Here is a 72,089-nt window from a genome sequence, read left to right as displayed (position 1 = left end):
GCTACGCGCTCATCCCCTCGCTACGCGAGTTGTTTCGCTATACGTGACCTCTACGATTTTTGAAGAAAAAAACTATTTTGACAGCACCTTCTAAAACCTATTTTGAACCAAATAAACACCTTCAAACAGACATTAATCATACATAGATAGGTTTCTGATCATGGTTCTATCATGGGTCATCAACACAATAACAAAAACATGATTACTCATTCAATTCCAAAGATTTCTACTCAAACCCTAACATACAAAGTTATGAGGAATTAAATTTAAGAACACCTTAGCATGATTCTGCCCATTGCATACCATATACACCCATAATAACATAGATTCTCCCCCGTACCTCTTGAAGATTCTTCTTCTTCTAGGTTTTCCTACTCTTTTCTCCCTTTCTCCTCTTCTCTTGTTCTTTCTCTTCTCTTTCTCCAAAATGAGAGTTATGAGACTAACCTAGTCTCTACTCTTACTATCTTATTTGATTAAATGGGTTTAGTCACTCTCACCCCCTTATTACTACTACTACTTCTAATAATTAGGCCCAATTGAATTATTATATTATTCACCTAATAATTCCATATAGCATAATTAACACATAATTTAAACAATAATTAATTATCACACCACATAAAAATTAAATAAATAAACTACTAAATAAATAGTTATTTAATATAAAAATCGGGATGTTACAACTCTCCCCCACTTAAAAGATTTTTGTCCTCGAAAATTACCTCAAGTGAACAACTCCGGATACGAATCCTTCATCAGACTCTCAAGTTCACAAGTCACATTACCATCGGCCGGTCCTCCCCAAACCACTTTTACCAAGGCGATTTCCTTACCACGAAGTTTCTTCACTTCTCGATCTTCAATCCTCATAGGCGATGTATCAACCGTCAAGTTATCTCTTACTTGGACATCATCTAATTGGACAACATGAAATGGATCTACAATGTATCTCCTCAATTGAGACACATGGAACACATCATGAAGATTAGCAAGTGACGGCGGTAAAGCAGTCTGATATGCCACGTCACCTACTCTCTCAGAAATCTGATACAGACCAATAAAATGCAATGTCAACTTACGCGATTTCAAAGCCTTACCAACACCTGTTACCGGCGTAACTTGAAGAAACACATGATCATCCTTTTTAAACTCAAGTGCTTTCCTTCTCTTATCATGATAACTCTTCTGACGACTCTAAGAAGCCTTCATATTCTCTTCTGAACTAGCTCAGGCCAAACAATATCACTCTTTTGATATTCAAACCAACATAAAGGCGACCTACACTTCCTACCATACAACGCCTCAAAAGGTGTCATTCCAATACTTGAATGGAAACTATTATTATAAGTAAACTCAATCAAAGGCAAAAAGCTATCCCAATCACTTCCTTATTCCAAAATAGAAGACCTCAAAATATCCTCAAGCGACTAAATTGTCCTCTCTGGTTGACCATCAATTTGTGGATAATAAGCAGAACTCAAATGCAACTTAGTACCCAAAGCACTTTGCAAACCTTCCCAAAATCTTGAAGTAAACATCGGACCTCTATCTGAAACAATACTCGACGGAAAACCATGCAAACAAATAATCCTCTCGATGTATATCTTTGCAAGTTTCTCCATCGAATAATTCATCCTTATTTGAATAAAATGAGCATATTTTGTCAATCTATCCATAATAACCCAAATAGCTTCACAATTACTTAACGTTCTCGACAAACCCGAAACAAAATCCATTGATATACTATCCCACTTCCACTCAGAAATGGATAACGGTTACATAAAACCCGATGGTTTCTGATGTTCAATCTTTGAATTTTGATAAGTCAAACAAGCATACACAAATTCCACAATATCCTTCTTCATACATTGCCACCAAAATAACTTCCTCAAATCTTGATTCATCTTAGTAGCTCCAGGATGAATACGCAAACCACTTTGATGCCCTTCATCCAAAATCCTCTTTTTCAAATCCAATACATATGGAATACAAACTCTATCTCGACATCTCATGACACCATTCTCATCAATCCGAAAATCACCACCTTTTCCTTGACTGATCAATGTCAACTTATCAACCAAATTTAAATTTGATTTCTGACTTTCTCGAATCTCATCAAAAATGCCACAAGTAAGCTTTAACATACCAAGCTTAACACAGGAAGAAGTATATTCATAAACCAAACTCAAATCTCAACATTGTTCCAACAATTCCAACTCGTGCATCATCAACATCAACATATGCAAATATTTCCTACTCAATGCATCGACTACAACATTTTCCTTTCCAGGATGGTAATTCAAACCAAAATGATAGTCCTTCAAGAATTCCAACCATCTTCTTTGCCTCATATTCAACTCTTTCTGTTCAAACAAATACTTCAAACTCTTGTGATCACTATACACATCAAATATCGTCCCAAACAAATAATACCTCCAAAGTTTCAAAACAAACACAACTACGGCCAACTCCAAATCATGTGTCGGATAATTCTTCTCATGAACTTTAAGTTGCCTTGAAGCATAAGCTACCACTTGTCGTTTCTACATCAACACGCCTTCCAAACCCATTAAAGAAGCATCACAATACACAACAAACGGTTCCAACGGATCCGGAAAAATAAAAATAGGAGCGGTTGTCAACCTTCTCTTAAGTTCTTGAAAATTAGCTTCACACTGCAAAGTCCAAATAAAAGTCTGACCCTTCCTAGTCAACTGCGTCAATGCTAAGGATAACTTAGAAAGTCCTTCAATGAACTTCCGTTAATAAACAGCCAAACCAAGAAAACTTCTAATCTCAAAAATAGATTTCGGAGCTTCCCATTAAGATACAGCCTCAATCTTCGACAGATAATCAGAAATACCTCCACACGAAATTACATGCCCAAGGAAACTCACTTCCTTCTACCAAAACTCGCAATTAGAAAGATTAGCATACAATTGTTTCTCTTTCAACACAGATAACACAATCCTCAAATGTTCAGCATGATCATCTTCACTCTTAGAATAGATCAAAATATCATCAGTAAACACAACCATAAACTTATCCAGATACTCATGAAAAATCATGTTCATATATTCCATAAACACACCAGGTGCATTAGTCACACTAAAAGGCATTACAAAATACTCATAATGTCCATACCTTGTTCTAAAAGCAGTCTATTGAATATCCTATGCCTTCACACGAATCTGATGATACCTAGACCTCAAATATATCTTGCTGAACACATTCGCACCAACTGATCCATCAAATCATCAATCCTCGAAAGTGGATACTTGTTCTTAATAGTCACTTTGTTCAGTTTTCTATAATCAACACGCAGCCTCATAGAAACTTCCTTATTCTCAACCAACAAAACAGACGCACCCCACGACGACACACTCGGACGAATAAACTTCTTCTCGAGTAAATACTCAAGTTGACTCTTCAACTTTTTCAACTCAGAAGCTGACATCCGATATGGAGCCTACGATAGAGAACTATTTCCAGGAGCTAAATCAATCGCAAACTCCACATCATGTTCTAGCGGTAAATCACATACATCCTCAAGAAATACCTCCGCAAAATCACGAACTACTGGTAATTCATCAATCGTCCTCTTCTCATGGACATCCAAAGTTGCCAACTACATAAACAACACTGCACCATCTTGAACAGACTTATCCACTTGCTTGGCAGACAAAAACAAATCTTCCTTACACTTGGTTTCATGAAAGATAGTTGTCTTATCAAAATAGTTGATATAAACATGATTAAACTCCAACCAGTTAATACCTAGAATCACATCAAGTTGATCTAATGGAAGACAAACTAAATCGATTCTGAAATCTCTACCAAAGATACTCAACGGATAATTCAAACACACAAAAGAAGTAGACACTGAACTCATAGCAGGAGTATCAATAATCATACTTCCACACATATGAGACAACACAAGAATAAATCTCATAGCACAATCCAAAGATATGAAAGAATGTGTGCACTAGTATCAATAATAGCAATCAAAGGTGTACCATTAATAAAGCACGTACCTCGGATTAGTCTATCCTCAGCAGTAGTCTCAGAACTTGACAATACAAACACTTTCCCTTTCGCACGTTCCTTCTTTGGCTTGTCACACTTGGTACTAATGTGCCATTACTCGCCACAATTGTAGCAACTCACACTCGCACCAACTCTACAATTAAAAGCTTTGTGAACCGGCTTGCTACACTTAAAACACTTCCCAAAATCCTTGTTGCACTCATAAGCACGATATCCTTCAACACCACACTCGAAGCACTTAATCGGAGTATTAGCTCCTTCCTCACTTGGCTTCTCGTCTTAACCAGTTTTCTACTTCTTCTTATTATCATACGGTTTACCACGGTATTGTCCTTTCCCTTTCCCATCATCTGAAGACTTGTAGTGAGAAGAACTCTCCCTACTATCCTCATCATAAATCCGACTCTTGTTTACCAACTTCATAAAATGAGTAATCTATTGGTAATCAATAGCCTTCATGATATCATGCCTCAAACCATTCATAAACTTCAAACATTTAGATATATCTGTATTTATAGTATTGTAATGAGGACAATACTTGATCAACTCTTGGAATTTTTAAGCATACTCCGCTACCGTTCCATTTCTTTGCTTCAACTCCTGAAATTTAACTTCTTTCTATCCACGCCCATCTTCTGGAAAATAGTTTTCCAAAAACGCGTCACAGAAAAGAGCCCAAGTGACTTCCATACCTTCCTCATCAAATCTTTATACAGTAGTGTCCCACCAATCCTCAACTTCTTTCTCTGGCATGTGAGTCCAAACTGCACCTTCTGCATTTCGGTATAATTCATGACTCAAAAGATCTTCTCGATCGCTTTCAACCACACTTTTGCCATAACAGGTTCATGCTCTCCTTCAAATATCGACAGATTGTTCCTTCGGTAGTCTCCCAAAGCACGAAAACTATTATCCTCTCTATTACCAGCATTTGCCTACAACAGTTGTCCAATAGCACCAACCAACATCGTCAATGTCTCAGCAATAGCATCGTCATTCCTTCCTGCAACCATTGTCCTAAGATATCTAACAAACAACAAATAAATAATATTGATCGTGTTAGATACACAAATCAAATACAACGGGAATAAAGACACTAATAACCTTGACCAACTGGTCGACCACGCTCTGATACCACTAATGTAACACCCTTTTTCTAACCCCAACTAACTTAATACAAATATAGAGCATTATAACATGCATATAATAAAAGGTTGCCACATGTCGTTTTCACAATAATGAAAAACAACAAAACATGCATCACATACATCTGATCATAATTATAAGACATATTTAAAACTTCATGTTTCTTCAATATGCATATCGCAACAGAATATTGGTTTCTCAAAATAATTTGAATGATCATATCTCATACTATAATCATCTACCAACATAATGATAATATCACCTCATAATTATGTCATATGAATCCAAATATCAGCACAAGTCCATTTAACAAATTATATCCAAAATACAATACCAAATAAGAGAAAATATAACAATATCTCATAGCAATAAACATGAGTTCAAATACCCCCTATCTTACATCCATAGCATTGACTCACTACCTAAGAATACTCAAATAACCGAACAAGCTCCCCGACTAATCCTCATGCAAGCACACTGCTGTTCAAAACCTGCGCGATGTCACATAGAACTCATTACAACAGAAGGGTGAGAATTCACATCATTATAAATATATATAATATAAATAATGAACAAAGCATACAAACATCCAACAATTAATCACACTTAATAATCATAATGAATTCCATAAATATCGTACATAGCACAATCATTGTTAATTTTCCACCAAGTAACAATTACCAATTATCACATAAGCACTCATCAAATTCAAAACACATCACATAACAAACTGAAACAACCGGATCGAAATCATCCAATAAAATCAATGAAGTTGCCATCGATTGTTTATTTATCCCAAGAGATGAGAAAGGAAAACATCGAGTAAAACCTAAAGGGGAAAACAAACAAAGGTCTTACGGTCAAGAGAAAAGGGTAAGGGTGTCGGTTACACAAGGAGAAGGGATTAGCAGTCCTCACGTCCGTCGTACTCGACGGGATCCACTCTTGTTAGTCTCTAATCTACGACTTGGTTTACGGTTTCAGAAACAAAGGATATAAGGCTCAAAATTTATTGGTGCCCACCCCTTATTCGTGGTGAACTTCCATCCCATGTTCAGTTAATTCAACCTATGCATTCAGGTTTTAAGAGATTTTGGAATTTTGTAGCACTTATTTGACAATGATGATTCAGAAGCCAAGGAATTTACTTTGAGATGGCAGTCACTTCTCCTTTACAACATTTTGTTGTTTTTGTTTAGGACTTTTGACAACTCTTTTTTTTTTGCTTTGAGGATTTGATTTTTCTTTTTATTATCCCTAACATTTGCCTGAACTGTTTTATTTTGAAATTACTGTCAGCGAGATGTCTCTTTTTTTTCTTTTTTTTGCCTAAGTCTCCTTCACAGGTTTTGACTTAGCAGGTTTTTCTTTGATCTTTTTCATTTTTTGCTTTGGAAAGATAGTGACTGCCTTACTTAACAATTATGAAGAGCCATTATCATCACTTTTGACTTGAAGGACGCCTTCGACACTTCTTTGATGTGAGCAAAGGAAAGCTTGTGATTGCAACCTTTATTGAAAGGCATCTTGAATAGATCTCTTGTATTTGAATGCACAAGTGAATAAACTGAAAACTACCCATCCCTAGGTTAAAATTGTGGGTTTTTTCCGTTTAAAAAGAAACTCCAACTTTGAAGGCTCAAAGGGTTTAACAAGGGATTAACTTCCTTATTTCTCCAGTGTTTGAGAATTGAAATAATGCATGTACATCATCAGCAAAGCTCTATTCGAAAGCACACTAGCAGCAATTATGGATATTTCGTTTTCATCATCCTCCCTTCAATCTTTGCATAAACAACATGGTAAAGAAAACAATGGGAGAAACATACTTTTGTTTTTTTAAAGAAATAAAGCAGTAAATGAGAAGAATTGAATTAAAACATGCAATGCTCATTTCATTAAAATTAACAGTATGAAACAAACAAGATTGAAAGTAAACAGACATTAAAATTGTAAGAAATGTAAACAGTAAAGAAACATGGCATAGTGACTAATCGGCAACAAGGGTAAGCTGGCTAGTCTGAAACACTTGGCTTTATGAAGATAATCTGAATCTTGAAAAGGTCATTAACAGCAGTTGAGATCTTGGAGATAATAGTCTCCTGAGGTGGATCAATCCTAGCCATCAACACTTGCATCATCTCAGTAAGCTCAATCATGCCTATTTTCAACTTATTTCCATTATGAATTCCATATTATGCTTTTCTTGGTTTTCCATTCTCAATTTGATGGCAGCTCGAGTTCTGTAGCGGTGTTGAGGAAACAACTTGACGATCGACAGCTAACTGGGAGAAAGAAACAACTTAAAATGAGATCTTTTGAAACCTGGACAAATGTGAGAACTATGCAATGATATGCAATGCAAGATGCACACAGGGTCAAAGATTCGGCACCAATGGAGCACAAAGGAACCAAGTACCATGACGGTCAGCAGCATGTACCTGTATCTGTAAAGAATATGATTCCCTCCCCACTCACAGGTTGTAGACTAGGCTTGGGTAAGGTAAAAAGGTCCACAGACTACTAGCGGCACGTGTGAACGTATTATCGTCGTAGCAACATAGTGTGCATGGCAATAATATCCCACAACAAATCTTTGTATGCGCGTGGTTCACAAGACCGCACTAAACAGATCTACACCTGAATAGCCGTCATGATCCACTCTATTCCTAAGTTTCCTAGGTAATAACTCTTGGTCGGGGTATTGGGCCTTTTACCTCATGATATCAACCCACCCACCAAGAAAAATAGAAACAACATAACAAAAATATAATATATACAAAAATAGGACATAATAGTAAATAAAGCAATATAAACATATATACAAATAAAACATAAAGAAATAAACAAAAAAAACACCCGAAAGAAGTGAAACAAACAAAAGCTAGGATCGACTCACTAAATCCCCAGTGAAGTCACCAACTGAAACAACCGGATCGAAATCATCAAATGAAATCAATGAAGTCACCATCGATTGTTTATTTATCCCAAGAGATGGGAAAGGAAAACATCGAGTAAAACCTAAAGGGGAAAACAAACAAAGGTATTACGACCAAGAGAAAAGGGTAAGGGTGTCGGTTACGCAAGAAGAAGGGATTAGCACTCCTCACATCCTTCGTACTCGACGGGATCCACTCTTGTTAGTCTCTAATCTATGGGTGTGTAAAGCTAAAAGTCTAAAACCTAAAGTTAAAGGGAAATGCATGAAAAAGAAAGAGAAAAGAAACACGGGGAAAAGAAAGAAATATTTACAAAATTGTGCTCGTTCAGGTCCCGCGACCTAATGCCTATGTATCTCGATTAAGGAATCAGAGTAGTCGTAGTTCGGCTTACAAGTTTTGATGTGTTTTTGTGTTTTTTAAATGAATGGTGTTAAACGTCGCATTCCACTGCTGCTCGACCTTTGGAGACTTAAACAATCATCGTGGAAAGGAATTAACATGTTCTTAAAGAAAATTGAATTGGTTGGTGTTTTTTGATGTAGATAATTGTGAACTAGATCCCAATGCAAGGATGTTCACCTTTCTCTACTTTTTAAGAGTCTGAAATTTATTAGATGTTTTATGTGTTTTTTTGTTAGGTATTTTTTAGGGGGAAATGTAGATAGTTGTGAACTAGATCCCAATGCAAGGATGCTCACCTTTCTCTACTTTTTAATATTTATTAAGTATTTTAAAAAAGAAAACTAAATGTAAGATGAATGGGGAATTCTAAGTCCTAAGGTTGCTATGTTAACTCTATCTAATATTTTGGGATTAAAATACTAATATAATATTTTTAGAGTTATTAATAATAAAACATAAAATCTAATAAACCTAAATTCTAACACATAATTTTGTATTTTTGATATAAAAAAATATTAAAAGGAAACTATATAAAACTAAACAATCAAATAAAATGGGCTAGAAACAGTAAATAAAAAGGGGTGCAAATAAAAATGGGCGCATGGCCAATACGCAGGCCCTAAGTTAATGTGAACCAACAGCAAATGAAGGAGGAGCACAACGCAAGTGTTGCACCCCAAAATTTGTTCACACTTTTCAAAAATTCAAAACGATTTCGAAAATTGGATTTTATAAAATCCCAGGTTCATTTACATTGACATCACGAATTTTATAAATATTTGATTTAAAATCTATTTTAAAATATAGTAGTTTACTCTTAAATTGTTATATTTTAATAAATAGAAAGATGTTTGCCCATGCTTCATACACTTTCCATTGGCTTTTTATTTCAAATAAATAACATAGCACAATTGTTAAGAATGAAAGGTTTGCAAGCACTAGGTTCTGGGTTCAAATCTCATTGTCTAACTTTTATCATTTTTTTCATCTTATGGTCACTAACTTTAAATTCCATTTTAATTTTTCAAAAAAATCATAAATATTTTTATTTTCATTTAATTTTTCGTTTTTTATTTTAATTAATTATAAAATATTACTTTTTTTCACTTTTGTGCATTTTTTTAGTTAAAAATCAAGAAAAGAAAGTTTTTATTAGATTGATATGTAGTTTTGGCATTTTTTATAACTTTAGGAACAAATAAAAGAAATTGGAAGTTATTTTCTCAACATGGCTAATGAATCAAAATCAAATAAAAATTGATTTGGTTTTTTAATTATGTGAATAAAATCTTTTTATTTTCCTTATTTGTTAACCTAATTTATTTGTATAAATAGGTAACATTTTTACACTTAGAGGGAGCCAATTTTCTAACCCTATTCACTAACCTTTTATCTCACGTACTATCGCAATCCTCATTGTTCTGGACTGGGCTAAGGTTCGGCCCAATCTACTTTCGGTCCAATTGGACTCAGAGCCCCAAATCGTTCCTATGCTCATAAGGAGCAACCAGTGCTCGGCCCTTTGGAGGCCCCGCGACACTAAAGCACTGTATCCAGTGCCCGGCGTCAGGTGCTCCCCGCGAGCATCCCACCTGACAAGGATCTACCGCCTCGCCTAAACCCAAGCACGCCGAGCGCGCTCCCAGCGAGCGTCTTCTCCACTGAGGACCCTTCTCCTTGTGGCCCTATGCCGAGGACCCTCTTCCTCATAGGGTTTCTTCACATCCAACCCCCCCGAATAACACGTAGGCCCTAAAAGATCGTGGCTCCCTTAAACTTCGGAGTGGTTGACCAGGACGGAGAGCACTCACGCACCTCTGATATTTCCGCCTAGGAATCCTGAAAGTCTCTTAATTGGGCCTGGGCATCCAGTCCAATAGTGAGATCTTGGCCCAGCGCTGGGGGCTATAAATACCTTCTTTCACTAGAGGATCAGGTATTCATTCTCTTATAACCTTTAGCTTGTACCTGCACTCTGATTGCTCGTGTTCTTACTTTGGCATCAGAGTACCTTGCAGGTACACCTCCCCCTAGTTCACCGAAGATCCAGTTCCGTGCAGGCCTTGAAGATCCATCTGATCAGGTAAGATCAGTGGCGCCGTCTGTGGGAAACTAGGTTCCCTATCTTTAACAAACAAAGATCAAAGAAAATTCATCCCGCGATCATCATGGCTGGCAACAACAACAACAATGCTCGAGGTTCTGATCCTTTCAACGTCGACCCCCTCATCCATGCTGTCGCGGCTGACGGGCAAAATCGACAGAGGCGTGAAGGACAACAGCCCACTGCTGACGGGCAAGGGAGGCCGAGACAGGAAATATCTCAACCCGCTCGAAACGAACAGGTTCAAACCCGTGGCAACGAGGCTGATCCAAGAAACGGGCAAACGACTTCCTCTTCCTCTCGATCCTCTCAAGAGCGCAGAGCCCAGCATGAGCGCAACCATGAGCAAGTCAACATTCCTATCCCCGAGGATGTTGACCCTACAGCCGCTCTCCTGCTCGCGACCCTCAACAAGACCAACCGTCTCATTCGACAGTAGAGTGAACGGATAGATAAGCTGGAAAAGAAGCAACTATCGCGGTCTCCCCCGCGGAGGCACAACCAATCACGTTCATCCTCATCCTCGCGTTCTCCACCGAGGAGGTACCGCCGTCGGAGATCCCGCACACTCTCTCCTCGGCGCCGAAAGTGCCACTCCATTTCCCCTCAATGGAAGGACTCGCCGAACCAAGGACCTGAAAGGGCAGTATCCAAAAGCGTCTCCCCCAAGCAAAGACATCGGGGCCCCACAAAAACTTCTGTGAAAGGCCGCGAACGATCCCCTCCCGAGGATAACATCCGCTCCACAGGAAAAACACATGGGAAGCGTCAGCGAAGGCCCCCTCGGCGAAAACACGGCAGCCGAGGAAAGCCCTCAACCTCCCCGGGGCCAAGCGATGAAGAGGACTTCTGCAGCCCTCTATCGGAAGAAATCAGAAGAGCCTGTCTCCCCAGGGGAATGGAGAAGCCTCCAACTCTGGATCTCTATGACGGGACCACAGATCCTGACGACCATATCCAGAGTATCAAAGTTGTCATGGACTATCATGTGGTCCAAGGATCTATCAAATGTCAGATTTTCCCGACGACACTCAGAAAGGGAGCAATGACCTGGTACAGAAATCTCCCTCCAAACTCCATTCACTCTTGGCCAGAGCTAAAGAGTCTCTTTTCCAACCACTTCACAGTTTATCGTCGACAACCGAAGTCTGAAGCCACCCTCGAGACCATAGTTTAAAGGGTCAATGAGCCTCTCCGAGAATATCTCGACAGGTTCAACAAAGAGGTCGTCCAGATACAAACAACAGATCAGATGAAGAGGTACCTCCTCGAATGAGGACTTGCCCTCGGCTGCGATTTCAAAAAAGCTATTGGGATCGAAAAGGTACACACCATGGACGCCCTGCTCCTCAAAGCTCAGGCTTACATTGCATACGAAGAAAGTGAAGCAGCCGCCAATAGAGGACCGGGAAGCCATAACGCCCCTCGAAACTCCGACCAAGACTATCCCCGCCGAGGAAGCGGAAAACGAAGGGACGACAGACCTCGAGATGCAAAAGACCAGAGAGGGCCTGCTGGTCGGTTCACTGACTACACCCCGTTGAACGCATCACGCGAGCGCATTTTGGCCGAATGCAAGAGCACAGAGTTCAAAAACTCTAATGTTCGACCCCCAAAGCCAAACCACACCCGGGCGGGGACCGACAAATCCAAATACTGTAATATATATATATATATATATATATATATATATATATATATATATATATATATATATATATATATATATATATATATATATATATATATATATATATATATATATATATATATATATATTATCGTTGGTTTTAATATACTTTTTCCTACTATATTTTTCTTATTTTTGACTTATTCCGGCGTCTAGAATTCAAACACTTCAATTCAGATAATCCAGATTCTAGAATTCAAACACTTCATTTCAGATCATAGATTCAAAATTACAGAATCAAAACTTTTTAAATAAAACAAATAAAAAAGGTTAAGTGACAAATATATATATATATATATATATATATATATATATATATATATATATATATATATATATATATATATATATATATATATATATATATTCATTTCAGATCATTCAGATTCAAAATTACAGAATTAAAACTTTTTAAATAAAACATATATATATATATATATATATATATATATATATATATATATATATATATATATATATATATATATATATATATAAATTCCTAGAGATACAACACAGTATACAGTGAACAGAAAACCAACATACTAACTACATCAAGAAGTTCACACTTTTACAGAACCAATTTCACAGCAGGTGGATGCAATGAATTGACATGATTTCCTGCAAGAATAATAAAAAACAAGGTAAGTGGGTAAACAATGGGAATGATATGTAACGGATCATTGAAAAGTAGATCTAAAATTTGCAATTGATTACTAGCATCAGTTGCATTGCAGAAATTACGATTCCAAACTTAAAATGGACATAACTTGAAAAATTGTTGTAGCACCATCACCTTTATCTTTAGGTTTTGCTTGAAAGGTAATGTAATAAGTAATAAGAGGAACAAATTGCCTGGTTGCCTTGATAACATCTTCAAACTCATATTTGATACCCTCGTTGTCATGGTTATATTTGTCCAATGCAAGCTTGGAGAGATGAACAAAATGCGGGCGACGATCATCGGTAATGGTGACGGGTCTGGGAAAGTTATTGCCACATATATTTCCAAAGGATGGAACATCGGTAACATCATAGGGACTTATGTTACGAGAACTCTCCCGATAATCAGCAAGGGTCTTTTTACTATCCTCTTCTTGTTGTCTCTTTGCTTTATTCAAATAAGTAAATTTTGGACAGATATAAGAAAAAGGATGAGGATCATCTTCAAACCGACTAGACAGATCACTAACCTTCAGATCTTCTAATGGGATCGATTGCCAACCAAACGCCACTTCCCATGCCTTTCTGAATTCACGTTCCGTTTCTGAATCTGTTTCCGATTCCGGTTCTGACCCCGGTTCCGAACCCGATTCCGATTCTGGTTCCGGTTCCGGTTCTTGATCTGATTTCACCCGCTTCCCTCTTTCGTCGCAGCTTCCAGAGGCAGGTCGTATGACGCCAAGCGATAAAGTATCCGTCGACATTACAACGAAAATTCACACAGATCTTCTTGATGGAAGCGTAACAAACCCTAGTTAGAATTTATAATTACATTCCTTTTTTTATTCATCTATATATATTTATGCACAAATCATCGTCTTCATACTAAATTATAATTTATAAATAATTAATTTTAAAAAACTAGATATTATTAATTAAAAAAATGGTAAATAAATAGAACACAACACATCTTCGTGGATTTACATGCAGACCAAACATTAAAATATTCTGCATGTAAGTCGCAGGTAATTTCGCAGGTAACACTAAATCCGCAAATAACCGAAAAACTTTGAAAAAAAATAGGACGTGCTATATGGAGTGACGCCAACGTGTGAAATACCCCCAAACATGGTTGTTGGGATAATTTTCTTGAAATATTGGTTAGTTATGTATATTTTTTTTAAACTTGGTTATTAAAAAAAAAAAATTCACACATCTTATCTATAAAATTTGTTTCTTATATAAAATTGTTAAACACAAAAAAGGAAAATAAATTGACACTTGTCTAGGACATGCATCACAATAAATTTTAATTTTATTTTTAAAATACTGAAATGACATGGTAAATATAAGACTTTTTATTGGTGGTATGTGTAAAATTGTTTTACACCGACCGTGTCCTGTCTTTAAACTCGTTTTTAAATTACTTAGTTTTATAATTTTTTATTTTTTATTATAATTTATTTTATAAAATAATCATTTTTTTCTTTTGATAAATAAAACATTATATTTAGAAAATTATTTTTATTTTCAATTATCATGATCTTATCTTGGAAGTTGGAAAACGCTATAAAGAACATTGTATTATTCATCTCCTCAGGCCAACTTAGGTCAAAACCCTTACTACCTTGGACGGTCCTTCTGCAGTGGAAACTTTCCATATCCAATGGTTCTGTCTTGACGCTTCCTCTTCTAAAACCACTAATCATGAACAACTCATTGTTCATCCAAGGAAATCCTTTCCACAAGTCGCTAACATGAACAGTAATGTGTGCCACATTTTGACTTCACAACTCCCTCTGTCGTGCTTGAATGGTGATACAATTTCTTTAACAATCCTAAAGGAGGAATACATAGCCAAAATTGAATCTGCTAAGCATAATTTTCATAGATGTGTCCTTTGGCCAAATGGTTAACTTTGTTGACCGTAGTTTCCTTAAAGAACAAGTTTTCTCCTATTTAGTCAAACATTGGTTGTTGGGGTATCACGTCTCTTGGAAAGGGATTCTGTGAATTCTCATTTCTTCCCTTGAGGATGTTAAGACAGTTAGGTCATCTGCTTCGTGAAATATCAATCTGGGTTCCCTGAAACTCTTTCCTTAGATAAGAGATTTCAACCTAAATTCCCAAAAAATCTCAACGGCTCATGTGTGTGTTAGGCTTTTTGACCTCACTCAAGAGTATTTGAGGCTCACCATTCTATTTGTTATTGCAAGTGCTATTGGTACATCAATATGCATTGATAACTTTGTTGCTAAGCCTATGTTTAACAAGATTTTGCCCATTTTGTGCGAGTTCTAGTTAATATGGACCTCTCTTTGCCTCTCTCTTACAATGTCCTGATAGAAAGGAAAGGGTATGCATTTTTTCGACATAGAATATGAAATTATCCATCCTTATTGTTCTCGTTGTACTATGATAGTTCATAATTATAAGTTTGTAAAAATTTATGTAACACCATAAACCTTGAAACTTATAAAAAAAATTATTCGACAGTTTAAGGTGTGACCGCGACAACCATCAAAGACTTTTCTTCACGGTTATCATCATGTAGCGGAAAATCACAACATAACATCTTAAATTTAAAAACTTCTTAAATAAAGTGTCAAACTTTAAATAACATAATTCAACATTTATTCAAACACAATAAAAACACCTTATTTCCGGTGTTACAAGATCAGAGCACTAAAACCACTAAAAATGCGATAAGCAATAAGCAGGTGAAGGTAAGCTCCAACAAGCTATCTTCCACTCACAACAACAAAACTCTACTCATGATTACTTGCAAGATGTCCATGGTGGACAACATTAAACAAAAGGGAGAAATAAACTTCGATATAAACTGGTATAAAGAATACAAGGGTAGCTAAACACACATCACATTATACATTCAATACACAATCATCATCATCATCACAATCCCACACCCATTTCATTATAATATATACATAGATGCAATGAGACTCATGGCACAACGTGATACTGTGCATGTGGTACCAACTCAACATTTGGTTCTCTCAAGAATCGCCCCCCCCCCCCTTCTGAACCCATGAGCCCCCCTTTTAAGCTTGGGAAAAGCCACCAGTCCCCCCCCCCCCTTCTGAACTAGAAAACACATCTCTTTCAATGACATGACACAAACGACGCATGTCATACAAATCAATACAATAACAATAACAATGTTTAAGGCCCTCTTCTGACTGTAAACAATTTGCATTGACAACACAATAGTAGTCCTTTCATCTAAACTACTATGCAACAACAACACGCAATTAATCACCATATAACTATGCACATACACACATAGTAATATTCGCAACATATCACTAAAACATCACCAACCAGCATTACATGCATTCACATCATTGATACGCAACTCAACAACAACATTTAGATAACTAAACTATTATCCAATCATTTGTAATAATCCATCACAATATAATTATCAAAATTATGCACACTTCACATAATAATTCACCAAAACACACGAACTCATCACATAGCATAATCGATTTAATCATAATCACATGAATAATATAACGCATCAAATTCACGTCCTTAAGTGCATATTATGCCTCTTAGGGCATCACCATGATATAATACTACATGTTATCATTTCAACGCTTCAAACCACGCCTCAAATGGAGTCATAGAACTCAAATTATGATAAAAATTGTATTTGAATCAAATTAGTCTAGTTGTAACGGGTGGACCGTCACAAAGTTGATGACCATCAGCTCGTTGGACACTATGAAGGGAAGTCCATCATAATGGTTGAAGGTTCAAATAAACACAAGAAAGTGTGTTTGAATTGAGTTTCTATATTTATAGTTTTTTCATTAACCTAAAGACAAATAACACAATGCTAACAATGATAAAGAACACAAGTATTTTATCCTGGTTCACCATTAACTAGGATACCTCCAGTCCATCCACCAATGTGATTTCTCCTTATCAACAAGGAATTAATCCACTAATAAAAAACTTTTAATACAACCATAATGATTATTTTTCATCTTCTCAAATATTTTGACTATATCCTAGTCTGTCAAGGAAGCCAACTAAAAGACAACTTGTCAATGAATTCTTAACTAATCTGACTAAACACTTAGTCACTTAAGGAATTTAACCAATTCGTTAATATTACAAGGATTTATGTTTACAAAGTGCTTCTTAGAACGTTTATACACACAATATTAATACAACAAGATTTATAAAGAATGAAAATTATAAAGCTTTCAAGATAACAAACGACTTTCTTCTTTGTGTAGTTTCCCAACTTTTTGTTCTCAGTGTTTCTCTCTTGATTTTTTTTCTTCGTTTATGTATGGTTTGGTTCTTCTTTCCCATTGCTTCAAGATATCATTTATATAGATGATGAATATAACTGTTAGAGGGTGAAGTTGGAATTTCACAAATCATAGTTGCATGAAGACATTTGATGCATAGTAGTAGAGTGGCGCTAGCAGTAGTAAGAGGAAGAATGGGACATATTGAAAAAAGTTGGCACCGACGCACAATCCTTTTTGCAGAGTAGCATATAGGATCATGATTTTGTATTATTATAGTATTTCCATGCTATCTTCCTTCGGTGATAATATTTTGAGCCACCGGATTTTGAATTTAAGTTGTTGAAGCTTGATCAAAGTTCAGATTTGCTTTCTCTATTTAGTTAAATTCTTGAGTCAGAGGCTTCTAATAAAATTTGTCGAAGCCTGATCAGGGTGTCTTTAGAGCTTTGAGAATGTTGAGACTTCAGGGGCTTGAATCAGAGTCATTATGGATAAGATCCTTTCATAATTCGACTTGATGCTTTTAGATGCAAATTTTCTTATAAACACATATTCTGTTCATCATTGGTTTAGAGTCCAATTATTATCCAGAGTTCAGAGTTACTCGTACAGAGTCCATAACTTTTACTAGTCCAGAGTCCACAACTTGCTAGCCCAAAGTCCATAACTAATTATCATATCGCAAACACTTAATGTAACCCCCTATTTCCTGACTCAATAATTAATAAATAAAATATATTTCTATTCCAGTAGGATTTCACTTCACAATCCAAGAAGTCTGAATGTTACTTCATTTAATAAAAAAAATTATAGTACAAACAACATAATTAAAATAAAGTATGACATCCATAGCCTCAACAAATCACCCACACCAAAAGATGTTCAATAATTACTTTAAATTAAAATATACGTAACAAAATAACATAAAGAAAATAACTTGTTCCCCGATGAGACGTATCAGAGATACTCCACTAGTAGACTCCCTTGGTAGCAACATAAGGTACATCTCTAACTACTAGTGAGAATGTGATTATGGATGAATGTGATTTGTGTGTATAAATACTATTCTCTTAATTATTATGCATCATTTATTGTTAGGTACCTGATTGTCTGTACTCCGAGGGAGCACATACACAAAAAATACAAAAGGGGTGAGAAATTCATTTATATAATAAATGGTGCATAATAATTAAGAGAATAGTATTTATACATACAAATCACATTCATTCATAATCATATTCTCATCATAACAAATGCACAAGCACAACATTATTACAATGCAATGAGACCCGATAACATTACACGATGCATGTGGTACCAATTCTCATCCATGGTTCATCATACAAACCTGATTCGCCCTTTAGAATTTTAAACTCCCCCTTTTGAGTTTCGGATAAGTCTTTCGTCCCCCCTCGGACCTACGACTTATCTCTGTCAACATATCAACAATGAATGTATGGCATGGTAATAATGAAATTAACACAACAATTATAATAATACTTAGTGATCCACAATCGATCACACAATTGTAACCATGCTTAACGTAATTCACCATTTTGGACTACTGCCAATATAAATAAACACATCTTCCCAATCATTCACAACACATCAAATAATTTTTTGTGAGAATTGGATCAAACTCTTGTGGATCGAAGATTAGTTTCCTATTTTAACAGATGATAAATGCCAAATTGTAGTAATTTTGTGTATAGTTTTGCGGCACTTATCGTCTCTTTTTCCTCAACTTGTGCGTGAATGTGTACGTTTTCGTTATAGTTGTGCATAATACATATTCTTTGAGTTTTGATTCATTTATGTACCGTTTGAACTTTTTTTCATTTGTTTTATAGGTATTGTTGTGTATCGAATCCTAGAGCAATAAAGTGTCGACGACACGACTTTGATTACACAGTTTTGGAGCAATAAGGAGAAAATTCTTCAGAATCTCGCTAAGCCAAAGTTTTAGCGCACTATACCTTCAAGACAGTAGCCAGGATTGATTTCGCAAGCTCGCTTAGTGAAATCATTTTTATTGTTCCATATATTTTCCTCTAGAGGCGGTTTGGCTCTAATAAACGTGGGCTCGCTTAGCGAGACTTATCTCGCTTAGCGAGGTCTGCTAAATTTTGTGTTTATATTTTCATTTCAACTCATTTTCATGTTCTTGTTTGGGGAATATTTGTCCAAAATTCATCAACTCAAATTTCTAGGTTAGATTAGTTTAGAAAACAACATTGGGTTGTACATTTGGATGATCGGAGGTGGATTGCTCATCAATCATATTCGACAACCCGTGAGATGTTTGGTTTATCTCTTCTCCTCTTTGTGTATTTATTTTGTGTTGGGTATGTAGGTATATTTACTCTGAACCTATGTATATTTGTTATTCTATTATTGTATAAAGTTTGCTTTACAAATCTTTATTGGTGTTTCCTTGATATTTTTGCTTAAATGCTTTGGATTTGTGTTGTTGTATAGACAGACATCGCAAGTCTCGATTAGGGGATATTTGTTAGCTTTTGATTCTAAAGATAAGGTTGGGGTTAACATCCGCATAATATAGGAGTTTAATTCTTATGTGTTGCTCGATCAGTTGAGACATCGTCGAAAGAGCAATATAGTTGAACTCTCGTCAGAATTGCAAACATGGACATTGATGTGAGAGGTATGTGGTGATTTTTACGAGTATTGTAAGTTGAGTGCAACGGAGTTATAGGTTTAAGTTTGTGATGAGTGAAGTATATTTGCGTACCTGATAAGTATTTCCAAAGAATGTATTAATTTTCTGTTCATTTGTTTTATTTTCTGCTTTTACTTAAAACCCATTTTTAACCGAGCTAGAAAACATAGAAATCATTGAATGACATTCTAACGACCATCTCTGTGGATACAATAAATTCTCTGATAAAAATTTCCAAATCTTTTGTTTCTTGCCCTCTACCGCTTCAACAACAGAGAATGTGTTGAAGACCTACATATTGTAGTCGAAATGTGTTCTAGTATGTGGGTGTCAAAATGCTAGGGTTGTTAGTATTTCAAATTGGGTCTGTTTGTTATGTCCAATTGTTTAAGTTAGCTTGTACCCTAAGTTGGCTTGTAATGGGTATTTTTGAAAAAGCCCATTAGTTTAGTATTTTTGAAAACAGGTACAACCAAATGGATGAAAATAAGAAATGTTGGGCTTTCTGTTCTTCCATAATTCATAGGGAGTCTTATCTAGAATAGGTCTTATAGAGATTCTATTCTGAATGTAGTACGTTGTATTAACTGTTTCTGCCCAGAAGTGTTTAGCCAGGTTGGTCTCGTTGATCATGGTTCTGGCCATTTCTTGTAGAGTTCTATTCTTGCGTTCTACAACTCCATTTTGTTGAGGAGTTCTTTGACAAGAGAAATCATGAGAAATGTCGTGCTCATTGAAAAGTTTTTCAAATCGATGATTTTCAAACTCTCCACCATGATCACTTCTGGCTTTAACAATTCTAAACTCTTTTTCATTCTGAACTTGGTTGTAGAAGTTTGAGAACACAGTGTGCGACTCATCCTTGTGTCTTAAGAACTTTACCCATGGCCATCTTCTATAGTCATCTACGATCACTAATCCATACTTCTTTCCACTGATTGAAGCAGTTTTTACTGGTCCAAACAGATCTATATGAAGAAGTTCTAATGGTCTAGAGATAGAAACATCATTTTTAGATTTAAAAGAAGGTTTTGCAAATTAGCCTTTCTGACATGCTTCACACAGAGCATCTAAGCTGAACTTCGGGTTAGGAAGTCCTCTGACAAGATTGAGTTTATTAATTTGAGATATTCTTCTCATACTAATATGCCCCAATCTTCTGTGCCAGACCCATTGCTCATCGTTAACAGACATTAGGCACTTTACATTCTTATTTTTTAGTTCAGAAAGTTTTATCTTATAAATGTTGTTTTTCCTTTTACCATTAAACACAATAGTTCTATCTTTCTGACTAACAGCCTTACAGGACTTTTGATTGAAGATAATGTCATAACTGTTATCACTTAATTGACTTATGGATAAAAGGTTATGCATTAATCCATCAACTAATAGAACATTAGATATAGAAAGAAGATAATTGTTACCAATAGTTCCGAAGCCAGTGATTTTCCCTTTCTGATTGCCTCTGAAACCTATGTAGCCGCCCGCTTTAAGTTCCAGACTTTGGAACATATGCTTTCTTCCCATCGTGTGTCGAGAGCATCCAGAGTCCAGGTATCATGATTGATGTTTCAACTCTACTGTTAAGGACATCTGCAGCATATATTATTTTGTCCTTAGATACCCATACTTTTCTGGGTCCTTGTTTGTTAGTTTTTGCTAACTTCTGATTGAGTTTTAATTTCTCAACAGAACTTGCAGGATAAGAGTTGCTTGTATATTTGATATCATGTGTGTGTCCCTAAGTGAAATGAGATTTTAAAGGTGTGAGTTTTATAACCATATCATCAACATGTTTAGGTTGATATGGTTCCTCACTTTTTGGTTTAATATAACCTACACCTTTTCTAGAGTTTCTACTAACTCCATAAATCATTGAAGCCATTTTACTTCGATCTATACTTTTAGCTAGAAATTTTTTAAAACTATGATCATATTGTTTTATGACATCATCAGAACATGTAGAAGCTTTTGAGTTAAATTCTTCCTGAGTTTGTTTCAACTCGTTTTTAATAATCGAGTTTTCATTTTCAAGTTTAGAGAGATTTTCTTTTAACTCAGAGTTTTCTACTTTAAGCTTTCTAGAGTCTTCGGAATCAGATACTAGACCATGTCTCAGGTTCTTGTATTTGATTCTAAGGTTCAGATGTTTTTCAAGAATTTCTGACAAACATTTTTCTAATTGATATCTAGAGAATTTAGAAAATACCTCTCCTACTTCTGAATTTGATTCGATTATGATGATATGGTATCACTTGATATGTTTTCCATCAATGCAATGTTGGCACGTTCGTCTTCTGAAGCCATAAGATTTTTCTTCCTTTCTTTGTTAAAGTTCTTTTTTGGTCTTTCCCTTTGCAACTTAGGACAGTAGCTTTCATAGTGACCAGGTTCATTACATTCATAGCATATAACTTCCTTGCTTCTAGATTTTCTGTGTCCAGAAGATGTCTCAGAGTGATCGTCAGATCTTCTGTGGTTTTTGGGCTTTTTTTGTCTATGCTTCCAGAGTTATTGTACTCTTCTGGATATGAGTGATAATTCGTCTTCTTCTGATGAGGAACCTCCAGAGCTTTTTTCTTCTGCTTGAAAAGCGTTAGTTTTAAATTTACTTTTAGATTTAAGAGCAAGAGACTTACCTTTCTTCTGGGGTTCATCTTCTTCGAATTCTATCTCATGGCTTCTTAAAGAACTGATAAGTTCTTCAAGTGATATGGCGTTCAGATTCTTTGCAAGCTTTAAGGCTGTGACCATGGGTCTCCATTTCTATAGTAAGCTTTTGATGATTTTCTTTACATGATCAGCTGTGGAGTATCCTTTGTCCAAAACGTTCAGACCAGCCACCAGAATTTGAAACCTTGAAAACATAGTTTCAACAGTTTCATCTTCTTCCATCTTGAATGCTTCGTACTTCTGAATGAGTGCAAGGGCTTTGGTTTCTTTGACTTGAGTATTGCCTTCATAAGTCATTCTCAATGAATCAAAAATATTATTTGCAGAATCTCTCTTGGTGATCTTCTCATATTCTGTATATGAGATAGCACTTAGAAGTATAGTCCTAGCCTTGTGATGATTTATGAATTCTTTCTTTTGTTGATCATTCATATTTGTTATTTTGATCTTCTGACCGCTTTCATTGACCGGATGTTTGTAACCATCTGTTACCATATCCTATAGATCAGCATCGTGAGCTAGAAAGAAACTTTCAATTCTGTCTTTCTAGTAATCAAAGTTCTCTCCATCTAACATTAGTGGTCTACCACTGATTTTGTCTCTATCATCATGATTGTCATTGTTGTTGTTCTTGACTGGTTCCGCCATAATGTTTTTTGTTTAGGATCTTTTTCTGACACGGTTAAGTGTATGCACCCAGAACCAAGCGCTCTAATACCAATTGAAGGTTCGAAAAACACAATAAGGGGGTTGGATTGGGTTTTTGATAAAATAAAAACTTATGACACGTTTGGTTATCCTGGTTTGTTTGAACTCAAACTACTCTAGTCCACCCACCAATAAGATTTCGCCTCTCTCTTACGAGGACTTAATCCACTAAATCAAACTTGATTACAACAACATTCACAATGACAATCGTCAAAGTCTCCTTGAGATAAACCACAACCTGGTTTCTCAAAGTACAACAATAACTACAAAACTTAATCTTATGTGTTTATAAAAGTGCTTCTAATGAGCTGCATCACAACTGTGATGTATACACAATGTTTAAGAACAATCCACAAAAATAAAAGGATGAATAATTTAAGAGCTCTTTGTAATAGTTTGTGCGTGAGTATTTTGTTTTCAATCTTCAGTAATGTCTTCAATATATAGTGAATATTTTGAACCGTTTGAGAGACACACTTTTCACTTTTGGAATGTTGGGATAATATGATTTAAGATCTTTCCAAAGATAGAGATTATATCCGTAGAATTAATGATCCAACCGTTAATAGAAGATCTTGAATTTAAAACTTCGTAACGAAAATGAGTATCAGAGCATTATGTCAGCATTGGTGCAAGAAGCGTTTTCTTTATCAGAGCTTTATCAGAACTTCTGCTTCTTAGAAATCACATTCAAAACATGAGCAATCTATAGTCTCACTACTTTGATCTTGGAGAGCTTGTTGTAGTGACTTTCAGAACATGATCTTCTTAGAACGGGGATCAAGTGGAAAATACTTCTTGTTCTTGTGCTTCTTTCAGAATTTGTTTCTTATTATTTGATCTGGGTAAGCATTAGAACTTCTGTAACATAAATAAACGATTAAGGAGCATATATGTTCTTATTAAAGTTATGTGTTTGTTATCATCAAAACTATTTCAAAGACATAAAACCAAACTTTGTTCTAACATATACATCTCACTAACTACTCATTTACTCTGAGTATCCAACAAAGAAACACCATGAACCCCAACACTTCATATTTCACAAATCCGTCAACTTGCCCAGCCGATAAAAACATCAATCTTCCACTGTCACCAAACTCAAATCCACACTCCGGAGGCAAGCCGTAGATATCTTCAGGAAAAACATCAGGGAATACACATCACTGGCATATCATTAGCCGTCACATTGCTCTCTTTTCTTCGAGAAGCAGCCATCAACAATACTTGATCGTCCTCCCTTAAAGACATCCCAACTTGCCAGACCAACAAGGATCATAGAGTCGTACTCTCTTCGGATTCAGAAATAATATCGGCTCCACAACACTTGCACTCTTGTAATCAGTGACACACTGAACCAACACTTCATAACCAAAAACATCTAAGAAAAGCAAACGCTTCTCCCCCACTTATTTCAAACCAACTCCTGAAAACAAATGGTTAGAAAAACCAACAAGCATCGACAGTGTTTCACACACATGTCGTGTACTAAGGAACAAAAAAATATTAGTCAACCTGGCCGGACGGACCAACCTGCTCTGATACCACTAATGTAACACCCTTCTAAAACCCCCACGATTTTCACGAATATTTTTAATAAATAAATAAACGTAAAAAAAAAAAAGCAAAGATGTCACATCTTCATACAACTTCATATAACGATTAATCCTGCTCCGTAACACGGGTTGTAACACATTCAAACATAAATAGCATCTTTAGTGCCATTAATCAAGTTACTTCAAAACTTCGCTGCAAAATAAATATATCTTAGAAACTTCTTCATAATTAACCATTACCATGAAAGGTAGCTCAAACATCAACAAAATCACCATACTTCATGTTTATAACTTCATGATTATAAAAGTAATACAAACTCTTCAAAATAACAAAGTGCTCAAGGTTCACAATCAATCGATCTCAATCCCGATGTTACATATTAGATCAAGACCCACTAGACTCGACGACACTAAATAGCACACTCCGAAGATACCTCTTATGCTTCTGCACTAAACTTGATCACTTGCGCGTTGCCAACGTGGAGGTAACATTCAAATAGGCAGGGTGAGTAAATCACAATCATCATAAAAAGCATAAGTAATTGATATAGTATTCATGGCATAGGAATAACAACAAAATGGCATCAATTCATTACATTCCTTCACATAACAACAATCACCAATTCTTCACGTCACAACATGATAAGTCCAAGAATCAATAAAATACATCGCTTAAAATATACCAAGCACCATCTTCTAAGAATGAATCAAAGACATAACTTAAAATATACCAAGCATCATGTTCTAAGAATCAATTATAGACATCACTTAATCCAAGTATTGTGCAATGCCACAAATAATGAAATGCAACTTCATAAGACTCGTGCATGTGGTACCAAAACAAGGGATTAAACCTATCTCATTGATCCAAACACCACCGAGATACGGCCACCGCCAACTCACTAATTACACACAATGGGAATTAGTTACCACTGATCTAAACACCACCGGGATACAGCCACAAATAATGATTATGAATGCATGCACAACATATAGCATACTACTCATCATCACCAAATCAAGATGAACAATATCGTCACAAAATAACTCACCGAAAGCAACACCGAGTATAATGTATTCATGCTTCAACACTATTCAAACAATCACATTATACATAATTCACACCGAACACAACATCAACATTACAATTATGTTGGTACAACATCACCACATGGTCACATTAATCCAATTATACACACAATATACAAACACACCATAAATGGATTAAATCGAGATTTTTGAAATAAAATCGAGTCACTTCCAATTAGGCCAATCCATTAGATAGGATACTTAATTACCTTTCCAACGCACAAAACAACGACCAAAACGGACTTACGGTTCAAAAGTTACGACCTTCGAAAAATCTGTCAAAAATTGATTGTTGTGAGTCGACGCATAGATGATTCTGCCCCCTTCGGGTTCACTCAGGCTGACCCTATGGTCGACCCATACTGGGTAATTTTTCTGCATGAGCCGACGCAAAGATCACTTGAGTCGACGCATGGCTGTTTTATGCAGAATTTTTCTGCGATTTTGTGTTTCTAGGTCTGCGATTCCTTGACCCCAAAACCCACTTTTTCCTTTATTTTAAACAATTTTAAGTCTTCTAATACATGTATAAAACTATGGTTATTAACTACATCATCTTAACACAATTCTTATTAATCTATTGCATATTAACACATCTAAATCACCAAAATTTATCATATCATCATCAAACCCTCATAACCCAAAATTTCCCAAAAACCAATCATACAATTATCAATCACTTAAACCATTTATGATAATCTTGATAAACTCCTCATACCTTGGATTGAAGCTTACTATCAAATCCCCTTCTTGTTCTACGATTCCCCTTTGTCTCTCTATGCCCTAGCTCTTACTTTGCCTCTACCTCTTTTCCAATTCTCCAAACTTTTTACGACGGAATGAATATCTCTCCCTTTACCCTAGTTTAACCCTTGGACCCTTTCTATGATCTTTCCATCTTACCCCCACTCATTCTCCTCAATTTACTATCTTGCCCTTAATATCTCTAACACTAAAATAACTCTTATTTTTCTAATTAAATTAATTCCACTTATTAATCTAATTATTATAATTATTCTCAAATACTCTAAAATCACCCAATACATCTAAGAATCACATAAATCACTACAACACCACATGATTTATCAAAACATCACATAAGTCATCATTATAAATCATCACAAGAACTCAACATAACAACACATATTCAAATACTTCACAAAAATCACTAAAACATCATTTATGCCAAATACCTCACAATGACTTATAGACTTACGCATTAATTAAATAAATTTATGTTGGAACGTCATGGATATAATTTGGAATTTCAATGTCTTGGTGTGGAGATGATCATTTATTAGAGAAATTATTCATCTCAATTATAATTTTTACTAATTCAACAGAAATCCATTTATTTTATTTGTCTTAAGGTGCATTTGGTTTGTAACCTCTTTGTGCCCGAATTTCATCTCGTTCTTTTGTAATCGAGATTGAGTACCATTTGTACTCCTATCAATATATGTTGCTTAAAAAAATCAAAGATACTAATTTTAAATGTATAAACTTATAAGCTTATGTAAGATTAAAATGATATTGCCTAACAAAGGTGTAATCTAATAAAATGCAGTGTTTTTTTTTTGTATTTTAAGTAGTAGTGATAGTTTAGAATGTAGTTGGATAGTGTAAAAAGCTCTGGTATATAGTTGAAAGATCGTATCAAGTAGTGTGGGAGCTAGTATTGGAGCATTTAATATGAAAGAGCACGAGGAAACACATAAGTAATCTAACTTATTTTAGGAGGAAAGTAATATTATGGTGAAGTCTTCAATGTTATTGATATTGAACCTTAAAAGCTTAAAGGCTTGAATACAATTACGCATATGTTCTCTATTTATAAGTGCTTTAGGATGTTTCTAGAATAGAACTATCTAGACTTTTGTTTGTCTTTTATACATTACATTAACATAAAACTTTCTAGGCTATAAGTTAATCTAAGATTTATTGGAATAATCTAGAAACATCTAGCAACTTTAGACTATTCTATTTTTCTCTAAACATTGTCATATATTTTTGCTAGAATGTTCTAGAAATGTGCATCAGTTTCAACACTCCTCCTTGATGCATATTTCGGTAACTCCAAGTGTAGTCCATATTTGTTCAAATGTGAATTTGTGAAGCTATCTTCTCCTTCATTGATAATGTTATGTAATATATTTTATTTTGAAAAGCATTACCTCCATCGTGATTCAATTTTGTAACACTACTTGTCACAATGATTGTTATTAAACTTTTTCTCATCATTGTTGAAGGTTTTTGATGAGAATCGTTCCCGCTCCTTAGTTGCGCTTGTGATATTTCTTATTTGTCTTGTTAAAGACTTGTAACAAGGATCACTTTTGTTGTCTAGTTGCATGTGAATCTCCTTGTCGGCTTTATTTGAATAATTCTGACAGAAATTACTCTTGTTTCTTAGTTAGTTGTGAGTCTCTTTATCATTATTGTAAAAGACTTTTTACAGAGACTCATTCTTGCTTTAGTAGTTGCATTTGTCTTCCTAGGCTTGTACTCAAGTTGAGCCTCAAAGGTCACATGTCTTAATTTTCTTTATCGGACGCACTTGTGCTCTATCAGAACTCGAGTCTTATTTGCCATAGATTTACGATATTAGTTGGACTTGAAATTAAGAGAGTCGGAATGTTAGGTTACCTGAACTCCCCTATCTCATTTTTAGTTTTGGGTTTGAACTCAAACAGAGTCGAGCCGTGTAGCTACCTGTACTCCTTTGTATTTGAGTCAGAGACCTCATTTTCTAGTTTTAATAAATAGTTGGTGACAAGAAGAAATAGTTTGCTACGCCTAGGGAGTGATCGAACATAGCTTTGATACCACTGTTGGTATTTGAAGTAGTAGTGATAGTTTATAATGTAGTTGAATAATGTAAAAAACTCTGGTATATAGTTGAAAGATAGTACAAGTAGTGTGGGAGTTAGTATTGAAGCATTTAATATGAAAGAGCACGAGATAACACATAAGTAATCAACTTATTGTAGAAAAGTAATAGTATGATGAAGCCTTCAATGTTATTGATATTGAACATTAAAGGCTTAAATTCTTGAATACAACTACAAAATAATTGGATAGCATCCGAACACAATGGTTGCATGTACATGAGAATAAATAATTCATCAAAGATAAAGAACACAATCAAAGATAAAGAACACAATGGTTGCATGTACATGAGAACAAATCATTCATCAAAGATAACGGAATTATAAAAACAAAATACATGAGAACAAGGATGCAAGTGAGGTTGCAATTTTAACAAAATAAAAATGACCAAGAAGCACGAATTCTGTGCCATTGGAAGTCATCCAAGTATACCCATAATACCATCTACTAGTAAGCAGTAGTCATCCAAGTATACCCAAAATACCATCTACTTGGTGAGCAAAAAATATTGAGATAATAGAAATGAGTCGGAAAAGATTTAGAAGATGGAGGTTCCTTTCAAGATTAAAGCTTTTGTTTGAAGACTTTTTGTGAATAGGCTTCCTACTAAAGACCTTTTATTGTCTAGAGGTATTGATTTTCCTACTTCTAACTTAAATTGTGTTTTTTGTAATTTGCATTTGGAAGATATGGAGAGAGAAAGATTGCATTCCATTCTTTATGGAATGGTATTTCATGGGGTGTGTAAAAAGTATCAAAGTGGGCAAGTTGGGGTGTTTTGGTTAGCCACTTGTTAGAATATTTGGTTGACAAGGAATGACTTTTGTTTTAGGAATGACGTTTTGGCGACATTGCTTATTGCAATTGTAACTTTTACAATTTTAGCAAACACCCTTTGTCTTTTATGTCATAATTTTGTCTTTTATGTCATAATTATAATTGGTTTGTAATATCGTTTTTGTGGGACTAGTTCCGTTCTTGTGTATAAGGTTGGAGAACTTTTAGTTCTCCCCTATATTAATTCTTGCTAAAAAAAATGAGTTAATGTATTATTTCAGTTCAGTTTTTTTTAAAGAAAAGGGGTCGGTATAATTATCCGTTGAGGCACGAAAATGGCTAACGTTATGCAGTTACCAAATGGAGTACGGGCATGGAAGAAAAGGATACAAACAATAATAGAACTGATTCAAAGGATGCTTCTATCAATATAGTCTTAGGCTAGTTTGAAGACCAATTCTTCGTAATGACAAAATCAAATATATGTTACATTATTACCATGGTATGTGTTATGTTTTAATGGCGCACGAATAGACCTTGTGTTCTCCCTTCGGTTTTCTTTGTACTTCTGCCTGGAAAGTTGTGGCATTGCTATTGGAAGGATGGGTGGCTTGAAAGGTGATGTAATACATACCACCAGCTCTCCAGGTTGTCCTTAAAATATCAGCAAGCACAAAATTTGAACCCTAGATATAATCAAGTATACCATATTAGTTGATATATGAATGAATGAATAAACATAATGTAGTATATCCATAAGTAAATATTGGTAGTTTTGAACCTGATTCTCATTATTGTAGTTGTCTAAGGCAGCATTGCATAGGGGAGTGACATTAAGTCGACAATCATCGTCTATGGGAAGGGGAATTACACCGCCACATAGACCTGCAATTTTTGGAGGGGCGATGGCATCGAAGATCTGTGTTGCGGAGAGTCAAAATTAAGATAGTGAAATTGAGAGCAAAACGAGATAGATAGATAGATGCTTACACTTAGGTTGCGAGAGCGCTCTCTATAGTCAGCCATGGCGACTTCAATTTTCTTCTCTCTTTCAATCCAGGCCTTGTTCTTATACTCAAAGCGTCCAGAACACATTGTAAAAGGTTTAGGGTCATCCTCATACATCGAGAAGTCACTCGCAACAAGATCTTCAGGCCGTTTCAATTCCCAATCATAAATCACCCGCGGTTTCGGCTTTGATCCCGGTTCCGTTTCAGAATCCGAATCCGATTCCGTTTCCGAAACCAATTCTGATTCGGATTCCGATTCCGATTCCAATTTGATCAGTTTACCTCTATCTTCCAAGCTTTCCGATTCCAATTTGATCAGTTTACCTCTATCTTCCAAGCTTTCCGAGGGAGGTCGGTTGACACCGAACACGCTGGTATGGAGTTCCATCGACAATATGCAGAAAGGAAGAATGACAAATCAGATATACCTAAACCTAAACCTAAAGGAAGATCCCATCATCTCTACGGTTTTTTTTTACAGTTTGGGCTGGTTTTAACTTGTTATTACCCCAGGCCCGGTAATAAACTCTAGAATTTAGAAGGAAATTTCTTTGTAGATTTTGTAGTGTTGAAAAAAACTCATAAAACTTTAAAATGTCTTTTATGAGATGTATTTTCGAACACATCTCTTAACGCATCTCAAATTAAATTTTAAAGTGTTTCAAAAATGCATCTTTGAAAAAATTCTGTTTACACATGAACGTTAAATTTAAATATTGAGTGATATTTTCAGAGATTCATTTCTAAAAATATTCTTTCTATACCATCTTATTGCATGAACTATTTCATTCACCCCATTTCATCTCATAACCAAAATCTTCCAAAAACTTCATGTCAAAGAGAGCATAAAAAACTGCAATTTAAGTTAAACTTTCCTCATTTCATCTTTGATTTCATAATATTGAAGAATGATTTTTGGATGAAAACACTGTTGTGTCTGTTCGAAAATGCATTTTTGAAACCCACCTAAATATTATTCGAAAATGCATTTTTGAAATTCACCTAAATATTATTTCGGAAATGCATTTTCGAAATTGTCTGTTATAGGAACAGAATTCTTAACAGAATTCTGTTTTTGCCAGTTTTAGATACGGTGCATCCCGACATGTTTTCCAAAGTTGTTTCGGACAAGTTGAATGTTGATGCTAAAACGAATCAAGAAAATGTGAGTGTTCATTTAAATCGCACGGATCACGTATGGTGGATGATATGTGGTGGTTTGTGTTATTTCTGGTAAACATAATCATGCGTTAGACACCAAGCTACAAGGTCATTCAATTGTAGGTCGACTTAAGCCGGGGGAGAAAGAGATTATTTCGGAAATAACCATAATCAAAGTTGCGCCAAGAAAACATACTTGCATATTTGAAACGGAAAAGACTACAAAGTGTTTCAAATATCAAGCAGGTACACAATGAAAGTTATAAACGGGACATTACGGGCAGAGATCTGAAATGAATTTTTTTTGAAACTTTTGGACAATAACCAATATGTTTCAACAATATAGTTGAACTCTCGTCGAAATTGCATACAAGGACATTGATGTGAGGGGTATGTGGTGATTTTTACAAGTATTATAAGTTGAGTGCAACTGAGTGATAGGCTTAAGTTTGTGACGAGTGAAGTATATTTTCATATCTGATAAGTTAATTCTTTCCAAAGAATGTATTCATTTTCTATTCATATGTTTTATTTTTCGCTTTAACTTAAAACCCGTTTTACCCGAGCTCGAAAACATAGAAATCGTTGAATGGCATTATAAAAACTATATGTGGACACGATAAATTCTCTGATAAATATTTCCAAATCTTGTGTTGCTTTCCATCTACCGCTTCAATAGCAGTGAATGAGTTGAAGACCTACATATTGTAGTTGAAGTGTGTTCTAGTATGTGAGTGTCGAAATACAATGGTTGTTAGTATTTCAAATTGGATATGTTTGTTATGTTCAATTGTTTAAGTTAGCTTGTACCCTAAGTTGGCTTGTAATGGATAGTTTTGAAAAAGCTCATTAGTTTAGTATGTTAGGTTTATTATAAATAGCATACTAGTCCCTCCTCATTGCTTACGAAAAATCCTAATTTAGGGTGAGACGGTTATTTTTTATTCTTTTAAAACTTGTAATCTTGTTTCAAATAGAAAGTAAAGAATATCAGTTATAACCAATTCCTTGTTTTTCTTTGATAAGTGCCACTTTGAAGTGTTTTTGTATATGTAGTTTTATGGCACTTATCGTGTTTTTGTTGTATTACCGTTAAATAATTCCCAACTTAGTGTATAAATATGTTTAGTGTATCAAAAGCATGCTCGAGAGATTATCAAAAGCATAATGGTTTTCCTTGATCAAAAGCATGCTCGTCGGATTTGGAATCTCTCGAGCATGCTTTTCTGGTTTGTCGTGTTTCTGAGTTGCTTTGTAATCTATTTGTGCATGAGTTTCATCTTGTTCTTTTGTAATCGGGATTGAGTACCATTTGTACTCCTATCAATATATCTTGCTTAAAAAATCAAATATACTCATTTTGAATGTATAAACTTATAAGCTTGTATAGGATTAAAATGATATTGCCTAACAAAGGTCTAATCTAATAAAATGCCGTTTTTTTGTTGGTATTTGAAGTAGTAGTGATAGTTTAGAATGTAGTTGGATAGGGTAAAAAGCTCTGGTATATAGTTGAAAGATAGTAGCAAGTAGTGTGAGAGCTAGTATTGGAGCATTTAATATGAAAGAGCACGAGGCAACACATAAGTAATCAACTTATTTTAGGAGGAGTAATAGTATGATGAAGCCTTCAATGTTATTAATATTGAACCTTAAAGGCTTGAATACAATTACACATGTGTTGTCTATTTATAGGTGTTTGAGGATGTTTCTATAATAGAACTATCTAGACTTTTGTTTGTCTTTTATACATTACATTAATATAGAATTGTTTAGGCTATAAGTTAATCTAGGATTTATTGGAATAATCTAGAAACATGTAGCAACTTTAGACTATTCTATTTTTCTCTCAACATTGTCATATATTTTTTCTAGAATTTTCTAGAAATATGCATTAGTTTCAACACTCCTCCTTGATGCATATTTTGGTAACTCCAAGTGTAGTTCATAGTTGTTCAAATGTGAATTTGTGAAGCTATCTCCTCCTTCATTGATATTATTATGTAATATATTTATTTTGAAAAGTAATACCTCCATCGTGATTCACTTTTGTCACACTAGTCACAATGATTGTTATTAAACTTAGGGGTGGCAAACGGGCATCCCCGCCCCGTTTAGACCCGTCCCGCAAAAGCCCGCAAAAAACGGGGCGGGCGCGAGCATATTAGAGAGTGCGGGTCTAGAACCTTGTCCCGCCCCACAAAAGTGAGGGCGGAGCGGGGAAAGCACGCGAGCTTTGAACCATTTAGGCCTAAAAATAGTAAATTTGTATGAAAAAGCTAATGCCCGCAAAAGCACGAAAAAAACGGGGCGCGGCGGGCACACTAAAGGGAGCGGGCCTAAAACCTCCTCCGCCCCCGCGAAAAAGTGCGGGTAAAACGGGCTTTCCCCGCGAGCCGTGCCCGTTTTGCCACCCCTAATTAAACTCTTTCTCATCATTGTTGAAGGTTTTTTATGAGAATCGTTATCGCTCCTTAGTTGTGCTTGTGATCCTCTTTATTTGTCTTGTTAAAGACTTATGACAATGATCACATTTGTTGTCTAGTTGCATGTGAATCTCTTTGTCGGTTTTATTGAATAATTCTGACAGAAACTACTCTTGCTTCTTAGTTGGTTATGAGTCTCTTTATCACTCTTGTAGAAGACTTTTGAGAGGGACTCATTCTTGCTCTAGTAGTTGCATTTTTTTTCCTATGCTTGTACTCAAGTTGAGCCTCATAGGTCACAAGTCTCAGTTTTCTTTATCGCCTGCATTTGTGCTCTAACAAAACTCGAGCCTTATTTGCGATAGGTGTACAATATTAGTTGGACTTGCAATTAAGAGGGTCGGAATGTTAGGTTACATGAACTCCCCTCTCTCATTTTTAGGTTTGGGTTTGAATTCAAACAGAGTCGGGCCATGTAGCTACATGTACTCCTTTGTACAGTTAAGCCAGAGACCTCATTTTCTAGTTTTAATAAATATTTGGTGACAAGAAGAAATACTTTGCTACGTCCAGTGAGTGACCAAACATAGCTTTGATACCACTATTGGTATTTGAAGTAGTAATGATAGTTTAAAATGTAGTTGGATAGTGTAAAAAGCTCTAGTATATAGTTGAAAGATAGTAGCAATTAGTGTGGGAGCTAGTATTAGAGTATTTAATTTGAAAGAACACGAGGCAACACATAAGTAATCAACTTATTGTAGTAGGAGAGTAATAGAATGATGAAGCCTTCAATGTTAGTGATATTGAAACTTAAAGGCTTAAAGGCTTGAATACAATTACACATATGTTGTCTATTTATAGGTGCTTGAGGATGTTTCTAGAATAGAAGTGTCCAGACTTTTGTTTGTCTTTTATACATTACATTAACATAGAACTTTCTAAACATTGTCATATATTTTTCTAGAATGTTCTAGAAATGTGCATTCATTTCAACAGTTTTAACATGATCCAATTTATTAATTCTTTTTTTGTAATTAATTTATATAATAAAAACTTAATGAACATGCACTTTATACTGTCGTCCAATAATAAATCAACAATACGATATATCTTTTAAATAATTTTAAAATATAAAATTTATTTGACAAGATACACAGTATTTATTGGTTGACATTGTAAAATTACATTACACCGTCAGTGCATGTCCTATTTTCTCTAAAATAAATTAACTTTTATTTAAATAAGTTAATATTTGTATAATTGAATGGGGGAGAAAGGTTGAGAGTGGAGATAGAGAAGCTCGGTGTAGTGATGGTGGAATCCCAACCGGAGCTGAAGAAAATTTATAATGATCTTGAGCGTTTTACCAAGGACGGTGGAAAAGGAAGGAAGGTGTTTCATAGTGTGTCAAAATGATTATTGGGTCTCTTAATATTATAGGAGGATGTAGCTTGGTTAAGAGGAGGCGTATTGGGCATATTATTGATAAAGGGAAGGTTGATATCTTTTTCATTCAGGAATCAAAGATCTCTTTGTTTTCTCAACCTCTGATTAGAAGCTTCTGGCCCAAAGAGGTGATAGATTTTTCTATCTCTGATTCTATTGGTTCCTCTGGTGGTTTGTTGATTCTTTGGAAATAGGGAGGGCTGGATGTGTTATGCAGCTTTAAGTGCTCAAGGTACTTGGGAATCAAGGTGTCTTGGAAGAATAATATTTAGTATATTGTTAATGTTTATTCTGGTTGTTCGGGTGAGGCTAAGCGTTCATTATGGAGAAGATTGCTAGTGTTGAAATCCAAGTATGTTGATGAGGAATGGATGATTGGTGGGGATTTTAATGTGGTAAAAAATTGCAGGGAGAGAGTTGGGAGATCTGGTTCTGAAAATTCTACAGAGTGGAGGGATTTCTCCGGCTTTTTCGTTGACATTGCTCTTATAGATATCCCTTGTAAAGGGAAAATGTTCAGTTGGTTTAGCAGTGACGGTCGCTCCAAGAGTAAGTTGGACCGTTTATTGGTTTCAGATAATATCATTCGTTGGTGGGGTGTGGCGGGGCATCACATCAAAGAGAGGGACGTGTCAGATCATTTTTCGGTATGGTTAGTTGTGGATAAAGAGGATTGGGGCCCTTAATCATTTAAATGCAACAATGATGGTTTAGGAATAAGGAGTTCGTGAGTGTCGTGGAGAAGGAGTGGGTGGTTATAGTTGTTTCGGGCAGAGGAGAATTTGTGTTGAAGGAAAAATTACGCATCCTTAAAACTAGGCTTTGATGGTGGAATGTTAATGTTTTTGGCAAGATTGATTTGGATGTTGAAACTTAGGTTAAAAGTATGAACATGGTGGATGATTTAGTAGTGGTCAGGGAGAATGAATTGGAAGATTTAAGAAGGGATACTTGTAAGTTTTAGCTGAATTTAAAGATCAAGGAAAATATGTTTATCCAGAGATCTCGTATTCTCTAGTTAAACAATGGGGGTACCAACATTAAATTCTTTCATAGAGTCGTGAATCATATGCTTAGAAGAAATCACATTGGTGGTGTTATCCTCGGTTTTTTTGTGGGATGCGAACTGACTCTTCTTTTATTTTTTTGAGTTATGAAAATCAGAGAGTCGCCACCGACTTTTATTTTATCCAATTAAGGAAAGGTTTATAAAAGAAACAGAAAAAGACCTTTAAGAGATTTTGGGTTCGGGGGTAGGTTATACAAAGGGAATGTATTAGCACCCCTTTGTATCCATGGTTATCCATGGGCTCTTAATTGCTTAGCTCACTTGTTTAAATCGTTTGTCTTGCTTTGAAATGCTTGTATGTGGTTTTAAATACTTTTGTAAAGAGTTAACTTTGTAATGATCCTTGTGCGGATGTATACAAAGTGTTTATCTTTCGAAAGATGTTTTGATGGTTTGAAAAAGATTTTTAACTTCGTAATGATCCTTGTTTGGATGTATACAAAGTGTAGTCTTTTGAAAGTTTGTTTTGAAAAAACAGTGATATGTGAAAATGCTTTTGTTGTTTTTTGATTGAGCAAGCAATTAGGAGGTATACCCTAAGTTTACAAGGTTCTTTCCCATTTCTTTTAGAAAATTTTCCTTAACTGGATACAGAAGAAAAACTTGAATTGTATTTGAAACAGTAGAATTGATTTTGAAAAGAGTCACAAAGGGATTACCCTAAGAGGTGCAAGTGTGATTGTGTTTTGTATTCAGATATGTTATCTTTGAGATTAGTGATCTAGCGCCTCAGTTATTATTCTTGACATACACGCAGTTTTATATGTACAGAAATTAAAGTGCAGGGATGTAAAATGCGGAAAGTAAATCTACGTTATTACATCGATTGTGCGAGAAATGTAAACTACGCTATTTACATGAATTTGACAACCTATACACTTATCTATGAATTTAAATTGCAATAAGATAAAGGGAAAATATTTTTGGATTTTTTATGATTGATTTTAATTAGAATTAATGCATGGTTAATTTAATTAAATGAGAAAAAAGTAGAAATAAAATTTAAACCTAAAAATTAAGTCTAAAATATGTTCATATTGCTTGTTAATTAGTTTTAAAATAAAACTATTTTTTTTTTGAGATTTTTGAAATTGTTTTTGAGATTATTAAGTTAATTAACACATAATTATACAAATAATTATACACATAATTAAACTTAATGAAAAAAATATTCTAATTATGTACAAAATTAGTTCATAATATACAAACTTAATTTAATAAAAAGAAAATATTTTTTCTGATTTTTTTGATAGGTTAGAAATAATTAAAAGATAAATATATGAATATTATCAAATTAATTAAACAAATTATTTTAATTATGAATAAAAATAACATATTTTTATGTCAAAAAATAATATACTATTTTATCAAACTAAAAATATTTTTTTCATATTTTTCTGATTTTTAAAAATATTTTTAAATAATTTCACAAAGAGAATTAAATAAAATAGAAAATATATTAAATTATGATTCTGTGTGGCAAAGCTTTGAGAGTCCATGGTGCGCTGTAGCTTCTGGCGCGTTGGATGAAACTTTAATGAGATCTGAGGGCTGATGGTGCGAGGGTACACGCTAACGCGTGTTTCATGTCATACGTGATCCATCTGCAAACGAAAATCAAAACACGCGCAAACCAATTTGAATCAGCCAATCAGGAGATGACACCTCGTCGTCTTCTTCCTCTCGCCTCTACTTTTAGCAGCGTTTTTTACCAAAAGCGCTGTAATACACCTCCTTCATCCCTGCAAAATAACGAATAGGGGTAAACCTATACAAAAATATTTCGGACATGTCCATTTGAGTCGTCCAGATCCACTGAATTTGAATATGCCTCTGGTTTCTTTTAATTTTGCCTAAATCGAAGGATCCCATTTCGAGCTCCAAGAACCCTAAAATGGTATATGCTTCAAACCTTCATAAAAATTAAATTAAAGCTCCAGAAACGATCAGGGCACAAAACTAAACACAAATATGGGATTACATCTTATTGAATATGCATGAATAATAGTACTTTTGTAAATTTCAGTTTTGGACAAACCGTGAGCTTTTGAGCTCGATTCAGTGAGCTTCAAGGCTTGAAATTTATTTGGAAAGGTTCAATGATGTTCAGGGATCGTGTTTAAGTATTTAATTTGGATTGAATTGAGCTGAAACTTAAAATTCGAATTTCAAATTTCTTGCAAAATTTCAAGTATGATACAAGTGTGTTACAAGCATGGATTTGATTTTGAATTCGTGTGTGTCCTCTTAGTGAAGTATGCTAAGCTATTTATGAGCAATAAGAGTGCTTCAATCTTAAGCTAACAATTATTAATGGTCTTTGAACTTTTGAATTTTTTAATATATAAAGCTTTGAATTCTTTGGCCATGGCTTCATTTTTCTTCATCCTCTTGCTCTAGGCCTGCTGTACCATCTCTATGTTGCAGAAGTTAAGCTATCTTGGTGACTCAAGCTAAGGATAAAAGCTTTGCATGATTATCTTGATCCATTTCTTTTTTACTTTAACTTTAAATGTAATAAAATTAAACTAAAAAAGAAATAAAAATGTTATGGGCCTTAGGTTGGTCGTGGGAGGCCCTTAGCATCATTAGAAACATGTTTGGATCATGAAAACTTGGCCTTTTTTGGAAAAAAAACATTTTTGATCAATGTTGGTTTCATGCATTTTCCCAAAAAATAGCCAACTTCAACAAGGCATATCTCCCTCAATTTTGATCATATGAAGGAGTTCTTATACTTTTTAGAAACCTCAAGATGTCCTCTACAAGCTACTTTGGAAACTTTTTTGCATTTGGAGAATTTATCTTGATGTTATGGGCTTTGACAAAAAACCACTTTTTGTTGACTTTGAAGATGACCTGTAATGTCTTGGCCCATATTTTCCACATGGTAAACTCAATGAACATGGGACCAATTATATTTGAAAGATAATTGAATCCCATTCAAAATGATTCTTTGGTTGGAATTTTTTGGATGAATGAGGAGAGAGTTATGGCCGGTCAAAGTTCAGTTGACTTTTTAGGAGAAATCCCTAATTTTGAAACTTAGAGTTTTGCCGATTTCTGAACTTTTCTTGATGAATTATGATCAACCATTGATCAAATGATGAATCTTTTGACAAAATATGGATGTTGACAAAAAAAATTCATTTTTGACTGTCTGTTGACTTTTCGGTCAAACTGGTCGTCTGTTGACTGTTTGAGCTATCGATTGTGCGTCCGAGCGAATCGAAGTTTGAAAATTTGTCTGATGGTACTTTGAGACATATGGAGATCCATGAAATCCATTTGAGGTCTCAGAAACTCATTTTCCTGAAGAAAAAAAACAAAAACCCTAGTTAGGGTCTGTTTGTGTAGGAGACAGTTGAGCGTACCTGATTTTTGTGCAGTGTTGAGTCATGGCTGATCTTGTGATTATCAGAAGACTTCTAGAACAAAAATATTGGAATTTTAAAATGTGAAAGATTGATTTGACTGATGATACAAAACACGGAGAATCGTGTTGTCATCGGGTTTGACTGTTAACTGGCTGTCCGGGTATTAATGTAACAGTTAAAGTGAAAACTTAACAGTTAAAGTTAATTTTTTTCTTTTTGTTTTTGTTGTGTTAATGGTGAGAAATTATTTACATGATTTGTTAGAAAACACAAACATAATAAATAATTTTAAAATACACCGTACGCGAACGAAATTACCGTCAATAATAAGATTGAAAAGGATTTAATGCACAGAAAAATAAATATTTAACTAGCAATAAACACACATAATATTATCTTGTTAATTAAACGACGGTATAACAGATAGCACAATATTTAATACTGACAGTACAAATATTACATAAAAAATATAGCGAACAGTACGACAAACATAATGAACGGTACATTATCTGAAAGCGAAAGATACGACAAACTTTAAATATGACGATTAAAAACCCATGCTATAAACAACAGAAAATAGATGCACGGAAGTGTAAGCATCTCAGGTCCGCATTTCTCAGGACTATGCAAACAGAAGAAAGACATGATCACTGTAAAAATAGTGATGACCATAAGAAACAATGTATCCACCCACTTTGCCATTTTTGCCGGGGAAGAAGAGGAAATAAGATGATAGAAACTTGGGAGATGAATGAAATTTGATGTTAGATTTTATGGAAAAAATGAGGGGTATTTATAGAGTGAAAGAAGGATGGAGTCGTTGGGGAATGAAGTGATACCGTACAAAAAAGGAAAGTTTGAATGATAGTAGGTTTTGAAAGAAAGTGTATGGTAGGGTTTGAAAAGAAAGATGTATGGAATAAAGTTAGGATTTGATTTGAAAGAAAGAGATTTGAAAAGAAAGAAAGAGATTTGAAATCAATATAGTACAAAAATTAGTGGAAAACATAAAACCAATAATAATTTAATTGTTACCAGTACAGTCTGAATCCTCGAACTCTGCGCCTGCAAAATTTAATCCTCTACCAATTGCGTTAGTACCATTTATCTGCAAATAAATCTTAAATAAACAGCGTGTGTGAAGTGATAAACAGTACTTAGCGTTTGTGTAAGAATAAATTCAACAGCGAACCAAAATACCGTATAAAAATATTCTAAAAACTGAGTATTCATAAAATCAGGATATATATGAAACTACAAATTTTAGACAGAAGTTCGTTGCCTTCTCCTTGAAAAAAGATGAGGGCAAATTTTGGGGTACAACAGGTGGTATGGTAATGGATAGGGGAATGATGGAGTCGGTAGTGGGCATTAGAAGGGAGGTGTATCAGCATTTTGCTAATAAATATGTGGAGGACGTTCCAATTAGACCAGTGATGGATGGAGCGGTGTTTAAGAGAATTACTGAAGAAGAGGGGGCTTCTCTAGAATTTAGCTTTTCAAAGGAAGAAGTCAAGGAGGCAATTTGGAATTGTGATGGTTCGAAATCTCTGGGACCTGATGGTTATTATATTCTTTTTATTAAGAATTGTTGGTTGTTTCTCAAGGAGGACATTTTGGCTTGTTTTAGAGATTTTCATACGGGGGTTGTTCTCTCTAAGTCGATTACATCGTCCTTTTTGACTCTTATTCTGAAGAGGGATCATCCTTTGGAATTAAATGATTACATGCCTATTTGTTTGATAGGGTGTATCTATAAAATCTTAGCTAAGGTGTTGGCGGACAGATTGGAGAAGGTTATAGGAGTAATTATATCGAATTGCCAAAGCGCTTTCGTCTTGGGAAGTAAACTTCTTGCCAAAGCGCTTTCGTCTTGGGGGGATTTGGTTGAGTTGGATGGAAACAATGATATGCCCTGGTGATATGTAGGTCATGGTAAATGGGAGTCATACTAAAGAATTCAAGGTGGAGCGTGGTTTGCGTCAAGGAGAACCTATATCTTCGATTCAATTTGTCATTGTGGGGGAAGGTTTGAAGTGCTTGGTTAATAGAGCGTTGGCAAATGGCATGTATACGGGTTGTAATATTTATGGTAAGTGCTTTATCGATGTTCTACAATTCGCAGATGATACTCTCTTGGTGGGGGATGGGAGTTGGAATCCCCTTTGGCCTATAAAGTCGGTGTTAAGGAGCTTTCAACTCATTTTGGGTCTTGGAATCAATTTTCACGAAAGCAAGTTAATCGGTTTCAACTTAAGCGACAACTTTTTGGATAATGCTAGAAACTTTCTTTCTTGTAGGAGGGGGAAAAGAGTTCTTGTTTCTAGGGATTTCAATTGGGTCTAATCCGAGAAAGCTTTCAGCTTGGAGGCCATTAGTTCTTAAAATTAAAAATAAACTTCTCGGATGGAAAGGGTGGTTCCTAAGTTTAGGCGGGAGATTATCTCTATTTTCAAATCGGTTTTAGGAAGTCTTGTAATATTTACTTTATCTTTCTTTAGACCCCCAAAGAAAATTGTTAATGGCATTTGTAAAATTCAAAACAATCTCTTTTGGGGGCGGGGCGGAGGAGAAGCGGTGCATTAATTGGGCTAGTTGAAAAACAGTTTGTTTACTAATTGAGAAAGTCTCATGTACACGGATCTACAATTTTCTAAAATTGTTCTTTCAAAAAATTGAATTTTCAAGAACCTATGAACAATTCAGTTGATTAGGTTGTTTTTTTCTTCATATAGCCCCTTCTTTCACCTGTTAAATTTTTTATGGTTGACCATTTTATAAAGTGGATCAAAGAAATTCTTTGAAAGTCTGAAAGACTGACATTAAGCATCGAGTACATTGAAAATAACAAGATAATAATAATAATAAAATAAAATGAAAAATTGGGTGGCAGAAAAAAATGTGAAATATAGTCAAACTACAATTTGTTTGTTTTATCTTCAAAAGATAGGAGAGATAAACATTTCTCCCAACATGAGAGTGTTGTCTCTTATCATCACAGAGGATTCTTTTTATACTCTCTTTTTTTCTTTTCCAATAAAATCAAAGTTGCTAGAATCGAATTTTTATTTTGATTCATTTTACTTAAATAAAATTGAAACAAAAAATCATAGAGTTTATCTCAAATTAAAATTATATTAAATATATATATATATATATATATATATATATATATATATATATATATATATATATTATATAATATTCTAAATGCATTAATTATTTAAAAAATTTAACTTAATTATAAAAAAAAAATACTATATAATCATAATAAAATGTAATATTCATAAACTTGTATCAAACTACATAAATTGTCCATCAAATCATAAAATGTAACATCCAAAAGATTATAAAAAAAACAATAGTTTCACAAGTTTTTCAAGTTGAAAAAAACAAATCTTTTCATTTTCATCTTCAACTTAATCAAAAGTTTAATCCTTGTACAACATCATCTTCATTAGAACATTCATATTCGACTTGATTAAATTCATCTCCAAATGTTAAAGATTCGTTAATATTATAACTAAGATGTGAACCTGAATAAAATTAAAAATCCATAGAGAAAATTTATAGGTCAAAATATAAAATGTGATTTATAAATTTTGACCAAAAAAAAAGTAAAATCAGGTCAAAGAGTAAAATTCAACGATTTTACATGATTTCACCGATTTCAAAAAAATTTAAATCACTTAATATCGTTTTTTAATATGATTTTACCTAAAAAGATTTTTACCTACGATTTAATACGAAATGCTGAACTAAAAATATAAAATCTATAGAGTTTAAGTTTTAAATCGAGATTTTAACAATAATTGTCCAATTCTAGCTATTAATTTTTTCTTGTTTTTTTATACTTTTATTTAAATAGGTTAAAGTGTGGGAAAATGCCAAGACTTCACGCTGGTAAAGAGATAGCATCTTGATACAGCAATATTGCAGTTTAGAGCTTAAATTAGTTAAAGAGAAAAATTAAGATAACAATAGTAAAGATCCATTTGTCTGTATTTTTTTTCATTCAATAAGATGTGAATTTGTTCAGACTGTTTTTTTTTTCTTTTATAGTTGAACATTTTCAGTGAATCAAAGATATGTTTTGAAAGTCTGACATCAAACATTAAAATAGAATGTTTGATTTGCCCTCTAAAGACAAGAGAGAAACTTTTCTCCACATATCAGTCTTGTCTCTTTCTATACATTTTTTTGTTTCGTTTCATATATAGAAATAGAATGATTCTCTTATTTTAACAAATTCACTTTTTCTTGTCTTTTTTTCCTTCTTATTATAAAAATAAAATTAACGAGAACTTTAATCAAAATTACCTTGCTTGATATTTTCTTGATAAGTACAAAAAAAAACGTTACTATTTACGTAACTTCATCGTTATATTTAATGTTTTGAATTCAAAATCACCCGTTAGGTTATTAGCAATTTTTAGATTTAAACTCCCACCTTTTTTAAATTTTAAGAGAAAAAAATCATTTATTATGTTTGGTTTTATTTTAATATAAGGGAAAAAGTGATGCACTGACAGTGTAAAATTATAAAATAAGTTCACACTGTCAATCAAACACAACCATGGATCTAATTACATTACATTTTGATTTTAAAAAAATTTTAATGATATGATATTTTGTTGATTTTTTATTGGTTGAATGTGTAAAATAACTTTACACTGATAATGTATTTAATTTTAAATGTGTAATATTAATTTGGGTTAAGTATGTTATTTGTCACTATAAAATTACCAAATTTTATTTCTAGTCCTATTAAAAAAATGACATACTTTGATCTCCACAAAATTATTATGCATGTAGTTTTAGTGCCTACTGTTAAATCAATATATATTTTTGAATGATTATTTTACAGACATATTTAGAACGTTATAAAAAGTTCATCCAAAAAAAGAAACTCAAAATCTGATTTCCAAGTCGAGATTTACATTACTTAATTATCTTTTGAAATTTAAAAAAATCATATTTAATTTTTTTCATTTTAAAAAAATATATAATTTGATATAAAAATACTTTATAGTATTCCAAACACGTATGAAAAATATTATTCAAAAATTTAAAATTTTAAAGATAATTAAAGAATTTTCAAAATTTTAAAAATTAACAAGGACTAAAAATGCATTCATAAAATTTTTATAAGAAGTAAAATATGTCATATTTTTAATAGCGATTAAAAATAAAATTTAAAATATTTATATGACCGAAAATATACTTAACTCAATTAATTTAATATATTTGAACATATTTAGCTATTTAATTAATTTATTTTTAAAATAGATTCTAACCTAATGTTAAAATTAAAAAATTCCTTTTTATCCTTAAGTTACTTTTCAATTCACTTTTATAATAAATTAAGCCACTGCATTTCTAATAAATCAATAAGCAAAATAATTTATTTAGGGTTTATCAGATAACTAAAATAAAAATCAACAATGTTAACTATCAGATAATTCACCAATGTATATTTGCAGTGTAGCTTATCAGATAAAAGAGATCAGTGGATGAAACTTATTTGCTGGAAGAATAAACTAGAAGCTGGTGAATGGGTGGTTGGGGGAGACTTCAACTCAGTCAAAAATAGGGAGGAGAGGAGGGGCAAGGAAAATCACAGCAGAGGGGTTGAAATGGAAGAACTCAAGTGTTTTATTGACAATATGGAGCTTATTAATATGCAAGTAACTGGTAGCTTATTTACTTGGATCCAACCAAATGGTAAGGCAACGAGTAGACTAGATTGTATTCTTTTTTATGATGGATTGATATCTAAATGGGAGATAGTTGCACAAGAGGTAGGGAAGAGGGACGTTTCAGACCATAAACCGGTTTGGACAAGCAAAGTGGATTGGGGGCCTAAAAGTTTTAAAGTGCTTAGGTGTTGGCATGATCATAAGGACTTCAAAACCTTCATTCAGAAGGAGTGGAACTCGACTGTTATTAAAGGAAGCCCAACTTTCATCATAAAGGAGAAATTGAGGTATCTGAGAGGAAGATTAAGATGGTGGAATCTTAATGTGTTTGGAATGGTGGAGCTGAAGATAGAAGAGATTGTGGATGACTTGAATCAGTTGAAAGATAAATGGTTTCATCCAAATGCGAATCTAACAGAAGCGGAATTTGCAAGTAAAAGGATTTACCAAGTGTCTTTTTGGCATAAACTACACATAAAAGAGAGCATCATCAGTCATAAGTCTAGCCACAAGTGAGCAAAGGAAGGTGACAATAATACTAGGCTGTTTCATGCGACAATGAAGGCCAGACATAAGAGAAACTACATTGAATCGATAAAAAATCCTGCAGGGGTGATTGCAGATTCGGTTAAAGAGGTAAAATAAGTTATTAAGGAATTTTTCGCAGCTAAATTCAGGAGCCCAAATTCTCTAAGACCTCGACTGCAAACTGCAATGTTAAACAAGCTAAGTTTGCAAGAGAGTAGGAGCTTGGAAGAGCCATTTACAGATGATGAAATAAAGCAAGCAGTGTTTGAAGGAGATGGAGATAAATGTCCAGGACCTGATGGATTCAACTTAGAACTTCTGAAGAAGTGATGGGACATCATGATGGATCCAATTGTGTTGTTCATCCAAGATTTTCACAAAGGAGGTAAGCTTCCAAAAGCTGTAACTGCATCTTTTCTTGCTTTAATTCCTAAATGTGAAAATCCACTAAACCTTGAAGAGTATATGCCAATATGTTTGATAAGTAGGCTCCTTAAAATCATATCACGAATACTAGCTGCGAGAATGAGGAATGTTATAGGCAAATTGATATCCACAAATCAAAAGGAATTTGTACCGGGAAGACAAATCATTGATGGCGTGTTGGTTACAAACGAAATCATAGATTACGCGAAGAGGAACAAGAAGGAGTGTATGATTTTCAAAGCACATTTTGCAGAAGCATATGACTGTGTAGATTGGAATTACCTGAGGTCAATGCTAAGAAGCATGGGATTTAGTGATAGATGGATGAATTGGATGGAAGTAGCGGTCTTTACAAGCTCGATGTCAGTTTTAGTTAACGGGAGTCTAACGGCAGATTTTCAAGTGACAAGAGGCTTAAGGCAGGGAGATCCTCTATCTCCATTTTTGTTTACAATTGTGGCATAAGGGTTGGCAGGTATGATGATGCAAGCTATAGACAGAGAGTTGTAAAAGAGATTCAAGATAAATGACTCAGTGGAGTATAGTTTATTACAATTTGCAGACGACACGATAATGTTTGGAGATGGATCTTGGTCTAATTTGTGGACTCTTAAGGTTGTATTGAGAGGATTCGAAATTGTTTCTGGACTGAGAATCAATTTGAATAAAATAAAATTTTATAACATATTATATTATTAAATATAACTGTATAACATCATCCTAAAAAATTTCAATAAAAATATGAATTTTTATAAAATTATTTTTTACTATTTATTTAGATTTATATAAACTAATAATAAGTTATTATAATTATACTCATGTTAAAAGTATTACAAGATATAATAGGGGTGTTTGTTTGGAAGATTAAAAACAATAGTTTCCAAGAATCTAAGATGGAAATATGAAATAATTATATTTATTATAAAGAAATATATAATTATTACAAAGAAAAAATTGTTACCGAAATTTTTTTATTTCCACAAAGCCATGAACTTTATTTCCACTCGGTTTAGTTTTCTATTATATGATATACTACTGATTAACTATTTCTTATGTTTAATGACTTTTTTTTTATATTTTGGAATCAAAGAATACTTTATTGATAATAACCAAAAAGATGATTTTAAGATCCAGCCAACGAGTGGTGTTCTCAACTATATGGAGGCCTATTAAAGAGCTATCCTTTTTATCCCCAAATTAAACATCACTCCTAAGTTTTCAGCGAGCAAAAGTTATCTCACCAAACATCATTCCTATTATAGAGCTATCTTATTTATCCCCAAACTAAACATCATGGTGGCTGTGTTTCAGTGGCTTAGAGAAATGATGCCAAGCCCTCCTTGCTTTCTTGGGCTACAAACTTTGCTCCATGCAATTGGTGATTTCCTTGTGATAGTTTCATGTCCAAACTAAAGGAAAGAGCGACAAATGACTTCCACTTTTTTTATCACATATTTTGGAACTGAAATACATTGCATTCAGAAGTTAGATACGAAGAAGAAGACACTTTTTATCAGTTGCACACGGCCGGCAAATCTGAGTAATCTCGAGCTTCAATGTTTGGCCCTAGCAACAATTTTTTCAACCGAACATATTGCAATGAAAAGAATAAAAACTCCTAACAGCAGTCAAAAGCATACACAGCACCACACAAACCACCAACCAGTCAGCTACTAGTTAAGAACAGGCAGCCAATATATCCAATTTGAGATACACATGTTAAGGGTTTGGAAGTCCACATTTCCCATATCAAATTCACTTTCCTTCTAAAACTAATATGTATTTGATATGAAAAAGTTCAATATTAAGATTACAAAAAATTTCATATATTTCATGAAGAAATACAACAAGAGACATTTTGAAAAGGACAGAAATTTATTGTGAAGATGATAGCAATAAAATTGAAGAAATGATATTGACATAAACTTGTATTCATTGCAAAAAAAGAGATATACTGCAACATAGAAAGGAGTTTGACTATGATTGATATGATACTAACATTAATTGTCTAGAAAGCAAACATCAAACTCTTCTAAACTATGCACGTGTTCTCAGCTTTTAAAATAACATAATCAAAATACTTATATGTTTCATCATAGTTTAACAATTAATTAAAACAAATACTACGAACCATTGATCACAACTCCTCGTATGGATGTCCCTCTAAATCACAATAGCTTATACCAACAACTGTCCATCCATCATTGATTAGATACCTGTTGTGAATTTTAGCTCGATTGAATTTAGCATATCCATTGTGCCCCCAACCAGATCCATGTGAGTTTTGGATAATCCAAAACTTGATCAGCTCATCTCCCTCCATTTGGGCTCCAAATCCTACAACAAGCACCCCGTGTTTCTCTATTTTGCCATTTTTAAATGTTGATGCACGAAGCGGTCCTGAATATATTCCATCCTATTATTGTAACAAAAAATAAATTATTAAATAAAATACTAAGTTAATCTAACTTTCATTAATATTACGTATTTTACCCCTCGAATCAAATCCATTTCCTGAAGCCAATCTATTTCAACGATGACTGGTCCACGATATACTTCATATTCCATGTTCTTACGAAGTACCGGTTTCAAAGTTTTGATCCTCATTTTAACCTACAACAACATAAATAAAAGGTTAAGAGAAATATTTGAATATCCACAACTAAATTAAAAGCTATTTAGATACACTACAAATACGAACTATTGAATTATTTTCAAATTTTATCAAGTGTGGTAAATGATAATAAAAACCCACTTGAAAATTACTAATAATTTAACTTAATTAAAACATTGATGTAACAGATAGATTAATGGTTGATGTAACTTAATTAAATCTCTAATTTGATATACTACTGCTTCTTAGATTGCTATCTATATCATTGTCATAACAAAAGCTAGAATTTAAAAAGTAATGGTTGTGGACTATCACTCCAATAAAAAATGGAATATTTTACCCGGCGATCTTCCAAAGGTATAGGAGGCTGCAATCGTCCTAAATAAGGACAATGCTCTTCCAATACACAACCATTAAAATAAATCCATTTTAAAGTGTCAAGAATGCTACACCCAGGTTCCGTTTGGTCGACTGTTACTAAATTGTTCCACAAGTCTTGACACGATAGCACCACTCTTATTTGAGAGTCAGGGTGCTTGTGGTGCAAAACTTCAACAGCCGCACATGCCGTGAAGGCAAAACAACAATCTACACATTTAAAATTTGATATGAATATAATAACAAAATAAGATATTTCATAGATTGAAATTTGAAAATGACAAAATAATAAACCTCCAGTTTCTTGATTTTTTACTTCATTCAAGTGTCCACTTGTTCTCCAATCTTCAAAGCCCTCTTCCATTCTGAAACTAAACTAGGTGATACAGAAATTTAGAACGAAACAAAAAGTCTCAAACTTTCATCCATTTTAGAGATGTTATAGTAGTAAAAGATTAGAAAAACAAACTAAACTAGGTGATACAAAAATTTAGAACAGAAACAAAAAGTCTCAAACTTTCATCCATTTTAGAGATGTTATAGTAGTAAAAGATTAGAAAAACAAACTAAACTAGGTGATACAAAAATTTAGAACAGAAACAAAAAGTCTCAAACTTTCATCCATTTTAGAGATGTTATAGTAGTAAAAGATTAGAAAAACAAACTAAACTAGGTGATACAAAAATTTAGAACAGAAACAAAAAGTCTCAAACTTTCATCCATTTTAGAGATGTTATAGTAGTAAAAGATTAGAAAAACAAACTAAACTAGGTGATACAAAAATTTAGAACAGAAACAAAAAAGTCTCAAACTTTCATCCATTTTAGAGATGTTATAGTAGTAAAAGATTAGAAAAACTTTATCTTCAAAAGGGTAATGCTATTGAGCAAGAAATGAAACGCAAGAAATAGAAATGCAAGGATGCTATTGAACCTAGAAAGACATACAATGACCATGATTCTTAGACACTGTGTTATGAGATAATAAAATCCATTACTAAAGAGGTTCCATACCTGAACGATGGGACTTAGTGTGGTTGGAGGAGCTCTTGGTGGCACTAACTTTGTATTTCCTCTGCTGGGGAAACGCAACGCAACGCAACATTTGAAGAATCGGGCAACACATTTGTATATCAACACTTCTTTAGTAAGTACTTTAAATTTAATATATTTAATTATTTCAATTAACAATTCTTCCAACATTGTCTTAAAATAAAACGAAAAAACTTTCTATCACATAAAAGAAAACTTTCCCTGCATAAGTAAATATATTTAGATTTTTATTACGTTAATTTCTAGTTTTAGTAAGAAAATTTACTTTATTTTATTAATATTTTTACATTCTTACTTATATTAATTAAAAGTATAATTAGGGGTGTAAATGTGTAATTGTCAATCTGGTGCATTTTATTTTGTAACTCTAACATGGAAGCAACTTAGCTCCGAGGGCCTCGAGAGTGACGACGAGATAGAGATAGAGGGTCTCCTTGTATAATTGGTCAGCTGAGGACCCGGTGGTTTTGATAAAGCATGTTTGATATAGAGGGGGGTTTGTCCGCACTCAACCGTCTACTCGAAAGTTGCCTCCTTGCGGAGAAGTTTGAAAAAGGGGAGAACGTGTTTGGCATAATTTTCTACGAAGCAAGATAGGGATGTGAGCATCTCGTTCAGAGTTTGAATTGACTTCTTTGATCTCGGCGGCGGGAGTTCGGACAAAGCTCTACACTTGCTAGAGTTAACTTCGATTCCTTGTTTTGTTAGGTAGAATCCGAAGAATTTTTCTGTCCGTACCCTGAAGGTGCACTTTTCCGTGTTGAACCGTATATTGTACTTCCGAGCCTGGTCGAAGACTTTCCTAAGGTGGGCCGCGTGATCGGATTCCTCTTGCGATTTCACGATCATGTCTTCCAAGTATACTTCGAGCATGTCTCTAATTTCTCTTCGACAAACTTTGTTCATCATTCTTTGGTAGGTAGCTCCGGCGTTCTTCAGACTGAAGGGTATTACGTTGTAGTAATAGTTGCCCGACTCGGTCATGAAGGTCGTGTACTTCTTGTTCCCATTTGCCATGGGGATCTGGTTGTAACTAGAGTATGCGTCCATGAAGGACACAAGTTTGAAATCTACAGTATCATCAACAAGTTTATCTATGCTAGGCAGGGGATAAGCATCTTTCGGGAAAGCCTTATTGATATCAATGTAATCAATGCATATACACCATTTTCCATTCTATTTTTTAACAAGTACAACGTTGGACACCCAAGTGGTGTACTTGGCCTTCTATATAACTTTTGCCTCTATGAGGTCCTTTACAGCTTGCTCGGCAGCCTCTATTTTTTTAGGGGACTGTCGACGTCTACGCAGAGCTAGAGCCCTAATGGCTGGATCTGCAGTCGATTGGTGACGTGCGATCTCCGGGTCCAATCTGGGAATCTTTGAAGCGCTCCACGCAAAGAGGTCCGCCTTCTCCCTGAGGCAGGCTTTGAGTTGCTTCCTCATCAAGTCGGGGATGCCTGCTCCAATCTTCAAGTCTTTGCTTGGGTCGTCTCCATTATGGTCGACAAAGCTTTGTCCTTCTTCTAATCTCTCAAGTTATCTATAAAGAACCGATTGTCGAGGTCGATGGAGTCGATGCGTGACAGTGGTTTGGATTCTTCCGCGTTGCTTGGAAGAATAGGTTTCCTTACGACTGGTGCATTCATATAGTTCATCCCCTTTGAGACGACCTAGAAGCATCTCCTCGCAGCCTCGATGTCCCCGTGTAGGGTGGAAACGACGCCCTTGGAGGTGTATCACTTCATCTTCAGGTGTACCGTGGAGAGTACGACTATCAGTTCAGCGAGGGTGGGTCTCCCGAGGATGCATTGATAGAGTGACAGATAGTCTATCACCAAGAATTATATGTTGATAGATCTGGCCGTTTTTGCTTCCCCAAAGGTGATGATCTTCTCTACATATCCCCAAGGTTTGGTGACTACATCGTTTAAAGCCTGCAGATCGAAGCCTACGCAAGGCGTTAGATGCGCTTCGTCTAGCTGCAGTATTGAAAAGAGTTGGGAATACATAATGTCGTCCAAGCTCCCTGGTCGACTAGGATTCTTTGGTCGTCAAAGGTTTCCATTTGTGCTCTGAAGAGCAGAGGGATGCTCGCTGTCATACCCTAAAATTTGTCCATCATATTTCAAAATATTTTGACTCATATGATCTTCAAATGCTCAAAGATACACAAGAAGGAAGCATGCAACCTGTCTCCTAAGCAACAAGCCTCCAACTAAGGTTTTCTCTTTTCTCAAGGAGAAATCAACTTCTGATGCCTCAAGTGGACTCCATGTCCTATCATATGTTTCAAATGATCCTCATGCCAAGTTTCAAGCTCTGATCCATAAGATTTCTCAGTCAACAGTTCAAATGGTCAACGGTCGACTAATTTGACCTAAAAGTCAACTATGGTCAAAGTACAGTCAAAATTCCTAATTTTTTGGTCAACATCAATATTTTGAAGTCACATTCATCATTTGATCAAAGGGTTGATCATGATTCATCAAGGAAAGTTCAGAAATCAACAAAACTCGAAGTTTCTAAATTAGGGTTCTTGGACTAAAAGTCAACTAAATTTTGACCAGCCATAACTTTCACATGGAACATCATAAATTCTCCATCCAAAGCCTATCTTGAAGGAAATTTAATTCTCTACAATTTTTTCTCTCACATGCCAAGGCTAAAAATGCATCAATTGAGAGATATGAGCCAAAACATTACAGGTCCTTCTAGAAGCTCGCAAAAAGCAGTTTTTTGTCAAGAGCAATATCATCAAGATAAAATCTCCGAATGAAAAATATGTTCCAAAGTGGCTTGTAGAAGACATCTTAGGCTTTCTAAAAAGTCCTAGAAGATCTCCATATGATAAAAATTGAATGAGTTATGACTTGTTGAAGTTGACCAAATTTTAAGAAAGTGCATAAAGTGACTATTGAGCAAAAATGGATTTCTTCCAAATGGGCCCATATTTCTTTGAGCCAAACATGATTCTAATCTTGTTAGAAGTCTCCTGGCCCAATCCCATGCCATTTTTATTATTGATTTAATTTACTTGATTTTTAATTCATTTTAATTCAATTTAGTTAAAATAAATAATGGAAAATCAAAGATTTGATTTTAGGTCTATTATGTGATCAAAATATCAGAGTTATGTCATCATAATTGGATCAAAATTCGTGGCAAAGAAGATTGGAGAGATATGAGCCATATTTAAACTAATTTGGAAATATTTCATAACTTTTTCAATCAAATTGCAATCATGAATATTATAAGGATTTGATTCAAGATTTTAACCAAAATCCATCACACATATATATATGCAAACTATTTAGACCTGGAAAAAAAACGAGGGCAGCCTCCAAACCCTAATCATTCATTCAAAAGAGGCAAGCAAACTAGGGCACTGAGAGATTTCCTCTTGGGTGAATTTCAATCCATTCAAATCGTTCATTCACACCCTTGAGGTTCTAAGGATTCAAATGGAACCCTTGCTCCGGCCAAAGGCGTATCAGAAATCGTGTTTCGCTTAAACTTTGTTGGTAAGTGAGGTAAGTTCGAATCTGTGGCTCTATATGCTCCCAATCATTGCTAACATTCCAGGTCCAATCAAGTGCATTATTGGAGCGTGATTAACGTTCTACATGGGAGTTTTAACGCAAGAACTCGCGTTCACCATTGTTGAAGCTTCAACCTGTTTGAATCATGTTTTCCAGGACTTTTTAGTAAAAACGAACATCGCCAACAAATTCAGGGCATGATTTAACATAGGACTGGGTTCTTGTTGTTTTGTTTATCGTGTTTTTCTGCAGGCTTGATTGTTCCAGAATTAGCTACGAGAAAGCATGGCAGACATCGTGGCAAAATCAAGGCTTTTTCGTAGCAATTTTTCGAGTTCTAAAAGTGTGAAGATGATGAACGGTACGACCCCACACGCGGAGCTACTCGATTGGATAGTCAATGGTGCTCGTTTCTCTTTCCGTGCGTGGCGAAATCTGGCTAACTGGTCAACTAATTCAGACTCATCTCTCTTACAGCGATTGGACGGTCTTTCATAAAGGGGGGCCCAGTTCGACTTCTATTTTGAATATTATATTTTATTAGTTTTTTATACTTATTGATTCAAGGTATATTTTTAACAGCGAAGACATCCAGCATCAATGGCCAAGAGAAGCATGTGTGAAGCGTTAAGACCCAAGTTCAATCTAGGAAGAAGACAAGTTTTTCTCTCAATTAAAACACACAGATCCAGTATGCCCAGGCTGCGCGCGTCTACAACGCACCCTCAGATCAGCACCACGGGATCCTTGCCATCCCAGATCCACGTCTACCAACCAGTGGTACACCATAGATACGCAAACATGATTCACACCATATTGGCACCAGGTTTCTTTACTATTTATTATTATTATTATTACTTATTTTATTTGCTTTTTATTTATGTCTTAAACCTTTTTTTTATTTAAAAAACCTTGTTATTAATTAAACCTTTTTTGACACACCATTTAAATATCATTTTTTTAGAAAATTTGTTTTTTTAATTCAATTAATTTAATTAGGTTAGTTTAATAATTAAGTTTAGGTTAAATAATTTTTAGAATAATTTTAGTTAAACAACTTAGGAATAATTTTAGGTTTTTTGTTTAGCCTTTAATCAAAACCATGTGACTATCAGTAATGTAAGGGTTGTCTATCAAACTGTAGATCAAATGGTAGGTTTAGGTTTTTACCCTCTTTTGTTCCACAAGGCTTTTTACCCTTAGGTTTGCCATTAGGTTTGTTAACCCTGGTTTTTTAAAACTTAATTTATTTGCGAATTTCTTTTCTCATCCCACACTCTATGATTGTCGTGTGCCTTTATTTTAATTTCTCTTTATTAAATTTTGGTTTTATTATTTATCCTCTTATTTGCCTCAATACTATTGCTTGCTATTATAAATCATGTAACTGCTCACAGGTTGTATTGCTTGCTTAGAATATTCTCCTTTATTTTTCCTCGCATTTTTTTTTACCAATTATGTAACTGCATTCGGGTTGTATTGTTGTGGCCATAAGGCTTTATTTTCCGCCTTTTATTTTCTGTTATAATTATAAACTTGTGCTATTTTCTACTATAATCGTGTGGTTAGTAAATAGGGAGTGGCAACTAATAATTGAACGTAGCTCATAAACTGCAAAGATAAATATTCGAACTGAACTCACGTGATTGGTGCACACACTCACCTTTAAGGTAACCACTCTTATGCTGCCTTCTCGATCAAAAATAGCCAAGTCCCTCGGATATAGGGATACCTTAGCTTGCTGCCTTCGATTCAAAATCACAATGTCCCTCCGATAAAAGATCATAGTCCCTTCGAGTTGCCTACGATAAATATGATCTCGTCCCTTGATAAAATGGTGATAGTCCATTCGAATGCTAAGGTATCCTTATTGTTTCCTAAATGACTATTATATCCTTCCTCGGGACTACCTGCCCTCTTTATGGTAGGGAAAGTCTTGTGGCGAACGATTATTCTTGATGACCCTTCGATGACCCGCACATCCAATTGAAAGACTTCCTGCCCTCTCATGGTATGGATAGACCCTTTCGCCCGAAAGACTTAAAGAACAAGAAAGACAATCTTCGGGTAGGTGCTCTTAAATGCTTCCTCAATTCAAACAAATTCAAAATTACTTTTCACACCTCCTTTTCAAAACAATTCAAAAAGGCTACGCTTATTTACAAGCTAAAGTCCTTATTCAATTTTTTTACTATACACACATGAAACTTCTTCAAACAATTCAAACAAACAAGTGAGCTAAGCAATTAAGAGACCGTGGATACAAAGGGAAAAATTTCAGGCATATAAGTCCTCTAGACGTGTGAAACTCATGGCCACAGGCATATAGACCTTCTCGGGGGAGGCTTTTTCTTCTTCTACGTTCTTAGTCTCTCGGGCCTCCTACTGAGCGTCGTCTCCCCGTATTCTCCCTTCTTGGTATATTGCATGAGATGACCATCTTTGGTCAAGATCTCAATGGCATCCTTGAGGTGGATGCAGTCCTCTGTAGTATCCCTTGAGCTGGAAATCGAACCCCAGCCTAGCGAAACTCTACGTTGGCGCATTTAAAAATAATCTTCTCACGCGATGCGACAAGAAGGGTGTAATCGCGTAACTGAACTGTCGGTCATTTGTAGTCCTGGAGGACACGGGACCTGTCTTCCTTTTTACTTTCTCCTCCCAGACGGGATGTCAGAGGGTCTTCAGATTTTGAGGACTTCGCGCTCTCCTGGTGTTGACAGTCTCGGGCAGTGTTGGCCGCCTCCTTTTCCTTGTATTGAATGTAAGCCTGGGATTTAAGGAGGAGGGCATCCAGGGTGGCGGGAGTCTCGATGCCAACCTATTTGGCAAAGTCGCTACAGGGATGTAGATTGTGTTCAAGGAGGTAATTCTTCATGTGGTCAGTCGTAAATACCTGGACAACTTCTTTGTTGAACCTCTCGATAAATGCCTAGAGAGATTCAACATTCCCCTATATGATTGCTTTTAGTGATGCTTTTGACTTCGAGTGACGACAAAAAGTTATGAAGTATCAAGAGAAGACTCTTGATATGATGGATCCGTTGGGAAGACTCTTGTACCAGGCCATGTCTCCCTTCCTTATCGTGGTAGGGAATAGCATTTACTTAATGGCGCCCCTGACGCCACGATAATCGAGCAGACTAACGTACGTGCCCGAAAGGGGAGGCTTATCCAGTCCCTTAGGTATTCAGGTAGCCATGACGTTTTACGTTCCTCGTGGGTCGTCAACCTTGCAGGAACTGGGAGATCGAGCAAGAGATGCACAACTCTACAATCTTGGCGGGGATTTGGGCTTCTAGATCGATCTTTTAGAGTTGTTCGCCGAGTCTCTACTTGTGGATTCTCTTTAATTTTTTGGATGCATGAGAGAGCTAGTTATGTCGGGGAGAGTTGCGATCATGCTTCTTGGCGGCCTAGGACTCTAGCTCTCCTCAGTTTGGGTGGTGCTCCCTAGGTCGCGGAAAGGGACTCTGAGACTGTCTTCGGTGTCTCCACGGGGGAGACTTTGATTGGCGTGATACTTCCAACTCCCTGATTATCTCGTTATGTTGGAGGATCAGAGAGATAATCTTGTTGAGCGCCTCGACCAAGACTGCGAGGACTGGATCAGCATTGGTCGGAAAGGAGATTTGATGAGAAGATTTTGGCGCGTTATCTGGGACTTTGTTGGACTTGCCAGCATTAGTGTTATGGGCTCCAATATCACGAGCATTATTCGAGGAAGGAGATGCAGACTCATCGTCCCTTTTCCGAGGGATTACATCTTCCAGGAAAGGGTTGGCGAGGCCGAGGCTAGATTTGTGCTCAGGAGAGATAATGGTAGTATGAACATTGCGGTCATCGTCGGGACGGGCCATGATATTATTCTTGAAGGTTGCTTTGGTTTTTGTTCCCTGAGGAGTAGGAAGACGGGGAGAGAAATGATTCCCACAGACGACGCCATTGACCTGCAAGGTACTCCGACGATCAAGAAAGTAGGATCACATATGGGTTTGAGTGTTTCTAGGATTTGAAATTGTGTTGCCTGACTCTAGCGCTTGGCCATTGGTCCATGTTTTGAGTTTGTTCGTGGATCTAAGCCAAAACGCGTGACTTCTTGGATTCTATGAGTATATTCAGGAATCTGGGAGGCTGTCCAAAACTATCCGTTGTTCAGACAAAGAGATACTTATGGGCGGCAGGGTGCCTGGCGAGCATAGCTCGATCGCTCGTCCCCGGTGGAGGAGCAGAGCGTATGTCTTGCTGCTGACACAGACGCATGTCTAGTCGAGGACATTAGTGGTGTGTTGTCCTCGGGCAGGTAGAGTCGTGTCCTCGATAGAGAGGCAGGAGGAAAAGGGACTTCCTTTGCCCTTAGCTGACTGGGCCAAGATGATTGAGCCGTTTTAAGTGCATAAGTGGATTGGATCATGTCTATTCATTGGGCCAGTCCGGAACAATAATAATTTGAGAACATATATGATGTTTTGAAAAATAAAAAACAATATGCTATAATATACTAGTATACTAATGTATATTAATGTATTATATTACTTATTTATGTTTAATTTTAAATGTGTTAAAATATAGAGGTAGTCCTCCAAAACTATTATCTCTAAAATCAATTCGGAAAAAAATCATAAACGTATTGATCCAATCTAAATTGATTGTGGGAGCCTAGAAAATGGATCCGCAAATGAAATTGCAGATTTTACAATAACCCACATATAGGCTATATCGTCTTCTTCTTTTTTTGAAATAATGAGCTTTTGATTAATTCAAAAAAACAATAATTACAAGCGATTCAATGGAGATCCTGTAACACCTCAAAATTTAGATTTACTTATTTAATGTATTATTTGGTTATTTTGGTGATTATATGAGTCATTGTGATTTATCGATGAGTATATGTAATGTTTATGTGATGTGTGATGCCTAAGTGTGATGCCTAAGTGTGATGTGTGCGGGGTAGTGGAATTAAGTTGTTAGTTAGATTATTAAAATAGATAAAATTCTAATTAGCATTACTATCTAATTAAAATAAAATAAAGGAGATAATCTGGGGCGAATACAGACCTTGCATATTAGTGTGGCTGAAAATAAATAAAAAACAGTATTATTTAATGCAATCATTCATAATAAAATTTGTCTACTAAATAGGATGAATTAGTAAATATAAGTGAGAGAAAATTGTTAATAAATAGGAAGAATTAGTAAATATGAGTGAAGAGAGAAATTGGAGAGGTGGTGACTCTATTTCAAAAATTGAAACAGATCGGTCGACCGAATCAGAAATCGGATGGGCCATTGGTCTCATTTGATTGTTGGACAAAGTAAGCTATTGAATTAGTGAGAATTGGTCATAACCGTCCAAAACAGATAAAAACTAACGAACCGACGATTTTGGGAAATTGACGAGTTAAATGCTTGTTTTTTCTCACACAAAACAATGTCGTTTTGATAATTTATTTTAAGAGAATAAAATTAAATAGAAGCAAACTTGTTCAAAACTTATTTGGAACAACTTCCCCTCTTTAAAATTAAATGTTTTAGACAACGCAAATATTTTGTTATTCAGATTATTTTGTAATTAGAGTTTGTTTAAAGTTTATTTAAATTTATATTTTGAACTATTTTGTTGTATGATATGATTGTGTTTAGAATTTGAATTTAAATAATCAACTTATTAAATTATGATATTTTAAAAATTAGAAATTTAGTAGGTGTTTCGATTAGTTTTAAAGATTGTATCATTCAATTCAACCGATTTAATAATTATATAAATTTGTTATATAAATCGATTTATTAAATTGAATTATTCAATTTTTTTTTTTGAAATCAAAGATGCATATTAGATTAACGAAGAGCCAAAGAGGCTAAGCATACATCAATGTCAACAGAGCTGGGTATCTTTCCCAGCCATGTTCTAGAGCCTAAAACTTTCCCCACCTTAACCATATGGTGAGCATCAACATTAAAGTTCCTACTATTAAACAACAAAGAGGCATTTCTAAAACTCAACAGAAGATTACTACATTCTGTGATAACAGAGTCTAAAGCTGCATTTACATCTGTTCCATTCACGCAATCAACGATGTGCATCGCATCCGATAAGAACATAACCTCTTCAAGCTTTTGCTCCCGAGCCAACTCCATTCCCCAGCGAATACCTTTCAATTCAGCAGAAGGAGCATTTTCACAGCTGCTGAATTTTTGGCATGCTGCCATGGAAACCGACCCTTCCGGATCTTTAATGATACAGCCCAGAGATACAGTGCCGTCCTCAAAACATCCTGAGTCAGTTTGTACTGTCCACTGTCCCACAGATTTGGCTTCCCATTGGTTAACATGGCCTTGTTGATTCACACACCTCCTAGCCGAATTCAGTTCACTAACATAGTCGCCAATGCGCTGCGCTACCTCTTGCGGATTAGGGGATTCCTTTTTAAAAACAACCGCGTTTCGAGAACTCCAAATCCTCCACATACCCGTGCAGATTATTTGAGCCAGATGCCAGTCTTTTTTCTTTAAAATACTTTCCAGCCATTCAAAAACACCTCCAACCGTAGGCATACGAACACCAAGAGGGGGAGAAAAGAACACTCTCTTAGGGAAGTCACAGTGCATAAAGACATGATTAATGGATTCAGGAGCCAGCTGACAAAAAGGACAAGAAACATCTATATTTATACCTTTTTTCGACAGATTGCAATTTGTAGGAAGAATATTATTGAGCAGCCTCCATATGAAATTTTTTGTTCTCTCTAGCAGGGGTGCTTTCCATAACAGCTTCCACAAATTATCCGCCGCCGCGTTAGAAGTTCCAGCCACAGAAGCATGAGAAATCCTTCGGGACAAACGATAGGCTGATCGCACAGAATATTCTCCATCCTTCTCAAAATGCCAAATGAGCTTATCATCGGGGAGCCCCCTAGGTAACGAGATACTTGTGATGTGAACAGCATCAAAGGGTGCAAATATATTGTTGATAGCTTCTTCATTCCACCTGCCACGTTCACTATCTAAAAGCATGGAAACTTTTGCACTTGGGAGCAAGGAGTTGTTAGCCATAACAGGTTTAAACCCCGGAAGCGACGGGATCCAATTGTCATCAGCTATACGCACACTTTCGCCATTTCCGATCCTCCAAATAGCTCCTTTGAGCACCACCTCCTTAGCACTGAGGATGCTCCGCCACGCATAGCTTGGTTTGTAGCCTAACCCCGCTTCAGAAATATTGCTCCTTGGATAATACCTCCCTTTAAAGAATCTCTCAAACAGTGATCAAGATAATTTCAATTTAATCAAGTTAAATCATGTAATTTAATTAGTGATCAAGATAATTTATTCGATTTCAATTAAAAGATTTTATATATATATATATATATATATATATATATATATATATATATATATATGGAAAAAACTGGTGTGGCTAAAGCAACACCATGCCTTAATGTACATCCGCCCCTGGAGATAATGTGAGGTGGAGTTAGTAAGGGTAAAATAGGGATACCATATTAGGGGTCCTAAGGCTAACTAAGTAAATAGAGGAAATGGGGAGAATATTCATTCATCATAAAAATTTTGGAGAAGCATGAAAGAAAGAAAGAAAGAAAGAGAGTTAGGGCAAGAAGAAAAAAAGGAGAATCAACCGTAGAATTTGGGAAGAGAATCAAGCTAGCTAATAATCTAAGGTAATGAGGGTCATCCTAATTATTATATTTGCCTTAAGGGGTTGATAATTGTAGGTTGGGTTGTGTATTTGATGATCATGATGAACTAGAACGGTGATTGTTTGGATTATGTTGTTTGTATGTCATGTGATGTTGTTAATTGAGGAATTGGTGAATGATGAAATGAACTAGAGTCAAATCCACCATGTTTTTGGATTTGAAGTAGGCATGGTAACAAAATCCGTACCCATCCGAACCCGCCCCGAAGTTGACGGGGAAAATTTGCTTTGCTTGGGTTTGGGTTTTTCCCGATTATAAAATATGAGGAATGGAGACATTATTACCCACCCCAAATTCGACCAGAACGTGCTCCGTTTATTTCACTGTGTATATTATTATTTATTTTTTATAATTTAGAATATTAAATATGCAGTTAATGTCTTGATATTTTGATTTGTATTTATTATTTGAAATGTATTTATAAAAAAAATTAATTGCTTTATTTTATTATTTATAATTTAATTTGATTTTGGAAAAAATATGTATTTTTATTTAAAAAATTTGATTTCACTTAATGGATGGTGACAGGGCGGGGATACCCGAACCCGTTTGCTTCGGGTTTGAGTTTAAATTCTACATCCCCGTTTGGGTTCGGGGCAGAGAATGCGGATTGTTTGGGAATTTGTATTTGGATTTGAGGGAGGCAATAACCGGCCCCGATCCGCCCTGTTGTCATGCCTAATTTGAAGGTCTAGGGTTTGATGACAGGTATTGGAGTTGTGATGAAAAAATGTGATTTGATGTTTTTAATGACAAATACATGTTAGAACTAGGTTAATAAGCCTTAAATCGCTGGGAAATAATGATTAAAACAGGTTTTGGGTGGAAAAATTGGAATGGTATGAGGCTGTTAGCGTATAATTTTTCTGCAAAAGTTGAAGAGCACGCTTAGCACGGTGGAGCATGCTTAGCGCGAAACCAAAAGAAACACAGGGGCCACGCATAATGGAGCGCGTGTAGCGTGGGCAGGGGTCGTTTAGCCCAGGCCAGTGGAACGAAAAATGTTATTTTTGAAAAATGAAATCGGATTATGGAAGCTTATGATTTATACGAATTTTCAAGTAATTTTCCAAAATTTAATAAGTATGTATGGATGGGTTTAGAGAGCCGTTTACATGGAACTTGATTATGCGATTACATGTATGTATATGCTTGTTGTAATTCTATGAAGTTGTGATGATTGAATAACATGACAATTATGAAGTGTGTATTGTTTTGATCGAGATGGATGTGATAATCGTGTAGTTGAGATGATTATGTGATATGATGAATTAATGAATTATGATGTCATTTTGACTACTCGTGGTCGTTGATTATTGTGAAATTGTGCATCATACATTCATAGCATATTATAGGACGATAGTCCAGTGACGTCTGCAGGAAAATGGTCCAGTGGTGGCATCAATCCCAATGTGAAAATTGAGTGCGATATTCTGAAGTATTTTGTTTCCAAGCATGAATCGTCTTATTGGCGGGGATCTTTGGAGAACGGTGACTGAGTCACTAGTGAAGTGTTAGTACAACGTGCATAAGTCTATTGGTGTTGCATTGCATTGTTTGTGACATTGCATGATTGAATGATGTTTAATTATTCGTGATGCAAATGATGAATTAATTGATAAGTGTGATTGAATTATAAGATGGTGTTCAAGTGTAAGTATGTGAAGCATGAGGATACGTTGTATCGGTGTACGGGTCGTTGTTGATTATTTGTGTACCACTACTATATTTATTCCTTATGTCTTATATAATAATTATGAGATACTCACCCTTTATGTTTGAATGTTTCCTCCATGTAGGTAACGCGCAGGTAATCGGGAATAGTCTGCGGAAGTTAGAGGATAGCTTCATGGAGTCATTTTATCGTTTGTTTAGAATAAAACGGGAGTCTTCCCCTGATACGTAACATCGGGGTTGGGATCGTTGTTTTTTTTTGGAACTATTATGTTTCTCTTTAATTGTTTTATTATGATGAATTACTTTTCATGGCATTGTGATATTTTGGGTTATGGAACTTGAACGATGAAGTTATAAATGATGTTTTATAAAGATATTTTCAAACTATGAATTTCACTGCGATACAATTGATGTTATTATTATGTTATTAAGAAGTGTTTGAATTACATAGTTTTGAGAACCCATGTTACAGAGCGGGACGATTATTCATGAAGGTGACACCCCCGTGTGAAGGTTTTATTTGATTTAATTTGTATCATATTGCAAATATTTTACGTGGGTTAGAAGGGTGTTACATTAGTGGTATTAGATCAGGTTGGTCCGTCCGACTAGGTTATTGAGTCTAGAGTTTGATAGTTGATTACTGTCGATAGTTATTCTAACCTTGATGCTAATTTTGGTGTGAACTGAGTATGGCTGGGAGAAACGACGTTGCGATTGCTTCTTCCTTGGAGGTTGTGGCTCAGGCTATGCAGAATCAGCCTTATGCTAGAGTGATCAGCGAGTCACAAAGCTTGAGTACCTTCCAGAAGGAGACTCCGCCTACTTTTTGAGGTTTGTATGATCCATATGGAGCACAAGAGTGGCTTAAGTAAATCGAGAGGATCTTTCGAGTGATGGATTTATCTGCAGCATAGAAGGGACGTTATGGTACTCATATGCTGGATGGAGAAGCAAATGACTGGTGGGTTGTTTTAATTATGGTGAATATGGTCATATCAACACCCAGTTCCATACGCAAATGAAGGATGCTAATGCTGCCAAGACCAATGGTAGAGTGTTTGCTTTGAGAGGAACAAAAGACTTCAAGAAGGACAACTTGATTCGAGATACTTGTTTAATTAACAGTGTCGAATTGGCTACTATTGTAGATACTGGTGCTACTCATTCGTTTATTTTGCTTGATTGTGCTACTATGTTGGGATTGGAATTGTATTTTATGGATGGTAGTATGGTAATAGATACTCCTGATAATGGTTTTGTTACTACTACTTTTGTTTGTAAAGGATGTCCTTTGACTATCTTTGATAAGAGTTTTGTGAAGCATTTGGTTTGTCTACCCTTACACCAAATCGATGTGATTCTTAGGATGAACTGGTTGAAGTACAACTATGTTCATATAAATTGTTTCAATAATACGTTGAGGTTTCCAAAGTTTGGTAATGGTGGAGGATTGATGTTGTTGACTTCTAAGCAAGTGAGTGAATGCCTTAGAGACGAGGTCGTGATGTTTGCAATGTTCGCGTCGTTGCAAAGTGACCGTGAAACTGCAAGTGTTGAACTTGTGATTGTCTGTGAATTTCCTGAGGTATTTCCATATTATATAAGTGATTTGCCCCTAGAACATGAATTAGAGTTTTCTATAGAGTTGATGCTAGGTACGAGTTCGGTATCGATGGCTCTTTATAGAATGTTGGCTTTCGAGATGAATGAGCTGAAGAAGCAATTGGAAGAGATGCTCGAGAAAAAGTTTGTTCGACCGAGTGTTTCATAGTGGGGTGCGCCTGTGTTGTTGGTTAATAAGAAAGACGAAAGTACTAGATTGTGTGAGGACTACAGGAAGTTGAACAAAGTGGCTATCAAGAATTAGTATCCACTTCCAAGAATTGACGATTTGGTGGATCAATTAGTGGGTACTAATGTTTTCAATAAGATTGATTTGAGATTGGGTTATCATCAGATTCGTGTTAAACTGGATGATATTCCGAAGACGGCTTTCCGAACGAGGTATGGTTATTATGAATATATTGTGATACCATTCTAGTGTCGAATGATCCAAGTGTTTTTATGGAATATATGAATCGAAATTTCCATTCCTATTTGGATAAGTTTATGGTGGTGTTCATTCATGATATTTTGATTTATTCCAAATCGGAATATGAACATGTTATGGTGTTGCAAGTATTGAAAGAGAAGAAGTTATATACAAAGTCGTCTAAGTTTGAGTTTTGGGTGAAGAAAGTGAGTTTTCTTGGCCACATGATTTCTAGTGGTGGAATTTATGTGGATCCTTCTAAAGTTGATGTTTTGTTGCAGTGGGAGAATCTAGAGTCTGCGACTGAGATTCGAAGCTTTCTTGGTTTAGTTGGTTACTATCAAAGGTTCAAAGAAGGATTTTCTAAGTTTGTGGTACCATTGACTCAGTTGACTCGAAAGGGTCAAGCTTATGTATGAGATGTTGCGTGTGAAGGGAGTTTTGTGGAAATGAAGAAAAAGTTGGCGACCTCTCCGGTATTAATTTTGCCTAATCTGAGTGAGTCTTTTGTAGTGTATTGTAATGCGTCAAAGATGGGCCTTGGTGGTGTATTGATGCAAAATGGAAAAGTTGTTTCTTATGCTTCTAGACAACTTAAAGTTCATGAGACGAATTATCCTATGCATGACTTAGAGTTGGTCGATATGGTGTTTGTTTTGAAAATTTGGAGACATTATCTTTTTGGCTCTAAGTTTGAAGTGTTTAGCGATCACAAAATTTAGAAGTGCTTATTTGATCAGAAGGACTTAAACATGAGGCACAAAAGATGGATTGAATTGCTGAAGGATTATGATTTTGAATTGAGTTACCATCCTGGTAAAGAAAATGTGGTGGCTGACGCATTAAGTAGAAAGTCTTTGCATATGTTGATAATGATGATGATGGTGCGTGAATTAGAATTAGTTGAACAATTCATAGATATGAGTTTAATGTGTGAATCAACTCCTAATAGTATGAAATTGGGAATGTTAAAATTGACGAGTAGTATCCTTGACAAAATTCGAGAAGGGCAAAAATCCAAATTGAAATTGGTTGAGCAGTTAACATTGATTAACCAAGGTAGACGAGGTGAATTCCGAGTTGATGAGAATGGTGTGATGATATTTGGGAATAGAGTGTGTATTTCAGATGTTTCAGAACTTAAGAAGAGTATTCTTGAAGAAGGACGTAGAAGTGGCTTAAGTATTCATCTAGGTGCTACGAAAATGTACCAGGACTTAAAGAGATTGTTTTGGTGGCCTGGCATGAAGAAAGATGTTGTTGAGTTTATTTATGCTTGCTTAACTTTTCATAATCGAAGGTTGAACATCAGAAACTTTATGGGTTAATGTAACCGTTGAACATTCAAGAGTGGAAGTGGGATAGTATTTCCATGGATTTTGTGACAGGTTTACTGAAGACCGCCAAGGGAAATGATTCTATTTAGGTTATATGGATAGGTTGACTAAGTCTGCTCATTTCTTACCAACGAATATTAACCATCCTATTTCTAAGTTAGCTGAGATTTATATTGAAGTGATTGTCAAATTGCACGGGATACCATCGAGTATTGTGTCTGATAGAGATATGAGGTTTATGTCAAGGTTTTGGAAGATTTTGCAAGATGCGTTGGGTACTACATTAAGATTGAGTTTGGCGTATCATCTGCAGATGGATGGTCACACCAAGAGGACTATTCATTCAAGAATTTTTTTTGAGGTCTTGTGTGTTAGACCAAGGAGGATCTTGGGATAGCCATTTTCCATTGATTGAGTTTACTTACAACAATAGTTTTCATGCGAGTATCGGTATGACACCGTATGATGCATTGTATGGTAGAAAGTGTAGAACTCCGCTGTGTTGGAATGAATCAGGAGAGTTTGATGTACTCGGACATGAGATTGTTGAGGATACCATTAAAAAGATAAGGATGATTCGAGAGAGGGTGAAGACTTCTCAGAGTCGTCAAAATATTTATCATGATAAGAGGAGGAAAGCACTTGAGTTCTAGGTGGATGATCATGTATTTTTTAGAGTTACAGTGGTAACTGGTAGGGGTGGAAAAACGGGCCAGGTCCGCCGGGTCGGTCCGTTTGACTCGCCATTTTGGACGGGTTGGGCTGAGGGTTTCAGCTCGGTCCTTAAGTTGGCCCGCCCCGCCTAACCCGCTTAAAAAAGCGGGGCGGGGCGGGTTTTGCCCGCGGGCTTTTTTTTAAAACTTTTTATTTTATTTTAGAATTAAAATAACTTTAACTATAAAAACAACACTCTTCTCTTAAGATTATGTTGACTGATGATTGAATTATAATTATAATATTATTTCTATAACTTTCTAATACAAGTGTTGATTGAAAATTTTGAAATAAAATAACACTTATATGGTATGCATATTTATTAAATTCTCAATACATTAGCTTACATGTATTTTTTAGAAATAGATGTTGATTTTAAGAACATGAAGGATTTGATTAGTGTATACGTGGGACAAATTTATGATTTAACTATTAAAAAATGGTCAATATTAGAGTCTATATGATATAAAAATTGAGAAAGTTAGGTGCTGATATTTTATGCAATACTATTTTATGCATTGTGATGTATTATGCAATGTAATATTACTGTTTGTCTTGTGTAAATTCTTAATTGAATTCTTTTAGTAGTTACTTTTTATGCATTGTGATGTATTTATTTTTATATTTTTTTTTATTGTGCTTGAGTTTATTTCATTTTTTTGTTGTAATTGGTCTTTAAGACATGTTGAAGTTATATTGTGTGTTGTTAAGAAAAATCTTTTATCGACCTCTTTGGTAATAATAAGAAATTTATAAATTATTTAGTAAATCAAATTGTAAAATAAATTAATAAAATTGGCGGGCCCGCCCGCCAATCCGCCAACTCGTTAGTAAACGGGGCGGGCTTGACTTTTGATCTCGGACACCTAAGTTAGCCCGCCCCGCCCCACCCCGCTTTTGGACGAGCTTAAACGGGGCGGGCTGCCCGCTTTACCACCCCTAGTAACTGGTTTCGGTAGAGCTTTGAGGTCGCAAAAGTTTACGCCGTGTTTTATTGGTTCGTATCATATTTCATAGAGGATGGGTGAGGTGGTCTATCGGATTGCTTTGTCGCCGTCACTTGTGAATCTTCATGATTTGTTTCATGTGTCTCAATTGAGGAAATACATTTTGCATCCTTCACATGTGATTCAAATGGATGATGTATAAGTGAGAGATAACCTGATTATTTAAGCGTCACCAGTGTGAATAGAAGGACGGGAAGTGAAACAATTGTGAGGTAAAAAGATAGCCTTCGTGAAGGTGTTGCAGGGTGGACCAGTGGGTGAAAGTCTGAAATGGGAGCGAGAAGATCATATGACATATTCTTGTCCGTTCTTGTTTCCGCTAGGTAATTTTCGAGGGAAAAAATTCTTTAAGAGGGGGAGAGTTGTAATACCTCAAAAATTAGATTTAATTATTTAATCTATTATTTGGTTGTTTTTGTGATTATATGAGTCATTGTGATTTATCGATGAGTATATGTGATGTTTATGTGACGTGTGATACCTAAGTGTGATGTGTGTGGGGTAGTGAAATTAAGGTGTTAGTTAGATTAATAAAATAAATATAATTCTAATTAACATTACTATTTAATTAAAATAAAATAAATGAGATAATGTGAGGTGGAGTTAGTAAGGGAACAATAGGGATATCATATTAGGGGTTCTAAGTCTAACTAAGTAAATAGAGAAAAAGGGGAGAATATTCATTCAACGTATACTTTTTGGAGAAGCGTGAAAGAAAGAAAAAGTTAGGGTAAGAAGAAGAGAAGAAGAATCGACCGTAGAATTTAGAAAGAGAATCATGCTAACCTATAATCTAAGGTAAGGGGGTTATCCTAATTATTATATTTTCCTTAAGGAATTGATAATTGTAGGTTGGGTTGTGTATTGGGGTTTTATGATGAATTTGATTATCTTGATGAACTATGACGATGTTTGTTTGGATTATGTTATTTGTATGTTATGGGATGTTGTTAATTGAGGAATTGGTGAATGATGACATGAACTGTAGTCAAATTCACCATGTTTATGGATTTGAAGGTCTAGGGTTTAATGATGGGTATTAAAGTTGTGATGAACAATTGGGGTTTGATGTTTGTAATGATTAATACATGTTAGAACTAGGTTAATATGCCTTAATTTGCAGGGAAATAATGATTAAAATAGGTTTTGGGGTGGAAAACTCTGACTGGTATAAGGCTATTGGCGTAGAATTTTTCTGCAGAAATCATAAAGCGCACTTAGAACGCGCGTAGCGCGGGCAGGGGGAGCTTAGCAAGGGCCACTGGGACGAAAAATGTTATTTTTGAAAAATGATTTCGGATTATGGAAGCTTATGATTTATACTAATTTTTGAGTAATTTTCCAGATTTAATAAGTATGTTTGGATGGATTTAGAGAGCCGTTTATATCGAATTTGATTATGCGATTACATGTATGTATATGCTTGTTATAATTCTATGAAGATGTGATGGTTGAATAACCTGACAATTGGTGTTGTTTTGATTGAGATGGTTGTGTAGTTGAGATGAATATGTGATAAGATATGATGAATGAATTATGATGCCATTTTGACTATTTGTGGTCGTTGATTATTATGAAGTTGTGCATCATATATTCATAGCATATTATAGGATAATAGTCCAATGATGTCTGTAGGACAAATTGTCCAGTGATTGCCTCAATCCCATTGTGCGGATTGAGTGCGATATTGTGAAGTATTCCATTTCCAAGCGAGAATCAATCCTATTGGTGGGGATCTTTAGAGAACGATGAATGAGTCATGAGTGAAGTGTTGGTACCACATGCATGAGTCTTGGTGTTGCATTGCATTGCTTGTGACATTTCATGATTGAATGATTTTTGAGTATTCGTGATGTGAATGATGAATCAATTGATGGGTGTGATTAAATTATATGATGACGTTCAGGTGTAAGTATGTGAAGCATTAGGATACGTTGTATTGGTGTATGTGTGGTTGTTGATTATTTGTGTGCCATTACTGTATTTATTCCTTATGTCTTATAAAATAATTATGAAATACTCACTCTCTTTCTTTTTGAATGTTGCCTCCAGGTGGATAACGTGCAGGTAATCAGGAATAGTCTGCGGAAGTTAGAGGATAACTTCGTGGAGTCCTTTTGTCGTTTATTTAGAATAAAAAGTGAGTCTTGCTCTGATACGTAAAATCTGGGTCAGGATCGTTGTTTTGCTTTTTTGGAACTATTATATTTCTCTTTAATCGTTTTATTATGATGAATTACCTTTCATGGCATTGTGATGTTTTGGGTTATGGAACTTGAACGTTGAAGTTATGAATGATGTTTTATGAAGTTTAATAAAGATATTTTCAAACTATGAATTCTGCTTCGAGATAGTTGACATTATTATTGTGTTATTAAAGAAATGTTTGATTTATATAATTTTTAGAACCCGTGTTACAGAGTGGGACATTTACTTATGAAGGTGACATCCTCGTGTGGTTGTTTTATTTGAATTAATTTGTATTATATTGTGAATATTTTACAAGGGTTAAAAAGATGTTACAGATCCAGCCACTATGAAATTAAGGAAACTATGGAACTTAGAGAAATCTATCATCCTTCTAACATCAGGATAGCTATATACTTCCTTAGCTTCTTATTACTCCAACCTCTATAAACTATAGTGTCTATAATTTTCCTCCCTATTTGCATGGTAGCTTTCTTCTTGCCAAAACTTTTATTATTTATGAGATTCCATATTTCATATATGGCTTCCAATTTGATTACAGCAGCCTTTGCACTCTTTTCCTTAGTGTGATAAATTAACCAATCGACCTCCTTGTGCCAATCTTCAGGTCTATGTTGAACCTGCATCCACTCCTGAATTTCAACCCAAATCTTTTTTGTAATGGGGCATTCGAAGAACAGATGCTTTATTAATTCCCCACCTGAGCAAAAACAACATTTCATATTATCTATCATTCCAAACTTGAGTAATCCATCCTTAGTGGCTAGTCTTTCATGACATACAAGCCACAAGATAAAAACTGCATGGGGTTATGCAATATTGTCAAACATTAAGCCCCTTCATTCAACCTTTTAAGTAACTTTCTGCAATATTCTATAAACTCTGCCCATGTTGAACTTACTCCATTCCATGACTTCGTTCCACTCTCCCATATTCTTTATATCATCTCTTTGCTTAAGAATAACCTTCATAATCCAAGTGTAAGTAGGCTTAATATCAAT

General features: G+C 35.1%; 4 protein-coding genes across 5 annotated transcripts; 2 read left to right on the top strand and 2 right to left on the bottom strand.

Annotated features, from left to right (window-relative positions):
- Nucleotides 1-30,066: 30,066 nt before the first annotated feature.
- On the bottom strand, nucleotides 30,067-31,205 carry LOC131642729 (uncharacterized). 2 transcript variants are annotated; one of them, XM_058912949.1, is made up of 4 exons: nucleotides 30,996-31,205; nucleotides 30,652-30,953; nucleotides 30,443-30,580; nucleotides 30,067-30,347 (listed from the first exon to the last, which is right to left on the bottom strand). In XM_058912949.1, the coding sequence occupies exons 1-4, from the start codon at nucleotides 31,057-31,059 to the stop codon at nucleotides 30,171-30,173; spliced, it is 681 nt and encodes a 226-aa protein (XP_058768932.1). In that variant the 5' UTR covers nucleotides 31,060-31,205; the 3' UTR covers nucleotides 30,067-30,170. The 2 variants fall into 2 exon arrangements, with proteins under 2 accessions (XP_058768932.1, XP_058768931.1); XM_058912948.1 differs by having other exon boundaries at nucleotides 30,652-31,202.
- Nucleotides 31,206-41,490: 10,285 nt separating this feature from the next.
- LOC131642732 (uncharacterized) lies at nucleotides 41,491-42,075 on the top strand. Its single transcript, XM_058912952.1, has one exon. It carries the CDS (start codon nucleotides 41,491-41,493, stop codon nucleotides 42,073-42,075), a length of 585 nt encoding a protein of 194 aa, XP_058768935.1.
- A 6,813-nt stretch (nucleotides 42,076-48,888) lies between these two features.
- On the bottom strand, nucleotides 48,889-50,168 carry LOC131642728 (ervatamin-B-like). Its single transcript, XM_058912947.1, has 4 exons — nucleotides 50,093-50,168; nucleotides 49,761-50,008; nucleotides 49,300-49,419; nucleotides 48,889-49,222 (listed from the first exon to the last, which is right to left on the bottom strand). The coding sequence occupies exons 1-4, from the start codon at nucleotides 50,160-50,162 to the stop codon at nucleotides 48,944-48,946; spliced, it is 717 nt and encodes a 238-aa protein (XP_058768930.1). The 5' UTR covers nucleotides 50,163-50,168; the 3' UTR covers nucleotides 48,889-48,943.
- Nucleotides 50,169-64,808: 14,640 nt separating this feature from the next.
- Nucleotides 64,809-65,561, top strand: LOC131642731 (uncharacterized). Its single transcript, XM_058912950.1, has one exon. It carries the CDS (start codon nucleotides 64,809-64,811, stop codon nucleotides 65,559-65,561), a length of 753 nt encoding a protein of 250 aa, XP_058768933.1.
- The last annotated feature ends 6,528 nt before the right edge of the window (nucleotides 65,562-72,089 follow it).

This window comes from Vicia villosa, unplaced genomic scaffold, assembly GCF_029867415.1.
Source record: "Vicia villosa cultivar HV-30 ecotype Madison, WI unplaced genomic scaffold, Vvil1.0 ctg.005723F_1_1, whole genome shotgun sequence".
NCBI lineage: Eukaryota > Viridiplantae > Streptophyta > Magnoliopsida > Fabales > Fabaceae > Vicia > Vicia villosa.
This window is presented reverse-complemented; position numbering and strand designations above follow the sequence as displayed.

What these genes read in the sequence shown, in the direction of transcription:
- LOC131642732 (XM_058912952.1), top strand. Translation starts at nt 41,491, where the DNA reads ATGGATAGGGGAATGATGGAGTCGGTAGTGGGCATTAGAAGGGAGGTG.
- LOC131642728 (XM_058912947.1), bottom strand. Translation starts at nt 50,162, where the DNA reads ATGGAAGAGGGCTTTGAAGATTGGAGAACAAGTGGACACTTGAATGAA. An exon ending in AAAAAATCAAGAAACTGGAG is followed by an intron (nt 50,009 to 50,092) that starts GTTTATTATTTT and finishes TTAAATGTGTAG; the next exon opens with ATTGTTGTTTTGCCTTCACG. An exon ending in TACCTTTGGAAGATCGCCGG is followed by an intron (nt 49,420 to 49,760) that starts GTAAAATATTCC and finishes ATGTTGTTGTAG; the next exon opens with GTTAAAATGAGGATCAAAAC.
- LOC131642731 (XM_058912950.1), top strand. Translation starts at nt 64,809, where the DNA reads ATGAAGGATGCTAATGCTGCCAAGACCAATGGTAGAGTGTTTGCTTTG.
- LOC131642729 (XM_058912948.1), bottom strand. Translation starts at nt 31,059, where the DNA reads ATGGAACTCCATACCAGCGTGTTCGGTGTCAACCGACCTCCCTCGGAA. An exon ending in AGCGCTCTCGCAACCTAAGT is followed by an intron (nt 30,581 to 30,651) that starts GTAAGCATCTAT and finishes TCCGCAACACAG; the next exon opens with ATCTTCGATGCCATCGCCCC. An exon ending in ACTACAATAATGAGAATCAG is followed by an intron (nt 30,348 to 30,442) that starts GTTCAAAACTAC and finishes GATTATATCTAG; the next exon opens with GGTTCAAATTTTGTGCTTGC.